General features: G+C 38.9%; 2 protein-coding genes across 11 annotated transcripts; one reads left to right on the forward strand and one right to left on the reverse strand.

Moving 5' to 3' along the window:
• Nucleotides 1-17,568: 17,568 nt before the first annotated feature.
• LOC140871729 (cyclin-J18) lies at nt 17,569-46,201 on the forward strand. Of its 10 annotated transcripts, none has more exons than XR_012147737.1 (10): nt 17,569-17,823; nt 18,153-18,290; nt 18,364-18,462; nt 18,539-18,556; nt 18,642-18,712; nt 18,816-18,942; nt 19,045-19,105; nt 19,435-19,554; nt 45,271-45,755; nt 46,036-46,201. XR_012147737.1 is itself a non-coding variant. In XM_073274401.1 (9 exons), exons 1-8 carry the CDS (start codon nt 17,683-17,685, stop codon nt 45,324-45,326), a joined length of 711 nt encoding a protein of 236 aa, XP_073130502.1. In that variant the 5' UTR covers nt 17,569-17,682; the 3' UTR covers nt 45,327-45,335; nt 46,036-46,190. The 10 variants fall into 10 exon arrangements, 6 of the variants coding, with proteins under 6 accessions (XP_073130502.1, XP_073130503.1, XP_073130501.1 ...); XR_012147736.1 differs by having other exon boundaries at nt 19,045-19,554; nt 45,271-45,335; nt 45,404-45,755; nt 46,036-46,200; XR_012147738.1 differs by having other exon boundaries at nt 45,271-45,440; nt 46,036-46,196.
• Nucleotides 46,202-51,039: 4,838 nt separating this feature from the next.
• Nucleotides 51,040-51,621, reverse strand: LOC140872033 (uncharacterized mitochondrial protein AtMg00300-like). Its single transcript, XM_073274769.1, has 2 exons — nt 51,184-51,621; nt 51,040-51,060 (listed from the first exon to the last, which is right to left on the reverse strand). Exons 1-2 carry the CDS (start codon nt 51,619-51,621, stop codon nt 51,040-51,042), a joined length of 459 nt encoding a protein of 152 aa, XP_073130870.1.
• Nucleotides 51,622-72,089: the final 20,468 nt, after the last annotated feature.

A 72,089-nucleotide genomic window follows, 5' to 3' on the forward strand; every position in this document is an offset into this window, starting at 1 on the left:
CACCCAATGGATCTTATCATCGGAAGTCCTTCGAAGGGAGTAGCCACTCGTTCTTCTCTTAATAATATTTGTAATCATCTTGCCTTTGTTTCGCATGTTGAACCTAAATGCATAGATGATGCTTTGTTAGATGATGCATGGATAATTGCGATGCAAGATGAGTTGAATGAGTTTAAACGCAATGATGTTTGGATTCTTGTTCCTAGGCCGCATGATAGATCTATCATTGGCACTAAATGGGTGTTTAGGAATAAACTTGATGAGCATGGCACTATCACTAGAAATAAAGCTAGGCTTGTTGCTAAAGGATATAGTCAAGAAGAAGGCATAGATTATGATGAAACTTATGCGCCTGTTGCTAGACTAGAATCCATTCCCATGCTACTTGCTTTTGCTTGCTCTAGAAATTTTAAGCTATTTCAAATGGATGTCAAAAGTGCCTTTCTTAATGGTGAATTGAAAGAAGAGGTTTATATTGAGCAACCTGATGGCTTTGTTGATCTTTCTTTGCCTGATCATGTGTTTAGACTAAACAAATCATTGTATGGTTTGAAACAAGCTCCTCGAGCTTGGTATGATAAACTGTCTACTTTCTTGCTTTCAAATGGTTTTTTAAGAGGAAAGATCGACATTACCTTATTTACCAAGAATGTCAAAAATGATCTTTTGATTGTGCAAATTTATGTTGATGATATAATTTTTGGTTCTACTGACGAAACTCTTTGTCAAGATTTCTCCAAGCTTATGCAGGAACACTTTGAGATGAGCATGATGGGGGAACTTAACTATTTTCTCGGATTGCAAATCAAACAGTGTAAAGATGGGTTCTCTGTGAACCAAAGCAAATACATTAAGGAGATTCTAAAGAAGTTTGGGATGGAGAACACCAAATCATCATCCACACCGATGAGCACAGCAATCAGACTCGACAAGGATGAAAATGGTAAAACTGTAGATCAATCTTCCTTTCGTAGTATGATTGGCTCCTTATTATATGCTACTGCTAGTAGACTGGACATTATGTTTAGTGTTTGCCTGTGTGCACGATTTCAATCATGTCCAAAGGAATCACATTTGTTCGCCTTAAAACGCATTTTCAAATATCTTTCAAATACTCCAAATCTCGGCTTGTGGTATTCGAAAAATTCTTTCTTTGATTTAAAAGCTTAATGTGATGCCGACTTTGGTGGATATAAGGTGGACCGTAAAAGCACTAGTGAAACTTGTTTCTTTTTAGGAAATTGTTTAGTTTCTTGGTTTTCAAAGAAACAAAACTGTGTTGCGTTGTCAACGACCGAAGCCAAATATATGGCTGCTGGTAGTTGTTGTGCGCAAATTCTTTGGATGAAGCATCAATTGCTCGACTATGGCGTCTCTTTTTCAAAAATCCCTATTTTCTGTGACAACACAAGCGCCATATGTCTAACAAAGAATCCGATTCAACATTCGCGCACCAAACATATTGACATTCGTCATCATTTTATTCGTGACCACATCGAACGAAATGAAGTTGAACTTCAATATGTTGACATGACAAATCAAATTGCCGATATTTTTACAAAACCACTAGATGAAAATACTTTTATTCGTTTGCGTGGTGAACTTGGCATGATTGAGTTGTAATCACTTGTTGACATATTCTAAAGATAATGACATATTAAGGGGGAGCTTAATATAAAATTCGAGCAACTTAATTTTGGATAATACAAATTAATTGTATTTATTCAATATTATACGCTCATATTTTGTTATTTATGTGAAATTTATGTGTTGCATTTTAGAAATCATATTTCAATTCTCATGTTTTTGCATACTTTTTCAGTCTTTTTGATTATCACAAAATGGGGGAGAATTAGTTTGGTTAAATACTTTAACTAAAGGGGAGAGTTAGTATGATTAAATGCATAAAGAATAAAATCGCTTATTTGATAAACAAACTCTTCTTCACTAATTGTTTAATTTAGGGGGAGTTTTATTCATGCAATTATATTGTGCAAATTTAAATTATTTATTTAATATTGTACATTTATTTCTCCTATTTAACCAAGTTTTGTGATCATCAAAAAGGGGGAGATTGTTACGCCTTAAACGCATACAAATCTCGTGTGATGAGATTAATGTTTTTAATGCATTAACAAATCTCATAATATTATGTTTTGATGATTACAAAACTCGGTTAATTGTTACTAACCATTTAAAGTGAGATTTTGAAGATTAGATTTATTGACAAATAAATTATTGGAAGTTATTTTGAAGCTATCAATGTATTTATGAAGTCTCAATTTGCTCATATAATAGACACAATGTTATGTGGATGTCATGGAACATTGTTAAGAGATATTTAGAAAAAGACAAGAAGAAGCCAAAGTATGGAGCAGCAACTTCCGAAAATTACTGGAAATTTTATATGACTCCAAATCTGATCTCCACCAATCATAATCTAGATAAAGAAGTGTTACAAGTACTGTCCAAATTTGAGAGCAATCCAACGGCTAGAATGATAGATATGAATTTTTCCATATATGCTGCACAGTACCCACTTCTGCAAGGAACGAAACCATGAAGATTCGACTTCAGAAAATAACTGGGAATGTTTGAGAAATCCAAATCAAATCTCCACCAATCGGATTCAGTATTATGGTGTTATAAAGCTTCTGTCTAAATTTCAGGTCAATCCAACGGATGGATTAAGAGATATGAATTTTTAAAATTTGTTGCACAGAACAGGTTTGAAAACATGATGAAGCGATTTCCGAAAATTACTGGAAATGTTTGACTCGTTCAAATCAAATCTTTACCTTCAGAATGAAGATATGGATGTTTTAAAGCTTCAGTTAAAATTTCAGATCAATCCAACGGTTAGATTGGAATATATGATTTTTCCACAAAATCCGCTCAGTGCTGGGAAAAAGATGGCAGCGGCGCCGAACACTTTTTGACTCTCCTTGACTTCTTAACACACGCTCCAAGCACTCAAATCAGATTCAAATCTTTGCCAACTATAAATAGAGGTCATCCAAGTTCATTTGGAGACATCCCAACATCTTCAAGTCTCTCAATCCTCTCAAGCATTATTCAAGTCATTTGTTGAGCAATTTGTAGCCCCTTTTGAGTGTTCAAAATATATTCACATATCGAGTTGTATTCGGGGTTGTAAAATCGAGGGTTGTTAGTTTGTGAGTTGGTTTCTCGGTTTTGTAAACACTTGTGTGTGAAGCCAAGTGTATTTTACGAGTGTTGAGGCTATCCTTGGAGCCCTTAAGGTCAAGAGTGTTGAGTTGTATCGGCGCGGTGATCGTGTCAAGTTGTAAGGCTATCCTTGGAGCCATCAAGGCCAAGAAGTTCGAAGTGCTAGTGGATCCTTGGTTAATCGACTTAACCAAGAAGGGAAGACGTAGACGATTTATTGTCGAACTTCCATAAACATCTCTTATCCCTTTTACTGCTTTATTTACATTACGCATTTATTTACCGCACTTATTATTTGATTGCTTAAGTCTTTCGCTTTCGTACTTGCATAATCGCTTTAAATTGCTAAAGTTGCCAATAGAACCTAAATCCCCCCCCCCCATTAGGTTCTAACAAGACTCTTCATCACTTAAAGACGTATTCATACCTTTCCTAAGCATGTTAGCACACTCATTTGCATAATGTCCAAAGCCTTGACAAGCATGACATTGTACCGTATCTAACTTCTTTGGATCTGACTTCTTCTTCCCTTCCAACATCAGTCAAGGATTAGGAGTATCAGTAGGTTTCCTTGGAGACTGTTCTGGTCCAGTAATTCTCAAAGGCTTGTTAGGAACCATTGGAGCCTTGAGTTTTTGATCCGTCTTTCTTGTCTCTTTCATCATCTTCAGATAATCATTGAATTTTCTAGTCATGATTGAGATCGAATCATCTTTTAAATCAGACTGATGAACTTGTTGGTGGAATTGAACATACTCCTCATATGAGGGCTTTGAAGCTTGAAGTGCTATTGATTTCCCTTTATCCTTCTCTTGTGATGTAGAGTTCATCTCAAAGACTTGAATGATACTAATCAGTTCAGTCATCTTCATCTTTGAGGTGTCCTTTACCTCCTCAAGAGCCCAAATCTTCCCATTAAATCTCTTTGGCAAAGACCGAAGAACTTTGTTCACCATATTCTCACTAGCAATAGGTCCTCCAAGAGCATGCGCCTCTGCAGCTATCTCCCTAAGTTTCTTATCATAATCAGCAATAGTCACATTCTCATCCATCCTGATATTCTCAAATTTTGCGTTTAACAATCTCAGTCTTGTTCTTCTCACACTATCAATTCCTTCACAGTGTTCTTGAAGAGCATCCCACGCATCCTTGGCAACTGTGCAGTCAGCTATGATTCCAAACATTCTCATATCCACGGATGAAAAATTGCATTGATTGCTTTAGCATTGTAGCTTGAAATTTGTGTTTCCTCAACGATCCAAGTTTCTTTTGGCTTGAGAATGTATTCTCCATCTTGATCAAGCGTCTTTGGAGGATTCCAACCAGTCAGAATACTTTACCATGCACGAACATCCATCGCTTTGATAGTGTATCGCATACTTGTCTTCCACAATGCATAATTCGTGTCATCAAGAACCGGAGGTTTCAAAAACGAGTTTGCAACAGACGATGAGTCCATCTTATTCCCTGTAATAAAATAAACAAACCAGGATCAGTTCTTAGAGTATCAAGAATATGGCTCTGATACCACTTGTAAGAAAATAATGGTTGCACATAAACAATTTGAGGTGTTGTCACAAGGTGTTGACAACACCTACAATAACACCTTGAGTAATTTGCAGCGGAATATAATTTAAGCGTGAATAAAATAAACAAGCAAGTAAATAAATAGACTCAAATGTTTTAAGCAAGAGTATAAAATACTCTTGCAGCTAGCGCCTTAGGGCAAAACTTTCACTAGAAAATAATCAAAGAGTTTTACAAACCCTAAAACTAGTGATTATTGTAAAAATCAATTTTCTCAAGCATGTGAGAAAATAAACGAATAAAAGTTTTCCTAAATAATTCTATGCAAGATAGAATAAAAATGAGACAATGAGAAATATTCTTGAAGCCAAAACACGTAGGCAACACACTTCTCAATCAATGATCTTCAAGTATTCTTCAAGGCTTCAAGTACTCACGATCGATGTGAGCTTCAGAAGATCTTCAGTTCTCTTCTCAACGTACGTATGTGAAGCTATTAAGAAAATCTCGATTGGTCGGTGTCTTCCTTGTTGCACGTCCATCTCTTTAAATAATACAAGAATCTTTCTTCAACATGTTTCCTTGGCGTAGGATTCTTTAGATTTGATGATATCAAATATACACAGATAAAGAAAGATATATTTTAAATATGATATGATAAATATTGTAATAAGCTTAACAATATCTCAAAATAACTTACCTAAGAAAATAAATAACTTATATAAAAGTTACTTCATGTCCAAAAAAGACAAAAAATATTTAATAAAATCTTTTTCAAAACTTGAGACTTTTTAGGAATAAAATATTCCTTTCAGGCATGAAGGAATATAAATTAAACAAGTTATTTCGTGCACTTCCCATCATCGAGAATTTGTATATACATAATTAGTTGTGATGTTTCTTGCTTTTGTGGCATATGTACAAATATAGAATAGTGAATTAGAAATTCCACTTCTAGACCAAATTTTACATCATTTTGGACATGTTTTTATTTATTAGTCTTCTAAATTGTGTCAATCTTATTCATTGAATCCCCTCTGATCGAAAACTAGTGAATTTGGGCAACTTGCGAAAACATCTTCGATCACGTATAAACAGAGATTCTTTATAAATTCCGAGTGTTTGTCCCATTGTAAAATATGTTTTTTTGTTCATGTTGTTCATTTGTGTAAAAAAAAATCCATTTCTATGGTGATTAAAAGTTTTTTAAAAAATAATAACATATCACTTGCTTATCTCCTAAGATCAAAGGGAACATTAAAACTAAATTAAAAGTTAAACTATTAAAAGTCAAATATGTTTTGGCATAAATAATTCAACATGCATAAAATTTAAAACTATTAAAAGTCAAATATCTTTTGGCTTATCAAAATCTGAATGATCCTAAAGAAGATATTCCTCGAGAAAATAAATAACAAAAAACAAAAGCAGTATATTCTCCAAGAAAAAAAAAGACAGTGAAAGCAAATTGAATTTCAAAACAACAAAAATAAAATGGGAACAAATATGAAATTAAATTAATATTCAAAACCGGCAAAAAGAAAATAACAACTCTCATGAAAAAGAAAACAAATGAAAAAGAAGAAGTATTTTGAGAAAATGAATGAAGAAATCCATTAAGAGCTTAGGGTTTATAAGGATTGGATGAATAGATTAAGAGACTAAATAAAAAATGAAAGAGATGGCCTAAACATGTTAAGTCTTTCCATTCCATCTATTTTAACAGTTAATTGGACAGAATGATCGATTTCGAAAAGCGTTCAAAAATTGGATGACCAAATTGGATCCCGTGCAAAATGAAGGACTAAATCAGGACCGCGTAAAAAACTCAGGGACCGAATTGAGAATTATCCCTTGAAGTTGTTATCACGTTAACAGACCAGATAAAGTTAACATAGATATCTCAAGTTTATATACAAGATCTAACATAAAAGAGAGACGTGTTAAATTTAAAGGTAAAATGAGAAGAATTTTTGGTATGATTTGACACACAAAAAACAGTTAGTATAAGAAGTGAAACTATTATAATATAGTATAATGAAACGACCCTAACCCCTAGTTTAATTAAATAGATGAGAAAAAGAATTTCGGGATATTATTATTATTATAGGAAAATTTAAAAAAAAATTGTGATGACTTATCTATAAATGCTTAACCCGACATGTCTCAACTCAGGATTTCAAATAAAAAGAAAGACTCCCAAAAAGTAAGAGACATAACACGATAAACATAAGTATTTGTTTGGGTACATTCCCAACAAAGAAGTGAGAAGGGAATATCAAGTTTACATGCCTAGAAACAAATGCAGGGAATCACATCATGCTAACAACTGGAAGATACACAAATGTAAACAATTCTTTATTACAGGCATCTCTAATGCGGAAATGTAAAGGAAGCGAAGGTCATTGGGTGTGCTCCGCCAGATGCTATCAACCCTGGAGGTCCTGCCCCTCAGTCCCTATGAAAACATCATCACCTGCACCAAGCAGATGTAGTGAGCCTAAAGACTCAATAAGAATATGAGGTACAATAACGAATAATAAATATACACGCGTACACAATTAAAAATAGCTTATACTAAAAATACATTTTCTTTCCTTAACTGAACCTCTAGGAAAGAGAGTATCTTGAAAATATTGCATGCAAGACTGAATCTAACTGATATTGAACTTAAACTGCAAATGCATAGCAAGACTGAACATGTGAACTGAAAGGACATAAGTGAGAATTAATAAACTGAACTGTAAACTGACTGTAAACTGATAAACTGATAAATTGACTGTAAACAGATAAACAGATAAATTGACTGTAAACTGATAAACAGATAACTGACTGTAAACTGGTAAACTGATAAACTGACTGTAAACTGGTAAATTGATAACTGACTGTAAACTGATAAACAGATAAACTGACTGTAAACTGATAAACTGAACTGTAACTTAGATCATTGATTGTAACCCTCTGTTTTTTATCGATCAATGGCTGCAGTATACTATGCCGGCAAGACGCCGAGATTTCTCCCGATGCGACATTGCCCCTTAAAACTGATTTGGTAGGGGTTCCGAGATTTCTCCCGGCCGCACACTACCCGTCGATTTGGTAGGGGTTCTAGGATGTCTCTCGGCCGCACACTACCCGTCGTTTGGCAAGTGAGCTGAGGCATCCCCCAACTGACATTGCCTGTCTTGGCACAATCAACTTTCCTTATTCAAAATATTTTCTTTCTTGACTTGACTCGAAGGCTTGGACTGAATTCAAGAAAATGACTTTCTTTGCAAATATTTACTCGATACTCAGATAACTGAAGTAAGAGTGGTTGACATGGATGGTGATTTAGGCGGCTAACCAGCTAGGAATCTAGACTTTCCTTTTTGGCACTTCGGACGTAACCCGAGCAATCCTCTTGCAAAGCTTATAACTCACACAACCCTTAAACAAAACGACTTCCGCTAATAAACACGATTCCCATGCACTCTACACCCGACTAGGCACTCATCCTCGAGTATCGTTCTTATCCAATAAGCCCCTGGCAATTGAGTTCCCGGGCAGCCCACTCTACATCTAGATTATTGCCTCATATCATTCACTAGCCTAGGACACCACCAAAAACTTAATTGAATTAGATCTCGTTTGGAACGATATTTCCTTAGCATCTTAAACTAATTCTAAGCTCAAGCCCTTATCCAATACATGTGTGTGACCCTGCCTCGATCAAACATATCCGTACAGCCCACCACTAGCCCAAGAATCTGCTCACCCATGTCCTTATCCATCTCCCTTCCTAGGCACCTAAACCTTGCAATCCTCCATGTCCAATCCTTTAACCTAGGACCTAGGCCACCCATTAGACTCGCGCGACACTTGAGACCGACCCCTCACTCCCAAACCAAATTCCCAGCTCAAAACAGCCCTGCCCCGAGCCCATTTCCCAGCTCGAAGCAGCCCTGCCCCAAGCCCCTTTCCTATCTCGAAGAAGCAGCCCCTGTCCCAAACCAATTCCCACTCGAGACAGCCCCTGCCCTAGCCCAAACCCAGCTCAAGATTATCCCCTGCCTATGAACCGACCCCCCATTCTCAACTCCCAAAATCAACAGCCTTTCATTCCGACACCATTTCCCAAATCCTAAGCACTACCATGTGAGCTACATCTCAGCCATGGTAGCTCCTAAATCACCAATCCCAGACCACACAAGAAATCAAATCCGACATGCTGCTTAAGGTTGGAATGAAACAATCAAAGTACACGCTACAAGCAACAACACGATAAAATGGGAATTGGAATTTCAACCAGCTATCCGAAGAAGAAAAAAAAACAGGGGACTCGAACAACACGTTCCCAGAAACAGTACCAAAATTTCGAAACACAAACGTGAATCAAAACTCATACTCACATCTAACCAACACAAGATAAACAACATGAAACGATCACAAGAAAGTTCAATACTCCAAAAGAAAACTAAAATCTCGATGGTTAAAGCAGAGGAAACAGGGATTTCGAACAGCTACCACCAAAAATGCAGAAATAGACTCGGACAACCCCGTAAAAATCATAAAAATTTGAATGCACACAGGAATACAAACACACAACGTAGTATGTTGGGTACCAGTAATATTTAATGGTATGCAAGGATTTCAATGAGCAATTGCAATCAGCTGTCGGAAGCTTTTAATATAACTAATGAGCAAGAACAAAAATATGCGAAAGAAGGAAAGAGAAAAATAACAGAGGAAATGAGTTTTTATTCTACACGATGATATCCTTCATATTCAGCGTGTTGCCTTTTATAGGCAAATGACTTTTACAATTCAAATAAAAACACAAATTAAACACGCATGTAAAGCATTAAATAAAAAAAGACAAACACTAACAGCCACAGCCCACATGCATGTGTCTTACAACTTGTTCCTACCAATTATGACTTTTAACAACTAATATATTAAATGAAGCTCACGTTTTTCAATTGCTAATATGACATATTTGACCAATTCAACATGCATGCAAATTAATATTTTACACTCCTCCTTAATTTGTAATGCATATGCGATTCTTGAAGTGTGCCAATTTTTCGGAAGATACTGGTTTTGTAAACGGATCTGCAATTTGTTCTCCAGTGCTAACAAAAGTAAGCTCAATTTCTCTTTTATTGACGAGATTCCTGATGAAATGGCGACGAAGTTCTATGTGCTTTGATCTGGCATGAAAAACAGGATTTTTCGTCATAGCAATAGCAGACATGTTGTCACAGAATATTTTTGTAGGACTTTTTGGCTCTTGTTGTAAATTTTTGAGAATTCTTCGTAGCCAGACTGCTTCACAAGCAGCATCAGTAGCAGCAATATATTCTGCTTCGGCAGATGAAAGAAACTATCTTCTATTTTTTTGAAGACCAAGAAATTGGTTTTGTACCAATACAGAATACATATCCAGATGTGCTTTTCCTATCATCAACTAATCCAGCCCAGTCACTGTCAGTGTAGCCAATTAGGCTATTGTCATCTTCTCTGGTATATTTTATACCTTGATTTTTTGTTCCTTGCAAATATCGTAGTATTCTTTTGGCAGCGGAAAAATGAATTTGACTTTGGTCACTCATGAATCTGGATATCATGTTCACAGAATGAACAATATCTGGTTTGGTGTTAGTGAGGTACATTAATGAACCCACTAAACTTCGATAAATTGTTGCGTTGGCCTTTTTTGCTCCATCATTTTGCTGCAATTTTTCATTTAAGGCCATTGGAGTTGTGACAGGATTACACATAGACATATTGAATTTTTTCAGCAAATCTTCTGTGTATTTTTCTTGAGAAATAAATATTTCTCCTTTCTTTTGTTGCACTTGATTGCCAAGAAAATATTTCATAAGGCCCAGATCTGTCATCTCGTATTCTTTCATCATGGCCTTTTTGAATTCCTCTAGTATCACATGGTTAGTGCCAGTATATATCAAATCATCAATATAAAGGCACACGATCATAAATTCATTTGTACCTCCTTTTTTTACATAAAGAGATGGCTCACTTGGGCTTCGATGGAATCCATTGTTGATGAAGTAACTGTCGATTTTACTATTCCATGCCCGAGGTGCTTGTTTCAAGCCATAAAGTGCTTTGTGGAGGCGATAAACCATGTTTTCTTTGCCTTTAATTATGTATCCATCTGGTTGTTCTACGTAAACTTCTTCTTGCAATTCTCCATTTAGAAAAGCTGATTTGACATCTAGTGGATAGACTGGTAGTTTCTTCTGTGCAGCAATAGCAAGCACAATACAAATTGTTTCCATTCTCGCAACAGGTGCAAATGTTTCATTAAAATCAATCCCAGGCTGTTGTAAGTAGCCTTTTGTAACAAGTCGTGCTTTGTGTTTTTGGATTGATCCATCTTCATTGAATTTATTTTTGTAGATCCACTTTAATTCGACCACATCTTTATTTTTTGGGAGATCAACCAAGCTCCAGGTTTGATTTTTCAGAATAGTGGTCATTTCATCATCCATGGCTTTTTGCCAGATTTCTTTTTTCACGGCCTCTTCAAAATTATGTGGTTCACAAGAGAAAAATGCAACATTTGATAAATCATAAATTTCTCTTAGTGAATGTACCTTTCTCACAGGGGATTCTGAATCAGAATCTAAGTCAAATATATTTTGGCCGCGTACTGAATCCATTGTAGAACTTGTACCATAATATTCTATTCGTTTTGATTCAATGAAATTTTTATTTTCCCAGTCCCATGCTTTCATTTCATCAAAGTGTACATCTCTTGAAATTGTCAACTCATTTGTTTTTGGATTAAATAAACGATAGGCTTTTGATTCATCACTGTAGCCAATAAAAATATATTTTTCACCTTTTTCGTCGAATTTCTCTCGTCGTTGTGAAGGAATGAGAGAATAAGCATGATATCCAAAAACTCGAAGGTGTTTGATTTCTGGTTTGCGCTTGTGCCAAGCTTCGTAAGTAGTTTTACTTTGATTGGACTTGGTAGGTGATTTGTTGAGGATGTACACAGCAGTATTGATAGCTTCAGCCTAAAAGGTGTTGGGAAGACTTTTTTCTTTCAACATGCTTCTGGCCATTTCGACAATGGTTCGATTTTTTCTTCAGCTACACCTTTTTGTTGAGGTGTGTAGCGAGCTGTCAACTGCCTCCGGATTCCTTCTTGACTGCAATAATTTGAGAATTATTTGGACAAAAATTCCCCACCACGATCAGTTCTGAGTGTTTTGAGCTGAAGATTGCTCTCTCTTTCAACCATCTTCTTGAACCGGATAAATACTGCAAAAGCTTCTTATTTTTGCTCCAAGAAGTACACCCACATCATCCTGCTAAAATCATCAACAAAAAGAAGAAAATATTTTTTTTTTGAAATGATGATGTCCTTGTTGGTCCACAAATGTCCGCATGTATCAGTTCGAGAGGTTGTCTTGCTCTCCAAGCAGTTTTGGGAAAAGGTAATTGGTGCATTTTACCATATATACATCCTTCACATGTTTGGTCCAAAAGTTCAATATCAGGGAGTCCAATCACCATGTTTTTCTGTTTCAACATTCTCAGTTCATGGTAGCTCAAATGTCTATATCTCAAATTCCATAAAAGTGATTCTTCAGATTTTTCAACATTTAATGAGATATTATTTTCTAATGGCATTGTCAACGGAAATACTTTGTTCGGAGTCATTTTAATTTCCGCAATCAGTTTCTTATCTTTGTCCCTTATTTTGCATTCACTTTTTTTCAAAATTAACTGAGTAACCATTTTGAATTAATTGTCCAACACTCAGTAAATTTGAAGTAAGATCAGGGATATATAGGACATTTTCAATAAATTTTGTGTTACCTCCCTTTGTCCTTGCGGCTACAGTTCCTTTGCCTTTAACAAGTTGCATTTTTCCGTCTCCCATCTTGACTTCCGATGAGAAACTTTCATCAAATTTGATGAAGTAATCCTTGTGTCCTGTCATGTGATTACTGCAACCACTATCCAAGTACCATATATTCAAGGAATTATTGGTCATGTTCATACATGAATAAAACATGAGTATTTGATCATTCTCCTCCGTAAAGTTGGCTTCGTTTCCTTCATTTTTTTTGTCTGTGCCAACAGTCCTTATAAGAGTGGTTTGGAATTTTACAAGTTTTGCATCTATCCCAACAATATTTTGATTCATGACACGGTTTCTTGCAAATAAAACACGAAGAGTTAGAATTGATATTACCACTGCCTCTTTGACTGTTGTTGAAGCGTGGTTTTCCTCTTCCTCGTCCACGGTATCGGTAATTTTTGTATCCTCCTCTTTGTTGAAATTGTTGGGATGTTCTTGATTCTCCACCTTCATATTTTTTCTTCTCCGCTATTTTGAGTTTGGACTCAAAGGCTTGCTCAATGGAAGGTGCAACGAATTTACTCGTCCTTTTTTCATGGGCTTCTAAAGAACCCATCAACTCCACCATCGTGAATTTTGATAAATCTTTTGATTCTTCAATTGTAGCCACAACATGTTAAAATTTTTGTGGCAAGCTCCGTAGGACTTTTTCAACAATTTTCTTGTTTTCAATGGTATCTCCGTAACTTTTTATTTGATTGATTATTTCAACTACACGTGAAATAAATGTACGGATTTCTTCGTTATCTTTCATGGCTAAATTATCAAAATCTCGCCATAAAGATTGAAGCTTGATGGAGATAACTTTTTCGGACCCTTGAAACTTCATTTTTAGAATATCCCAGGCTTTTTTGTAATTTTCGGCACCCATGATTCTAGGAAAAATGGATCAATTGACGCCTTGTTGGATGAACAATAAGGCTTTGGCATCTCTCTTGATATTTTTCCGATACTCCTTTTGCTTTGCTTGAGTCCACGTGGCCAAGGTTTCGGCATCTGCTGGTTCTGGTATACCATTCTCTACTATCTTCCAAAGATCTTGAGAGATAAATAGAGTTTTCATCTAGACTCTCCAAAATTCATAACTTTCCCCATCAAATATTGGAATGGGTGTAGTTAATGAATCTTTAGACATTTTTAGTATCAGAATATTTTTGCAAAGGAGAAAATGAACGTGGTTCTGATACCCCAATTTTGTTGGGTACCAGTAATATTTAATGGTATTCAAGGATTTCAATGAGCAATTGCAATCAGCTGTCGGAAGCTTTTAATATAACTAATGAGCAAGAACAAAAATATGCAAAAGAAGGAAAGAGAAAAAGAACGGAGGAAATGAGTTTTTATTCTACACGATGATATCCTTCATATTCAGCGTGTTGCCTTTTATAGGCAACCGACGTTTACAATTCAAATAAAAACACAAATTAAACACGCATGTAAAGCATTAAATAAAAGAAGACAAACACTAGCAGCCACAGCCCACATGCATGTGTCTTACAACTTGTTCCTACCAATTATGACTTTTAACAACTAATATATTGAATGAAGCTCACGTTTTTCAATTGCTAATATGACATATTTGACCAATTCAACATGCATGCAAATTAATATTTTAGATAGTAATCTACTTGGTGGCCAAAGAAAACTCATAATCTTGCCTCACGCTCAAAATCAGAAATGGGGGAGGGGATCTCGGCTGAGCTGGAAATCGAGACCAGGGGTGCCGGGAATCGGCTCTAATAGCAGGCGACAGGAGAAGACCACGCCGGTAGAAGAAAATGGAACTGGTGCGGCCAAAGGTTGAAGATGGAAGGGGAAGAAGATGTCGATCGTGAGTGGAAAGAATGAGAAGGGGGAGGGATGTCTGCTATTCGCTAATGAATTGGAGAAGAGGAAAATTATAAATGGGCCGGGTGATTGGGCTGGAGGGCCCTTTAAATGCCGATGCAATTTGGGTTAGCATGACCCTTCCCGGGCCCGGTCGACACATGATTAAGACGATAGGAAACATAATGCGTAAAATATAATATGTAGTATTTTATAAGTGTTAGGCCCAAATTTTGCAAATACTCAAATTTGAAGATTTTAAAAAATTAAACACTTAAATTTTATTTTCCGGATTTAAAAAATGCTAATTAACTTAAAATATTTGAGCAACTATACTTTAAAGGAATTTAAAACAACTAGATTCAAGAAATTAAAAAATCAAAACTTAAATATTTTGATGTCACAACGATAAATAAAATATTTAAATAATAAACAGTACGATTAAAATAATTTAAACAAACTAGGCTAACGTTTAAAAGTAATTTAAATAAATATACTAGCGGAAATAAACACCTTTAAAATGATTTAGACAATTAAAAAAATTAAATAAATAAGCTAGAGATTTAAAATAATTTAAAGCGACTAACTACTAAACTTAAGTTATTTAAAATAAATAAATTGGACAATCAAAGTAATTAAATAAATAATTTTAATAGTTAAAATCATTTAAATAACTATCCACTAAGCTCAAGTAGTTTTTAAATAAGTAAACGTAATAGTTAAAATCATTTAAATGAATAAACTATATAATTAACATCATTTAAATAAGCTGGCTTAAATAATTTAGAACAATTAAATTGCACAAAAAAATCATTTGGATAATTAATTAATATTTTATCAGCACATAATTCCAATATGGAATATAATTCAAATAAGGAGTATAAATCAAATAAACTTAAAAATAATAATCCTAATATTTATTAAATTAAATGCATGCGATTTAATAGATTAGATTTTTGGTGCTACATATAGATTATAGATAATAAACTCTTCCAAAAACTGGTTCTAAATGTTTGTCCAATAATTTTGTGAAAAATAAAATTACACATGAACTAATTCAATTTTTACATAAAATTTCAGTATAATATGTAATAGATAAAAATAATATAATGTTTAAAATTTTCAAAATATTGACAATTATAAACTTACCAACTTAAAACAAGTTTAGATACAGAAGCTATAACTTAAAAAAAACGCTCAAATAAGTTGGGATAATTACATACATTACCCCTGTAAAATACAAAGATTGTTAAAAGCACCCAATGAAAAAATAATGATCTACTAGCTCCCTGCGTTTTTTAATCTTGAGCACATATACCTCCACGTGTTTTCAAAATTTGAACACATAACCCATTGTCCGTACGTATTTTCAGGGGTATTTGTGCTCAAAATTTAAAAACACAAGGCTTTATAGTCCTAGGGGTTTTTTAGCAATCTCATGATTTCACATGGGTAATATATGCAATTATTCCAAATAAGTTTAAATTTTTAAATGCTTTTATTAATTTTTTTAAAAAATAAAAGTAGTTTTGACGTTTGGATAAATGATGAACATTGATTTATTTTTATTTTAAATTTAGTTAGAAGCAAAAGTTAAAAGCTAGAAATTTTAGCTATTAAAATTGTATTTTTTAAAGTGATCTTTTAGAAAAGCTTTTGTAACCATACGCAGTAATTTTTCATAAAATGCTTTTTTCGAAAAAAAAAAAACGTTTTATCCTGTTGACTTCTCCAACAAAATGAGCTCTTAATCGTGGTAAATGACAACTAGCAAACTGCATAATGCTAAATGTTAACTAGTAAAAAGTCATATCGACACGTTCCTTCTTGGAAAAATTCGATGCTTTATGTGTATTGAAATAGTCTTGATTTACAATATTCTATGTGTGTAATTAATTAAATAAATTATTATTTAATCTTGTAATATAAATTAGAGAAGTTATTTCAATACACAGTATTCTGTGCTGTTTCTCTCTCCACAGCAAAGGATCCAGATCTGCTTTATATGAGTTGTGTCCATGTATTAAGTATTAACATCAATGACCTGTGTTTGTCTTCTTACAAGACGAGGATAAACATGGGCCGTTCGATATATTATTTGGGCAGTGCTCGAAAAGCGACGTCGAACTATCCTCAATCTTGATAGATTTATTATTTTTTCCAATTAATAATCATAATTTTTTTGATTTATTTTACTGTGTATAAATCAATAGTAGTAGGTAAAATTGGGAGAAAATCCCATAACATACAAAACTTATCTGCACTACATGATACGAAGAAAATCAAGTAATTGTGGTGCTTCGATTGCTTGATAAGTACAATCGTTGTATCTTAAAGACGATTACCGATACCGGTTTAGCACTTTGTAACCGGAAAATTTCGTCTTGCGGAAAGAGTGTTACACTCTCGCCTCGACTTCATTCTTGTTGTTGTGCTACTGTGTTCCAAATTTCGAATCACACCGAATAACAAATTATACAAACACATAATACGTGCATCGAGTTGTTAGTACTACATCAAGCATGAGCGAGACTTTGATACATCGTATGGATTATCTCATGCTTTTTGCTATTTTGATAGTTATTTAATTATAGACAAAAACTCTTATGAGACGGTCTCAAGGGTCATTTTTTTTAGACGGATATCTTATATGGGTTATCCATTAAAAAATATTACATTTTATGCCAAAAGTATTACTTATTATTATAAATATGGGTAGGATTGATCCATTTCACGGATGAGACCGTCTCACAGGAGTATTACTCTTAATTATAAAAATGTCAACTTTTAAGTAGTGTTTGAGATTGTTTCCATAAAAACGCCGTGAGATTTTCATTCTCAAATTTTGCATTTTTTTAAAAAAATCCAAAATACTTCCTTAATCTTGTTGGTACATGAAACGTATACGGTATAACTATGACTTCTCCACACTTTTTCCCTTTTGATGATTATTTAATTATAAAAATATCATATTTACTCTTATTTTTTGACATTAGATAAATATTAATTTATTTATGAAACATCGTTCTTATATATTTTATTTTATCATTTATTTTTTAGTTTTTTACTTTAGTTTTTTTGTTTTTGTCGTTATAAAGAAACCGAACTGCAAGCACCGAAGGCGTGTGCTAGTATTTTATTCGTTTGTGAGTTTCATCTCACTGCTTCACTCACACACGAGGCGATGCTGCGTTCCGGTGCGATACAATTCCTCATTCAATCTGCTCAGGTGGGGTTACGAATCCATCAGAATCATGTTCTCCATTCCAATTTTGATCAATACGATTTGCAAATTTATATGTATCGGAAACAAAAAAGCTGCTGGAAGTCTCCCCGATTGTGAAGTACTCTGCATTATCGTTGTTCGTCGAGCGTTTTTATCCAGCTCTCTCCAGGTAAAACTTATTGATTTCTATGTTCGAAGCTCTCGTAGGTATATTTTGTTGTGGAGTATTCTGTATTCACGACTAGGAGTTGTAATTTAGGATATATCATGTTTGATGTAATACTATTTATTATAACTGGGAAAATTATAACTAATATTTGCGGTCTGAATAGTGGATTTATTGTAATTACGTTAGAGGTTATATAGGTAAGAACCGGAAGTGCCTAGGATGTGTTTGGGTTTTAATGTTTTATGATGATTGGAGTTAACTTCAAATCTATCACCTCTAAACCTGTGCTAGAACGTGTTTTCATATTTTTTGAATGTTGCATATCTTAGGAAATGTCTTTATGCACTTTGTTTTCCCTCTTTCAAAGATTTCAACATGACAAGGGCACCAAAAACTGGCTTCTGCGTCCGATTACAGAAAGTAACTTGCAGCTGTTTGCCCTTGTTTCAATATGGCTCTCAAGCAAGGTATGTGGTGCTTGATATTATTGCCTTAGCAACATCCATATTTTGTTCAAATGTTAAATGTATCAATATTCAGATACACGATACAACTCCGCTATCAGTCGGGGCGTTAAAGTTGTTCGGGGATGAGTTTATAAAGGAGCAGCATTACACAAAGAGGGATCTGTTGGACGCAGTAAGCTCTTTATCTTGGTAATTTAGATTCTGCTTCATTTTCGTCTTAAGCATGCTGGTTGATGAACAATCTGCAGGAGATTGTCTTATTGCAGGTAATTTGTTCCTTATACCGTTGAACTTTCATTCGTTCTTTGTTTTAGTCTTTCATTTGTCTGAGCCGAACAAGTCTCCTTTCAGGTACTGAAATTTGAGATTGGCACATCACATCTCGCCTTCATAATGGTAGAAGAGCTTCTCAGTCAATTAAAGTAAGCTTCAATAATATTATTCTATCATTTTGCCAAGTTTGAGTTTTTCGAGTCGTTATTAACACTCTTTTTTTTCGCTCTTTTTTCTATGATGATGAATTAGAGTTGTTGCCCGAGTTGGGGAACATGTGAATTTTGAAGTTTGTATGGATGTTCTGGACCTGCTTTATGAAAAGGAAGCGACGTCGCTTTTGTACAACTCTCCCTGTTTTCTTGCTGCATCAATATTGGCATGTCTTTACATTTCTTCAGCTGCAGTCAGCCTCACCTCACGTTCTGTTTCCTTTTGAAGATGAATGTTTTAAGGAGTGTTCTACCCCCGCCCTTTGCAGGTCGTTGTATATGTTATTTCAGCACCTTCACAGAGGTTGGAATTCCCCATTCTTCCTTGGGGTAAGATTCCTAAGATTGTGCACAACATTAATATAACTAGTATAAGTGAAAACATGTGGTTTGCTGAATTTTTTAAAACTAATATATCTTTAAGTCAACACAATCCTGTTGTTAATTACCACCAACCTTTTCTTGTCAAGAATTACCACCAACACGATCTAAATACTCAAGTCAAATCCGGCAAGAGAATCTGTTACAGTCAATTTGAAGTTCCAAACTGATGATTCGAAATGGACCAAAGTGGTGGAATCGTTCAGTATCTATCACTTTTTTTAAAGCATGATTTCGTGAATGCATACACTTATCTCATATTTGTTAATGTTTGGTAGTCAAATTTGTTACCTCGTACAAAGAAGAGGAAATCCTGTATTGTGTCAAAGGCATCCTAAAGCATATCTTTGAACCTCAAGCAGAGTAGGGAGATCAAAAAGATGAAATTGTAAAATGAGGTATCCCTGTATATCCTAGTCTTTTAGCCTTTTGGGTAAAACTGCTCTATGGCTCTATGTATATGATTCCAATACGAAAGGGGGAAAAATACGATTCTGTATCCCATTGTGTTTTGGAAACTTTATCCTCATTAAGTTTTTGGCTGTCGTTCTTCCAGAGAATCAAAATGCTAATGCCCTTATACAACCATGTGCTATTCAACTTCTGTTTTGTGGAGTGGGTTGATGAGATCCTAAGATTGAATCCGATGATCTTTATTCGTTCTTAAATGCAGAATCCATAAAAAATATCGTGAACCTCCCTCCCGTATAAGAAAAAATATGGATATGTTGAAATCAACCCAGTTTGGTTGTTTGCCAGATTAGATTTGAATGCTCTCATTGGAAATATTCTTTTGGTGTGTTTTGTTATTTCGACGAGTTATTGTGTTTTCAAAAGATATTTGACCTAAATTCTTCTCATGTATCTTGTCTCGTCTTGTCTTTTTTTTTTTCGAAATATTTTATTAAATGGGTATGTATCTAGCCTAGCCATTTGCTCTATACGTTCTCTTTTTTTAAAAAAATAGAGAAAATCGAGGTGCAGTTATATATGTTAAGAAAATAATATTTCGGAAAATTAGTGAGCTAATTATCAAGTTTTAAACTAAGCAAAGTCGTCTTAAACCTCTTTGATTAAGATTAACCATGCTCGCTCCGGAATCGGACCTATAACCAAAATTTTTCAACTTTTTAACTGCACTTGGCCAATTAACAAAGTTCATGCCATTATCAGCTTATTTTAATCAACAAATGGCATTCTTTTAGTCAAACGTATAATGCGACCCCTTATATTTGTGTATAATAAAACATAATAACATTCATATAGAGTTGTCAAAATGAGTTAGTGAGGTCAAAATGAGTTAGTGAGGTCGATGAGTCTTTTAGATGAGTTGGGAGAAAACTAATTTAACATAACCCAACTCACTTATTTTAGTTGGTGGGACGGGTGAACACGATGGACTTACATGTAATTTGATGGGTTGTGGCTGAGTGTGGGTCGACCCGTTATTTGGTGGGTTGAGAAATTGTCGACGCAACTCATCTATTTCATATGATGAGATGAGTCAACCCGAGAGACTTGATTCATTTTGAAATGTATATACCAACATAGCAAATACTTTAACCTAAAAAAAAAAAAAAAAACCATATGCTTTAACCAATGTGAGGGTTGAGATTTATTTGACCATATCTTGGCATATTTCGCCAACGGTTGGTCTATTGGTTATTAGAGGGCTGCAAGTCTTTGGATGTGGACCAATGTATATGGCTAGACCAGTCAATTTGGCCATATGAAAAGATTAGCCGCCAATCAGCACGCATTACGTAAATGTTATAACTATATACATAAAATAATATTATGATATTATAATTTTTTATTATATCCAATTAATTTAATTTGAAATGAAAGGAAAATGATATAAATATTAAAATATCTATAAATATATTAAATATTAATTAATATATATCAAAGAATTAAAGAATTTTTTTTTAATCTTTCAGAGGGGGACACCCAGTCTTCTATCGTGTCTTACTCATTGGAAGTCTTTTGCAGGTGAACATACTCATTTTATCCTCTTCGATTATTCTTTGCAGCTTTGTTGGGAGTACCTGCGTAATTCTCAAACCTCTATCTTGCTTCAGCGCTTCGGTGGCCAAGATATCTACTACACGATTCTGTTCTCTATAAATATGCTTCACTTGTACTTCTCATTCTCTATCCATCATAGATCTGCACAAGATTATCAGATTTAGTAGAGGAGAGAAAGGTAACACGTAGTTATTTAACAACTTAGTTTCCATCTCTGAATCCATCTCTAGAATCATCTTCTTGTATCCTTTCTCCCAGGTTATTTCCAAACCTTTGTACGCAGCCCATAATTCGGCTTCATCAATTGAGCACGATCCGATGTTGTGTGTGAACCCTACACCAAATTCATTCCTCAAAATTCCTCCTCCACTCGCTTGTTGTCCTTGTTGTTTACAACTTCCATCCACGTAAAGAGAAATTTAAGTAGATTTAAGGAGATGAAATTATAATGTGATGCGAGAAATAAATCGACTACCTGAATCAGTGAGATTCGGGTGATCCACCAAATTAGGAGATCCGTGTAGTGACCCTGCATTGAATCACATACTAACTGACAACAATGACATGTATTAAGCTTAATTAAAACATAATTAATTAACAGATTAAAACGTGCGAAAACAGAACCCATATAATGCATAACTGAGTACAAAAGTTCAAGGCTTAATACTGTAGTGATACAACCAAATCGAGACAACTAGAAAGTAAACATTATACAGCTATATCGAATCCTGTTGTATAATAACTCCTCAAGGCTCCTGATCCCTAGTCCTGCCTCGAACTCCCAGCTCCGTCCATCATGCGACCTGCCCCGTGGAATATGGTGTCCAAGATAACAACTAAGACGTGAGCGAATAACGCCCAGTACATAAACATGAGTAAACATAAGTATATGATGCATGCAACCGTGATGACTGGTAACGGGTCATCTGACAAGTCATGCTCAGTACAGGCGCCACATGAGTGTTGTAACCTCACAGATCAACCTCTGGGTAAAACCACACTCGTCTAGAACACCAGAATAGTCAGACATACACGTTCCCGCCGTCGCGGTACTCTCAGTGACAGACTATCAAGTATAGAGCTGAGCGGCTCTATGATCTGGGTATAACAAGTTACAGGCTCAACGTGTATGTGCACATGACATATGAATATGAAAAACAGTAAAACATACATCATGCCACATAATAATGTCAAATAAATGCAACATACAAACATGTATACTCGCTGACAATCTCAGTCAATGTGTATGTATCTCTAGGCTAGTTCAAGTCTAGTAGGACCTAGGTTCCAAGACTATATTCAAAATTATACTGTATCACTATACAAGTTCTATAAGCCTTAACTAAGCTAATAAGTACTCCCAAAACTTACTAAGATTTCCGGACCATACCTTCGTCCGTAGTCAGCCCTTTGGAGTCGCTAGTTCTGGAGTACTATAGCAACACCTTGTTATTCCAGAACTTCTCTATAAACCGATAGGTCCCTCAAGTGTATATCTCACATTATATAACTGAAGAAGAAAACTCGGGAATTCTTAATTCAAAATGACTACAAATGACCCCTATTTATAGGTCCCAAACTCGGCCACGTTCGGAGCCTCCGAACTCGGGTTCGGAGCGTCCGATCCAACTCCCTGCTTGCATGTGTGAAACGTCTGGTTCGGAGCATTCGAAGTCAAGATCGGACCGTCCGAACTGCTCTATGTCCGACACTTGTCAAAATTCATGGCTTAGTCATCGTGCATTGTTGGCTGAATGAGTTCAGACCATCCGAACAGGGTTCGGATCGTCCGATCCTACCTTAACTCCGAAGTAAATATGCTCATCATCGGAGCTTCCGATTCATAGGGTTCGGACCGTCCGAACTGGGTTCGGACCGTCCGATCCTGTCCAAACTTCGGAAGTCCAATTTTTTACTCTGAAACCCGTTTAAACCCTTGAATTGGTTAATTACTAACCCTTAATTATGTTTAACATATTATTATCTTAAAATGGAATCTGGGTTACTACATTCTCCCCACCTTTAGATATTTCGTCCGCGAAATAAAATCTAAAGACAAATCAAGATAATAATATGAAACATCAAACCATGTTTTATTACAACAAACTGTAATTACATATATACATTGTAATCAAAAGTACAAAGCAAACAACTCAGGATATTCTGTCTGTATACGGCTCTTCATCTCCCAAGTTGCTTCCTCGACGCCTCGGCGCTGCCACTGTACCATCACAAGTGGTATAGTCTTGTTCCGAAGCACTTTCTCCTTCATGCCTAGAATACGAAGTGGCCTTCAACATACGACAGATCTGGCTCTAGCTGAATGTCAGTAGGCTGAATAATATGTGACTCATCAGCTATGTATTGTCGAAGTAACGACACGTGAAAGACATCATGAATACTGGAAAGATATGGCGGTAACGCTAACCGATAAGTAACATCTACAATCTTTTTCAGTATCTGAAAAGGTCTAATGTATCGAGGTGATAACTTGTCTTTCACACCGAACCTCATCACCTTCCTGAAAGGTGACACTCGCAGAAAAACATATTCACCAGGTTCGAAATAAAGTGGCCTGCGGTGAATATTAGCATAGCTCGCTTGTCTATCCTGAGCAGCTTTAATCCTCCTCTTGATCAAATCTACCTTGTTTACAATCTGTTGCACCAATTCGGGACCCTCAACTTGTCGTTCTTCTACCTTATCCCAGAATAACGGAGTACGACATCATCGACCATACAATGCCTCGAAAGGTGCCATATCAATGTTGCGGTGATAACTGTTATTATAGGAAAATTCGATCAAAGGTAATTGATCCTGCCAAGACAAACCAAAATCCATCGTCGAAGCACGCAACATGTCCTCAAGCGCACAAATCGTCCATTCAGACTGCCCATCAGTCTCCAGATGATATGTAGTGCTCAGACTCAGAGTGGTACCCAAAGCCTGGAGAAAAATACCCCAGAAACGTGAGGTAAACCGCGGATCTCTATCACTAACTATGCTCACTGGAATCCCATGCAATCGCACTATCTCCTGGATGTATAAGCGTGCCATGCGATAATAAAAATACTCCTGGTTATAGGGCATGAAGTGTGCTGATTTCGTCAAACGGTCAACGACGACCATAATAGCATCACACTGACGTGAAGTCATAAGCAAGTGGGTGACAAAATCCATAGTCACGTGCTCCCACTTTCATTTGGGAATCTCAAGATTCTGCAGTAATCCACTTAGTCGTCGGTGTTCATCCTTGACCTGTTGACAAACTAGACATCGAGAAACAAATTGATACACACTCCGCTTCATCCCTTTCCACCAAAATCTGGTTCGCAAATCCTTATAAATTTTCATGATTCCAGGATAAACTGACAATCGACTTCTGTGAGCTTGAGAAAGAATATCATTCCTGAGCTCCACATCATCAGGTACAACCACTCGATTCGATAAGCATAATAAACCATCAGATCGATAATGGAATCCAGATGTATTTACTCCATTGGCTAGACGTGCCAAATGCTGAGTCTTAACATCAGATATCTTAGCATCTTTAATCCCAGAGTACAATGCTGGCTCAGATAAAATAGTATACAAACGAATTCCATTTCTTCCTTTCTTGTACTGTAAAACTCAGTGAACAATATTCCTGAATCATATGAGATAAATTACTAGTCTGAAGTGCAGAAAGTCTCACCTGCCGACTCAGGGCATCAGCAGTAAGGTTGGCAGAACCTGAATGATATTTAATTTCACAGTCATAATATTTCAATAAGTCCATCCAACGTCTCTGTCGTGTATACAACTCCGCCTGAGTGAATAAATATTTCAGACTCTTGTGATCCGTAAATATCTCAAACTTCTTGCCATATAAATAATGTCGCCAAATCTTGAAAGCAAATACAATGGCGGCTAACTCGAGATCATGCACTGGATAATTCGTCTCACGCGTCTTCAACCGCCGAGAAGCATAGACGATAACATGACCACACTGTGAGACCTCGGTTCTAAACATCTAAACTCGATTTAAACAATAACTAAGCATACAAGATCCAAGATTAAAAGCACTAAAATTTTTATTTTTTTTGAAATAGTGCCTCGCTCGATCGGTAAGATCTTACCGATCGAGCGAGCAACTTAGAAAAAGTCACTGCCCGAGAAAACCAACAGCTCCGCTCGATCGGTAAGATCTTACCGATCGAGCGGCCACCAAAATTGCAAAACAGCAACTCAGCAAAAGGACCTTCGCTCGATCGGTTAAATCTCGCCGATCGAGCGGTGACAGCTCCGAAGCACAAACCAGCAGAAAACTTGCTAGAACTTAAGCCCAATACATTCAAAATACCATCATGCATTACAATCACAAATTCTCCAATTAATACATGAAATTCTGGTGTTCAACAGCTGCTCAAAAGTAGAGAACATGCAACAACAACATAAAGACGAAGTTCGATAACTAAACATGTTCTAACATAACTAGGTTAACATGCTGAAATCGACTTCTAAACCGAGTCCCACGACTAACTCTTCCTCTTGTTGCTAACCGGGCCTTCGCTGACTCGATCCTACCCCACCTGTTGCCAAGTACACATACCAAACAAAGCAACAGCCGGATAAACCGGTGAGAAAGACATTCCCAGTAAAAGCAACATAACAAGTAATATATAAACAACATGCTATCAAAACAACATATTCAAGTCAAAGCTAATGATATGCATGTCTTTAAAACCAGGATATCAATTATGATAAACAAGGGAGTGCTGCTGTGCTTTTGGGATCCCGAGGATGAGATCACGCAACTACTCACCGACTCTCCCAATCGAGGTGGTGCCATGTATCCCAATCCTCTAGACTTTGGTGCGATTATGAGAAGTATGCTGACACTAGGTGAACTTCTACAACCTAGGCCACTCACAACATAGCCCCCAAACGTCTAAACAAAAAGGGCTGTTCTGCCCGCTGAAATCAAAGTTGGCTCAAGATGAATGCATAACAAAACACAAAACATAAAATATAAGCCACATAATAAAACTCAATCAATCGACAAATACAAGTTTCACATACTAGAACAAGTATTGATGCAATATGTGATTTTAAGGAAAACTCGAGAACCAACTGTCCCGAGTATGCTATCCCACTAACGAAGACTGCTTTTACCTTTCAATGCAGTAGTTCCAACTCTGGATAAGCTACAACAAAAAATTGTATCAAAGACTATACAATCTAAACAACAACTACGGTTCAAGGTAAATCTCTTTACCGTTCTTCGTCCAATCTCTTAATGATTAAATGCTGTTAACACCGGGCTTGACAAACTCCAAAAGAATCTGTTCAGATACAAATAGATGATAAAAAACGACGATCAATTCACAAGTCAAAGATCAGCAACTCAAAAACGGTTCAAATCTTCAAAACTCAAAACGGCGGCATAAACGGCTATAACTGAACAAACCGGGAGTGCAGACAGCAGTTTAATATCGATATCAACTCATATCAATGCTAATACAACAATAACAAGGCAATTCCAACAAATTCCAAAAACCTCATTTTCGAAAATGGCTTCCAAAAATCATAACAAATCCGAACGTCGCTCTATTTCAAAACCGACAGATAATAAATGATCAGAACTCTGTCAAGAACAACATACTCGAATCTTAAACGATTCTAACAACATCCAAAAAATAGAAAGTATCCGATCGTAGAAAAACTTACGATATAACGGAGCTCTCGCTGCAGTGATCGCTAAACTGCCTTCAGAATTAAATTCCAACGGACGGATCGAGCTCGGAGAAAAATCCCAAATCTTGAAATCTCAAAAGGGCGCTTTAATGGAGGTGGCGTGCAAGGAGGAAGAAGATGGAGAGAATGAAGACTAGTCTCAAGTCAAGATAATATATTAAACTCCAAAATTGCACTTTAGTCCCTGAAATTTCCTAAATTTGCAAAATAGACCATGATCAAAATCAAGTGGCTCTTGAACTCTGGAACTCTGATTATCTCAAATAAGTTCATTTAAGATAAAAAATGGGGCGTTACAATTCTCCCCCTCTAAGAAGAGATTTCGTCCTCGAAATCAGTAAGAATCGCAACTCATAAGATAGAATAAGAACTAAAAACAGTAAGAAAAACTCACGTCATCCGAATAACTCAGGAAAACACTGTCTCATGTCGGATTCTGTCTCCCAAGTCGCTTCCTCGACCCCGTGACGGCTCCACTGCACTTTCACCAACGAAATCAACTTGGTTCTGAGTTGCTTCTCCTTCCGATCAAGGATCTGAATCGGTCGCTCGAAATAGCTCAGAGTCTCGTTTAACTCGGCTTCGTCAGGCTGAAGAATATGAGAAGGATCTGGATGATACTTTCGCAGCATAGAGACGTGAAAAACGTCGTGAATATCAGATAAAGACGGAGGAAGTGCAAGTCTGTAAGCAAGATCTCCTATCTTCTCGAGAATCTCATATGGACCGATGAATCTCGGAGATAACTTCCCTCTCTTACCAAATCAGACAGTACCTCTGAAAGGAGAAATCTTTAGGAATACACGGTCTCCCTGCTCAAAAGTCAGAGGTCTATGTCTGACATTCGCATACTTCGCCTGTCTATCTTGAGCTGACTTCATTCTCAACTGAATGATCTTAACTTGCTCTGCCATATATCTAAGCATATCCGGTCCCAAATCAGGTGACTCTGACAATTCATCCCAAAACAAAGGAGATCGGCACTTCTTGCTGTACAAAGCCTCAAAAGGCGTCATACCGATACTCGCTTGGAAGCTGTTGTTGTATGAAAACTCGACAAGAGGCAAAGAATCTTGCCAAATAGTGCCAAAGTCTAGCACTACCGCTCGCAGCATATCCTCTAATGTCTGGATAGTCCACTGTGAATGTCCATCTGTCTGAGGATGATAAGCTGTACTCAGATGCAATCGAGTATCAAGTGCCTCCTGAAGACTATGCCAAAAGTGCGAAGTGAATCTAGGGTCTCTATCTGAAACGATCGACTTCGGCACCCCATGTAATCTCACAACATTGCTAACATACAACTCAACCATCTGATCATGACGATACGTCATCCTGTACGAAATAAAACAAGCAGACTTCGTCAATCGGTCAATCACTATCCAAATAGCATCGTATCCTCGAATGGATTGTGGTAGCTTCGTGACGAAATCCATAGAAATGTGATCCCATTTCCATTCAGGAATAGATAGACTGTGCAACAGACCACCCGGTCGCTTCCTTTCTGCTTTCACTTGCTGACAGTTCAAACACCGAGATACAAACCTCGCAACATCGCTCTTCATTCTCTTCCACCAGAACTGGTTCTTCAGATCGTTGTACATCTTATGACCTCCAGGATGAACACTGAACTGACTCCAATGAGTCTCTCGGAGAATACGTTGTCTCAACTCCGAAATATCAGGCACAACAATACGGTTATTCATGAACAAAACGTCATCTCTAACCTGGAATTTAGACTGATGCCCCGATCTGACTTTCTCCACTGAAACCTGAGTGCTCGGATCAGTCTTCTGTGCTTCTTTGATCGCAATAAACAACTCCGGCTCGGCTTGAATAGCAAACACTCTGATAGTCTCCCTATCTGTTTCAAACTCTAAACCAGAAGTGCAACAATCATCAATCAACTGAGAAACACCAATAGTAGAAAGAGATAAAGAACAAAGCTTTCGGCTCAAGGCATCTGCAACTGCATTCGACTTTCCCGGATAATATTTGATTTCACAGTCGAAATCCTTCAATAGATCTAACCATCTTCTCTGTCTCATATTCAGTTCTGCCTGTGAAAACAAGTACTTAAGACTCTTATGATCAGAAAAGATCTCAAATGACTCACCGTAAAGATAGTGAGGCCAGATCTTCAGAGCAAAAACAATCGCAGCTAGTTCAAGATCATGAACCAGATAACGAGTCTCATGCGGCTTCAGCTGCCTAGATGAATACGCTATCACATGCTTATGCTGCATAAGAACACAACCCAAGCCTCGATTAGAAGCATCACAATAGACTGTGAAACCTCCAGTACCTTTTGGAATAGCAAGAATCGGAGCACTGGTCAGTCTCCTCTTCAGATCAACAAAGCTAGCCTCACAATCTGCAGTCCAGATAAAAGGCGCATTCTTCTGAGTCATCTGGGTAATAGGCTTGGCAATAGACGAGAAACCCTCGATGAATCGGCGATAATAACCAGCTAAACCCATAAAGCTTCGGATCTCAGGTACTGATGTCGGTCTAGGCCAATTCATAACCGCTTCAATCTTGCTGGGATCGACAGAAATGCCATCTCCAGAAATAATATGACCGAGAAAGACAACTCGATCCAACCAGAATTCGCATTTATATAGTTTGGCAAATAACTGCTCAACTCGCAAAATCTGCGAGACGATTCTCAAGTGCTCTGCATGGTCATTACGGTTCTTCGAGTAGATAAGAATATCATCGATGAAGATAATGACGAACTCATCTAAATAACGCTGAAAGATACGGTTCATCAAACCCATAAAAACCACTGGTGCGTTAGTCAAACCGAACGACATGACTATAAACTCGAAATGACCATACCTCATTCTGAATGCGGTCTTAGGAACATCTTCCTCTCGCACTCTTAGCTGATGATAACCTGACCTCAGATCAATATTTGAATAGACAAAAGAACCCTACAGCTGATCAAAAAGGTCATCTATTCGGGGTAAAGGATACCTGTTCTTGACTGTAGCTTGATTCAATTGACGATAGTCGATACAGAGCCGCATAGAACCATCCTTCTTCCGAACAAACAGAACAGGAGCACCCCAAGGCGATACACTAGGTCTGATGTATCCTTTGGCAATCAAATCCTCAAGCTGCTCCTTCAACTCTCTCAATTCAATAGGTGCTATACGATAAGGAGCTTTGGAAATAGGTTGAGTACCTGGTACCAAATCGATGCTAAATTCGATCTCTCGAATAGGCGGCAATCCAGGAACATCTTCCGAAAACACATCCGCAAAATCTCTAACAACTGGTATATCAACCAATTCAGGGCTAGATTTCAGTAAATCAACTGCATAAACCAAAAATCTTTCTACACCTCTCTGTAACAAACGAGTCATAGATAACACTGAAATCAAAGGAACTCTAGATCGAGAACCCTTACCAAAGAATTTCCACTCGTCTGCCATTTCAGGTCTGAACCTGACAACTTTCAGAAAACAATCGACGGTTGCCCTGTACTTGGTTAAAGCATCTATACCGATAATACAATCAAAATCTGACAGCCCAAGTACAATACAGTCGAACTCTAAAATATTTCCCTCAAAACGGAGTTCACAGTTCCTGACTAATCTGACAAAAATAATTTCTCCACCCAAAGGTGAAGTAACAGCTACTACAGTAGTCAAGACATGCAATAACACAAATTTCTCAGAGATAAAGGAATGAGATGCACCTGTATCTATCAAAACATGAGCAGAATAACCAAAAATCGAACAGTTACCTGCTATAACATCGTCCGGTGCTGCCTGAGCCTGATCCTCTATCAGAGCAAAGACACGTGCCTGCTGTCTCGGAGGTTGGTTCGTACTAGAGTTACCTTCCTGTTTGTTCTGTTGCTGGGGCTGGAAGGAGTGAACTGCAGAAGACTGTCTCTCAGGCTGTGTTGTAGGTCTAGATGAACTCCCACTCTGAGCTCGATATCTACTAAGCTGAGGGCACACCTTAGAGAAGTGTCCCGGTTGCTGACAGGTGTTGCAGTTTTTGAAGACTCCCACACACTGTCGCGTATTCAACTCTGCCTAAGTGAATAAATATTTCAAACTCTTGTGATCCGTAAATATCTCAAACTTCTCGCCATATAAATAATATCGCCAAATCTTGAGAGCAAATACAATGGCGGCTAACTCGAGATCATGCACTGGATAATTCGTCTCACACGTCTTCAACCGCCGAGAATCATAGGCGATAACATGACCACGCTGTGTCAGAACACATCCTAAACCCTGACCAGAAGTATCAGTGTAGACAACATAACGTCCTGATCCAGAAGGTAGAGCCAGCACAGGTGCAGTAGTAAGACATCTACGCATCTCGTGAAATGATTTCTCACAATCCGAGGACCATATGAAGGCAACATCTTTCCGTGTATGCTGTGAAACGACCCTAACTCTATAATTAATAAATAAATATGCGGATTTTTTTTTATATATACTTACTAAATAAAATATGCACATATATGCCCATACATATATGCACAGAATAAAAAGATAAATAAATAAATAACTTAAATAAATGACTAAAATAAATAACTTAAATAAAAATTGCATTCTTTAAATAAAATAAATATCTGAGTCAAACATTTAATTAAAAAAATACTGCATAAATAAAATGATTAAAGTTTGCATGCACTGACAATATTCAATAAAATATTCAAAACTCACAACCACTGAAAAATAATATAAAATGTGTAACGTGCTGACATAATCAAAAACATGCAATGTGACTCAGACATCTATCACGGTCACGGGGTCACTGCATGTCCGCTCATAGGTCCTCGCCGCCGGTAGGAACTACATCCTCCTCTACGAACTCACCTGCACCATACCAGTGTAGTGAGCCTAGAGGCTCAACATGCTAACATAACAAGGGTTTGAAAATAATTTAAAACAATTAAATACTAATACATAACATATACATAAATGAGCATGCTTAAAAATATCATAACATGACATAACTTAAAATAACATAATACATGAACATTGTTGAGCAATTAATTTTCTAACATCGCATGGTTGTATCCGTAGTGTAACCTTAAATCATACATTAAATACTGATCAGCGTGGAAACCAACGTACGTGGCGGTGACGAATCACCTCTTAAATTGGCAGTAAACTGCCCTTCAATAGTTCACATATGGGGACGAATCCCCCTTAAATTGTCACACTACTTCAACTTCCAACATAAAATATTTTCTTTTGCTCAACCTTAAACATTTAATTATGCATAAAATTATTTCATGAATGCATGTACTTAAATAAAAATGTGTTTCCTTCATATATATTTAATTTAATTTCTTACTATCATATAAATATTAAAATAACTTCAATGCATAAAATAATTAAATATATATTCAGGACACATGCAAATTTCTCATGGATTGTACTGGACTGCTGGTCCTAACACTCAAGCCCAATTTCTTAAATCTGGCCCATTAACACTGAGACTGGCCCATTAAAATTGAGACTGGCCCATTAACATACTTAAGCCCAATAAAATTGTTCTAAGCCCAAATAAATTTATTAAAGCTCATTAAAACATTCTAGGCCCAATAACAACTTAACCTGGCCCAATGGGCCCAAAAGTCCAAAGACTGGCCCAATAACTTTTATGGGCTCAAAAGCCCATAAAATTAATGGACTAACTTAATTAAAATTTTAAAAGCCCAAATAAAATTATTTGGGAGTCCAAATAATTTTATTTCTAATTAATTGGCCCAAAAACCAATTAATTCATAAAATATTTTAAAAATAAAAAGACTCGAGCCCGGCCCACCAAACCCGGACCCGGACCAACTTAACCCGACCCACTGCCCTACTGACCTGACCCGGACCACAGACCCGACCCGGAACCAAACCCTAACCCTAAACCCGACGCCCCCCCCTTCCCCTTCTCGGCCGCCGCGAGCAGCAGCCCTTCTAGGGCTGCTGCCGCCCTGCTCCGGCCGCCCCTGGCCGGAGCTTCGCCGCCCAGACGTAGCCCACGTCTGGGCGGTCCTAACCTGGTCACAACCCCGACCCCATGCAGCCCCAAGAACTACAGCCGAAGCCTCTTCCAACGAACCCTACACTGCACTCACCCATGGCCGAACTGCACCAGCTGGGTTCCTGGGCTCGTTTGGCTCGATCCACTCGAGCCATTCGAGTCTAGGCAACCCTCAACCATCCTAACCCCTTCGACCAGCAGTGTACATCACATGGCTAAAGAAAAAAACGATGAACAAACATTAAATCAAGCATGAAAAGTGTCTCAAGCCATCGATCCAATAGTTTTCTGAAAATTTCTTTGAAGAACATCGATGCACACGCACACACCCGTACATACACTAGTACAATACGAAAAATAAAGAAGGAATCATGCCTTTCACCGAAAAACGAAGAGAAAACGAGCGTGGGACGATTTCGGGACGACGGGGCGATGACAACCGACTTGGACATTCAAAAACCGAGGCTATGGTGACTTCTTTGGGGTCTGCTCGATTGGGGGGATGATGAACAGTGGGGTTTAGGCGGCTAGGTGGTTTGGCCGATCGGTTTTGGGTAGATTAGGGTTATGATTAATAAAAATAGGTTTTTAGGAAATAAAAATATAATTAAAGGTTTAAATATAAAAATATACCATTTAAAATTTCAAATAATATTTAATAATCTGAATACTAAAGTAGAATCTCGAAATGTAATATTAAGGAGATTTTAAAAATACTAAAAAGTCCATATTTTGGCTTATTTTGAATAAAAACGTACTCCTAAAATTATATAAAATTAAATACTAAAAGTTTTTGAGGAAATAACACTCAAAATAATATTTTTGGGCTCTAAAAGTGCTCATGGAATAAATTGGCTAGAAAAAATTGTCATCTCGTCCGTCCACGGTCTCGTCTACGCGATCAAAACAATTAAAATACTAAAAATCGTAAAAATCACTAATTATGGGTTAAATGCTTAAAATAAATTAAATCATGCACAAATAATTCACATAATTATTTAACCCATAAATCTAAAATTTAAATAATTAAATATCCTAATTATGCATGCGGATTTACGTATTTAAAATACCGGGTGTTACAATTCTCCCCCCCTTATATTGAATTTCGTCCTCGAAATTTAAAGTACTTATCCGAACAACTCCGGGTAGCGAGTCCTCATGTCTGCCTCGGTCTCCCAAGTAGCTTCCTCCTCCGAGTGATTCAGCCACTAGACTCTGACCATCGGTATGACCCGCGTCCTAAGCCTCCGCTCCTCCCTAGCCAAGATCCGCGCTGGTCTCTCCTCATACACTAGATCTGGTGGCAACTGCAAGGGCTCGAAATCCAACACATGCGACGGGTTAGAGACATATCTCCGAAGCATGGATACATGGAAAACGTTGTGCAATGCTGCTAGCCCTGGTGGTAGAGCTAAACGGTAGGCCAACGTGCCAACTCTCTCCAAGATCTCGAACGGCCCTATATACCTCGGATTAAGCTTGCCTCTCCGGCCAAAACGCACTACTCCCTTCATAGGTGACACCTTCAGGAATACGTGATCACCTACAGCGAACTCCAAATCTCGTCGTCTGGCATCTGCATAACTCTTCTGACGACTCTGAGCAGTCCTCATCCGATCTCAAATCTGAGTCACAATGTCAGCTGTCTGCTGCACAATCTCAGGACCCAGTAAAATCCGCTCACCAACCTCATCCCAATGAACAGGAGATCTGCATCTCCTCCCGTACAATGCTGCATAAGGAGCCATACCTATAGACGACTGAAAACTGTTGTTATAGGTAAACTCCACTAATGGTAGTCTAGTCTCCCAAGAGCCCCGAAAATCAATGACACAAGCTCTCAGAAGGTCCTCGAGAACTTGGATCACCCTCTCAGACTGACCATCTGTCTGGGGATGGAATGCTGTGCTGAACAAAAGCCTAGTCCCCAAAGCTGTGTGCAGACTCTTCCAAAACGCAGATGTGAATCTCGGATCTCTGTCTGACACAATAGACACTGGTATGCCATGCAGTCTAACAATCTCTCTAATGTAAAGCTCTGCATACTGTGTCAAAGAATAAGTAGTCCTCACCGGCAAGAAATGAGCTGACTTGGTGAGTCTATCCACAATCACCCAAATCGCTGTGCAACCTCTGGCACTCCTCGGTAAGCCAACCACAAAGTCCATCGTAATATTCTCCCATTTCCATTCCGGAATAGGAAGAGGTCTAAGAAGTCCTGCTGGACACTGATGCTCTGCCTTGACTTGCTGACAAGTCAAGCACTCTGACACCACTCTCCCGATGTCACTCTTCATCCCGGGCCACCAATACAATAGCTGCAAATATTTGTACATCTTCGTACTTCCGGGGTGAATGGAGTACGGAGATGTGTGAGCCTCTGCTAAAATCTCAGCTCTCAACTGATCGACGTTCGGTACCCACATCCTACCACGGTACTGAACGATGCCATCCACCACTGTATACAAGAGGTTACCCCTAGCCTCATCTCTCTGTCTCCATCGCTGCAACTCCTCATCAGTAGACTGTCCATCCCTAATCCGATCTCGCAGAACTGGCTGCACCGTCAACAATGACAAGCTCGGTGCATGACCACTCGGATAACACTCCAAGTCAAATCTCTGAATCTCGCTCTGTAGTGGTAACTGTACAGTCAAATATGAGACCACTGACGACTTCCGACTCAAAGCATCTGCTACTACATTAGCTTTACCCGGATGGTAGCTAATGTCACAGTCATAATCTTTCACCAACTCCAACCATCGGCGCTGTCTCATGTTCAACTCCTTCTGTGTGAAGAAGTACTTGAGACTCTTGTGGTCTGTGAAAATCTTGCACTTCTCGCCATACAGATAGTGCCTCCAGATTTTCAAAGCGAAAACCACTGCTGCCAACTCCAAGTCATGCGTCGGATAATTCTGCTCATGAACCTTCAGCTGCCTCAATGCATATGCAATAACCTTGCCACACTGCATAAGTACTGCGCCTAAACCCAGCTTAGACGCGTCGGTGTACACCAATAACTCCTCGTGTGGTACTGTCACTGCTAACACCGGTGCAGTAGTGAGTGCTTCCTTCAGCTGATCGAAGCTCCTCTGACAGTCTGAACTCCAGATAAACTTCGCATTCTTCTTGGTTAAGGAAGTCAAGGGTACTGCAATAGAGGAAAAACCCTTGATGAACTTCCTATAATACCCTGCCAAACCCAAGAAACTGCGAATCTCCGAAGCATTCTTCGGAATACTCCAATTCTGCACCGCCTCAACCTTCGACTGATCAACTGCAATTTCATCTCTCGAAATAATGTGGCCAAGAAATGCCACCTGCTCGAGCCAAAACTCGCACTTGCTGAACTTGGCATACAAACGATGCTCCCTCAAAGTCTGCAAGGCTGTCTGAAGATGCTGTCTATGCTCCTCGATGCTCCTAGAATAGATCAAGATATCATCAATGAAGACTATGATGAACTGATCTAGATACGGCTGAAAGACTCGGTTCATGAGATCCATGAAAACCGCTGGAGCATTGGTCATCCCAAATGGCATTACTAAGAACTCGTAATGCCCATATCGTGTCCTGAAAGCAGTCTTGGACACATCTGCATCTCTAACACGCAACTGATGATAACCAGATCGCAGGTCAATCTTGGAGAACACTGAAGCTCCCTGCAATTGGTCAAATAAATCCTCTATCCTCGGCAGTGGATACTTGTTCTTCACTGTGACCCTGTTGAGCTCTCAGTAATCGATGCACAATCTCATACTGCCATCCTTCTTCTTCACAAATAACACAGGAGCTCCCCATGGAGAAAAGCTAGGACGAACAAAGTCTTTCTCTAATAGCTCCTGAATCTGCTCCTTCAACTCTTTCATCTCGGTAGGAGCAAGTCTGTACGGTGCCTTAGAGATAGGCACGGTGTCTGGCACCAAGTCGATGCTGAACTCCACATCTCTCACTGGTGGAATTCCTGCAACATCCTCCGGAAAGACATCCGGAAAGTCACGAACCACCTCTATCTCTGATAATGATCTGCTAGACGGCTCTGAAGTCGTGACGATGCTCGCTAGAAACCCCTGGCAACCCCGTCTCAACAACTTCCTCGCCTGGATAAGAGATATCACCTGAGGAATATCACTGCTCTGAGATGCATGAAAAGTGAACGGGTCGCCTACTGTAGGTCTCACTGACACTGATCTCCGACGAAAATCAATCGAAGCTCCATTGACTGTCAACCAGTCCATACCCAAAATCAAATCGAATCCACTCAATGGAAAAACCACCACATCTGCTCGAATGGAGTGTCCCTGCAGCTCCAACTCCAGTCCTCGAATAACCTTCGAGGTAGAAATAATCTGCCCTGACGGCATAGTAACATCATACCCACTGTCAATACTCTCAGGTGTGATGCCTACCCGCTGATAAACTCCAGGGAGATAAACGAATGCGTAGCCCCTGAATCTAGCAACGCAAACGTGGAGTTGCCTCCAACTAGAATTCTCCCTGCACGCAGAAAATTCCCAACAATTTCATACCACTACCAAATTTTCCCCAACGAGTCACTACTAATTCTTAATTCTAATCACAAGTAAAACATGCTTCCTATTCTAACATGCAGTTAAATAGCCCAAATAACAACAATTCCAAAATAAAGACGAAATTTTAACCAAAGGAAAATTATTAAAATGTTAGGGGTAAGATATACCGGTGATCAAGGAGGTGTCTGGATCTACCTCCTCGGCCTGCATCACAAACACTCTACCAGCGGTGTTTTTCTTCCTCGGGCAGTTAGCTATCTGATGCCCTGCCTCCCTATAGTGGTAGCAAACTCCTGCTCCCAATAGACAAGGTCCCGAATGCATCTTCTGACACTTCGGGCAAGTAGGATAACCTATGGCATTAGGGGCCCCGCCCCTCTGCTGCTGTGGCCTCTGCTGCTGTGGCCTCTGCTGTGGATTCGGGCCCTTAACCGGCCCTGTAAACTGCTTCTTCGCAGGAGGCTGCGAAGATGGTCGCTGATACCCAGCCTGAAACTGCCTCTTCCCCTGCTGCTCCCTCTGGATCTCTCTCCGACCCTCCTCGGAACGCAAGGCTCTACTGTCTGCAGACTCATAAGTAAGGACGTCTGCCATGCGAACATCATGCTTGATATCCGCCTTCAAACCCTCCACAAGCTGCCTCAACTTCTCTGGTGGACTATCTGAAATCAGAGGCACAAAGCGACAGCCCCTCTCGAACTATCTCACATACTCGACCACTGTCTTGTCCCCCTGACGGAGACTCATAAACTCCCGGATCATGTGACTGCGCACATCCTCAGTGAAGTACTTGGCGTAGAAGATACGCCTAAACTCTGTCCATGTCAGTGTAGGAAGGTGAACTCCCCTAGCAGCACCCTCCCACCAAAGAGCTGCATCACCCCTCAGCATGTACGTCGCACAGTTCACCCTGTCGGTGTCTGTGATCCCCATATAAGCAAAAATGGACTCCAGAGACCGAATCCATCCCTTAGCCACCAAAGGATCGGTGGTACCAACAAACTCCTTGGGTCCCTTCTTCTGGAACCTCTCAGCAACGTCCTCCTCATGGAACAACCTAGGGCGAGTAGCCTGCTGCTCTAACAGAGCAGTAATCCCTGCCATCATATTCGCATTGGCCTGCTCCAATGCTGCTAGAGGGTTCTGCGGAGGTGGAGGTGGAGGTGGAGGTGTAGGTGGAGATCCCCCACATCTGTTCATCGGTCTGGGAGGCATTCTGCACCACCACATATTTCTTTACGTAAATCGCCATGCATAACTAAGTGGTTTAAAAGTAATGCTAACTTAAATCCTAAAAAAATAAATCATACTATAAACACTTAAAACTTACAGACCGGTAGCGTGGATTTCTGAGCTCGCATAGCAGTAATGACCCCTCCAAGGACCGTGCTCTGATACCAACTGAAACGACCCTAACTCTATAATTAATAAATAAATATGCGAATTTTTTTTTTTTTATATATACTTACTAAATAAAATATGCACATATATGCCCATACATATATGCACAGAATAAAAAGATAAATAAATAAATAACTTAAATAAATGATTAAAATAAATAACTTAAATAAAAATTGCATTCTTTAAATAAAATAAATATCTGAGTCAAACATTTAATTAAAAAAATACTGCATAAATAAAATGATTAAAGTTTGCATGCACTGACAATATTCAATAAAATATTCAAAACTCACAACCACTGAAAAATAATATAAAATGTGTAACGTGCTGACATAATCAAAAACATGCAATGTGACTCAGACATCTATCACGGTCACGGGGTCACTGCATGTCCGCTCATAGGTCCTCGCCGCCGGTAGGAACTACATCCTCCTCTACGAACTCACCTGCACCATACCAGTGTAGTGAGCCTAGAGGCCCAACATGCTAACATAACAAGGGTTTGAAAATAATTTAAAACAATTAAATACTAATACATAACATATACATGAATGAGCATGCTTAAAAATATCATAACATGACATAACTTAAAATAATATAATACATAAACATTGTTGAGCAATTAATTTTCTAACATCGCATGGTTGTATCCGTAGTGTAACCTTAAATCATACATTAAATACTGATCAGCGTGGAAACCAACGTACGTGGCGGTGACGAATCACCTCTTAAATTGGCAGTAAACTGCCCTTCAATAGTCCACATATGGGGACGAATCCCCCTTAAATTGTCACACTACTTCAACTTCCAACATAAAATATTTTCTTTTGCTCAACCTTAAACATTTAATTATGCATAAAATTATTTCATGAATGCATGTACTTAAATAAAAATGTGTGTCCTTCATATATATTTAATTTAATTTCTTACTATCATATAAATATTAAAATAACTTCAATGCATAAAATAATTAAATATATATTCAGGACACATGCAAATTTCTCATGGATTGTACTGGACTGCTGGTCCTAACACTCAAGCCCAATTTCTTAAATCTGGCCCATTAACACTGAGACTGGCCCATTAAAACTGAGACTGACCCATTAACATACTTAAGCCCAATAAAATTGTTCTAAGCCCAAATAAATTTATTAAAGCCCATTAAAACATTCTAGGCCCAATAACAACTTAACCTGGTCCAATGGGCCCAAAAGCCCAAAGACTGGCCCAATAACTTTTATGGGCTCAAAAGCCCATAAAATTAATGGACTAACTTAATTAAAATTTTAAAAGCCCAAATAAAATTATTTGGGAGTCCAAATAATTTTATTTCTAATTAATTGGCCCAAAAACCAATTAATTCATAAAATATTTTAAAAATAAAAAGACTCGAGCCCGGCCCACCAAACCCAGACCCGGACCAACTTAACCCGACCCACTGCCCTACTGACCTGACCCGGACCACAGACCTGACCCGAAACCAAACCCTAACCCTAAACCCGACGCCCCCCCCCTCCCCTTCTCGGCCGCCGCGAGCAGCAGCCCTTCTAGGGCTGCTGCCGCCCTGCTCCGGCCGCCCCTGGCCGGAGCTTCGCCGCCCAGACGTAGCCCACGTCTGGGCGGTCCTAACCTGGTCACAACCCCGACCCCATGCAGCCCCAAGCACTACAGCCGAAGCCTCTTCCAACGAACCCTACACTGCACTCAACAATGGCCGAACTGCACCAGCTGGGTTCCTGGGCTCGTTTGGCTCGATCCACTCGAGCCATTCGAGTCTAGGCAACCCTCAACCATCCTAACCCCTTCGACCAGCAGTGTACATCACATGGCTAAAGAAAAAAAACGATGAACAAACATTAAATCAAGCATGAAAAGTGTCTCAAGCCATCGATCCAATAGTTTTCTGAAAATTTCTTTGAAGAACATCGATGCACACGCACACACCCGTACATACACTAGTACAATACTAAAAATAAAGAAGGGATCATGCCTTTCACCAAAAAACGAAGAGAAAACGAGCGTGAGACGATTCCGGGACGACGGGGCGATGACAACCGACTTGGACCTTCAAAAACCGAGGCTATGGTGACTTCTTTGGGGTCTGCTCGATTGGGGGGATGATGAACAGTGGGGTTTAGGCGGCTAGGTGGTTTGGCCGATCGGTTTTGGGTAGATTAGGGTTATGATTAATAAAAATAGGTTTTTAGGAAATAAAAATATAATTAAAGGTTTAAATATAAAAATATACCATTTAAAATTTCAAATAATATTTAATAATCTGAATACTAAAGTAGAATCTCGAAATGTAATATTAAGGAGATTTTAAAAATACTAAAAAGTCCATATTTTGGCTTATTTTGAATAAAAACGGACTCCTAAAATTATATAAAATTAAATACTAAAATTTTTTTGAGGAAATAACACTCAAAATAATATTTTTGGGCTCTAAAAGTGCTCATGGAATAAATTGGCTAGAAAATTGTCATCTCGTCCGTCCACGGTCTCGTCTACGCGATCAAAACAATTAAAATACTAAAAATCGTAAAAATTACTAATTATGGGTTAAATGCTTAAAAATAAATTAAATCAAGCACAAATAATTCACATAATTATTTAACCCATAAATCTAAAATTTAAATAATTAAATATCCTAATTATGCATGCGGATTTACGTATTTAAAATACCGGGTGTTACATGCTGTGTCAAAGGCCTGGCCAACTGTGCAAAATTCTCTATAAATCGACGGTAATAACCAGCTAGACCCAGGAAACTATGGATCTCAGCAACCGTCGTCGGACGAAACCACTTCAGCACTGCCTTAATCTTGCTTGGATCCACAGATATTTCTTCAGTAGATATCACATGACCGAGAAACACTACCCGATCAAGCCAAAATTCACACTTGCTCAATTTTGCATACAACTGCTTCTCCCGTAACATTTGTAAAACAATTCTCAGATGCTGTGCATACTCATTCCTGTCGTGAGAATAGACAAGAATATCATCAATGAAGACGATGACAAATCTATCCAGATATTCTCGAAACACTTGATTCATCAGATTCATGAAGACTGCCGGTGCATTCGTCAAACGGAATGGTATAACCAGAAATTCATAATGTCTGTATCTGGTCATGAAAGCAGTCGTAGCAATATCTGAGTCTCGTACCCTCATCTGGTGGTATCCCGATCTCATATCAATCTTCGAATAGACAAAAGTACCCTGTAATTGATCGAACAGATCATCAATTCGTGGCAAATAATAATTATTCTTGATGGTGACACGATTCAGCTGTCTGTAATCAATACATAATCGCATCGATCCATCATTCTTCTTAACAAATAACACAGGTTCTCCCCACGGAGAAATACTCGGACGAATATAACTCTTATCAAGCAGATCCTGCAACTGCTGTTTCAATTCCCTCATCTCTGACGGAGCCAGATGATAAGGTGCCCGAGATATAGGTATTGTTCCTGGTACTAGATCAATACCAAATTCCACCTCTCGAACCAGAGGAAAACCAGGAATCTCATCAGGGAATACATCAGAAAACTCGCTAACTACAGGTAACTGATCAATAGCTGGACTATTTGTGAACATATCAATTGCATATATGAGGTAGCCCTCCCCACCTGACTCTAAGACATGACATGTCTTCAGAGCCGATACAAGTGGCATCGGAGGTCGTGCTCCCTCACCATAGAAGTACCAGCTTTCACTCTCATCCTGATGAAACTGTACTAGACGCTGATAAAAATCCACAGTAGTGTGATACAAAGTCAGCATATCTATTCCCAAAATACAATCAAAATATGTCATCGCTAGAATCATCAGATTAGCAGACAACACATGACCCTCAAACTCTAGAAGGTAACCCATCACTAGGCGCTTAGTTACTACCTCCTGCTCCAGCGGAGTAGATACAACTAAATCCAGGTCTAATGACATATAAGGTAATCTATGTCTCTTAATAAAACGGCTAGAAATAAAGGAATGCGATGCTCCAGTATCAATTAAAACAAGTGTAGGAATACCACATAGTGAAAAGGTACATGCCAACATGCGATCGCTTCCCTCCGTAGCCTGCTTCTGGAAAAGAGAAAATACCTGCTCCTGGGTGTGTGGGTGAAAACTGGAAGAACTAGGTGGTGCTGGCTGCTGACGTGGATAAGGAGAAGCCTGAGATCCAACCTGTGATCCCGATCCACTCGCAGCTCCCATACGAGTAGGACAATCCCTTCGCAGATGCCCCTGCTAACCACATATAAAACAAGCACCAGATGCTCTTCGACATGATGCTGTAGGATTCTTCCCACCACAGTGAGTACAATATTCATCTTTCTTATTTTTCTTTCCAAATCAAAACATACCTCGTGAACCACGAGATCCAGAAGAAGTAGTAGTAGAAGAAGAAGTAAAACCATACTGAACAACAGATTGAGCTCTAGGCCCAAGTAATCCGCCAGGCTGTCCAAAAATCATCAGCTGTGCCCGCCTATTATTGTTCTCCACTTGACGACACCGATTAACCAGAGTCTCGTATGATGTCGGATCATCACAAACAACAACCTGTGAATAAATATTCTGATTGAGGTCTTGCAGAAAGATATCATACTTGAACGCATCACTCTCATTGATATGAGTACTGTAAGGTAGTAGATCAAGAAATCGCTGCTGGTACTCATTAAGAGTCATAGATCCCTGCCTCAGCGTAAACAACTCCATCGATCGTGCCTGACGAACAACTGGAGAAAAATAAAGCTTTTGGAACTGCTGACGGAAATACTCCCAAGCACGACCTCTCTCAGTACGAGCCTGAGCTTCTTTCGCATCCCACCATAACCGTGCACGTCCATCAAGTACAAACTCCAGAACCTCCAACTTCTGCTCTTTAGTACAATCGAAAGCACGAAAAGCACTCTCAATTCTGGCCATCAAGTTCCTTGTCTCTTCAGAATTCTCGCCTCCCAACAAGGGTTTCGGTTTTACTTGCATAAATTTATTGATGGAATAGCGACGTCTACCCTCGTGGTGATGTCGATGACGACGATGGCCACCTTCCTGACCAACACCGACATGACTCTCATCTCCTCTATCAGTCATTATCTGAAAAAGAATTGCACATTTAAAAATCTCAGATGCGCAAGAATTAATCAAAACTAGACTAAATCCCAAGTACTAATCCCAAAATCTATGCATGCTTTGATACCACAAATGTAGTGACCCTGCATTGAATCACCTACTAACTGACAACAATATCATACATTAAGATTAATTAAAGCATAATTAATTAACAGAGTAAAATGTGCGAAAACATAACCCATATAATACATAATTGAGTACAAAAGTTTAAGATTTAATACTGTAGTGATACAACCAAATCGAAACAACTAGAAAGTAAACATTATACAGCTATATCGAATCCTGCTGTATAATAACTCCTCAAAGCTCCTGCTCCCTAGTCCTGCCTCGAACTCCCAGCTCCATCCATCCTGCGACCTACCCCGTGGAATGGGTGTCCAAGATAACAACTAGGACGTGAACGACTAACGCTCAGTACGTAAACATGAGTAAACATAAGTATATGATGCATGCAATCGTGATGACTGGTAACGGGTCATCTGACAAGTCATGCTTAGTACAGGCGCCACATGAGTGCTGTAACCTCACGGATCAACCTCTGGGTACAACCACTGTTACGCCCCGAATTTATCTTAATTGACTTTATTTGAGATAATCAGAGATTATAGAAGTCGAGGGCCGATTTGATTTTTGATTAGGGACTATTTTGCAATTTTTGTAAATTTCAGGGATTAAAATGCAAAAATAGAAATTGTTAGATATTTATAGGGTGAGTTGACTTCTTCACTCCATTTTCTTCTTCCCTCCTCCCTCTCTCCCGCCTCCAACCTCCATTAACGCCTCCCAAGCTTTTGTGATATCATTCCGAGCTCGATCCGTCCGTTAGAAATTCAATCTGTAGACAGATTAGCGATCACGACTACGAGAGCTCCGTTATACCGTAAGTTTTTCTTCGATCCAGTATACTTCAATTTTTGGATGCCGTTAGAATTCGATGATTTCTGGATATGTTGTTCTTGAGCTAGGATAGATCGTATATTCGAAGTCGGATCAGAAAAAGAACGTCGTTCGGATTTGTTAGGAATTTTTAAAGCATAATTAGAAATTTGGGTTTCTAGATTTGTTGGAATTGTGTTGTTTTAGATGAATATTTTGATGTTGGGAGTTGTATTGGATCTATGTATTGCTGTCTGTGGTTTTTGGTTGAGCAGATTATAGTCGTTATACCGCCGGTTTGAATTTTCAGATTTTGGGGATTTTGGATTTGATTTGAATTGATTGGTTGATATTGTACTCGTTATATCTTTGTTCAGATTGGTTGAAGATCGTGGAGTTCAGAATTGCAGAATTCGAATCGTTGAAGATTTGATCGAGAACGGTAACGAGTTGACTTTAATCGTTGAATTACGATTGAATGGATTATGATTTGAATTCTTATTCTTGTAGCTTATCCGGATTGCAGTTATGTCGAATCAAAGAAGAGGTAAGAGATGACTTAGACTTGAATGGAACGAGTGACTCGAATCCGACTTGATTCGAGTGTTCCGAAGAAATCACATACTTGCATGTCACTTGAAATATAAGTTTGATCGTTTTTTTGAACTGCACTTGCATTCATATTGAGCCTGAATTCTTGATTTGAAAGAGGATAGATGGCCCCGGAGAATTAAACATTCTGGGGATTATAGCTGAGTGCCATTGGTAGGCGAATTACTACAATGACCGACTTTACTCTCTATAGTTGCCCCAGAGTCTAGAGGATTGAAATATGCACCTTTCACCTCGAACGGGAGAGTCGGTGAGTTGCATGATATTTTGTCCTCGGGATCCCAAAAAGAGTAGAGAACCTGTTTCTTTTGATTATCAGATATGAGAACCCAATTTAAAGACATGCATTGCATTTTATTGCAATTCAAGTGGAGTTGTTGATATACTATTTGACTTGCTTGTCTTGTTGTTTTGTATATCAGGATTTGATACATTACATGAATTTATGTTATGTCTCTTTTACTGGGAATATTATTCTCATCGAATTTATCTGGCTGTTGTCTTGTCTTTGTATGTGTGCTTGACAACAGGTGGGACAGGTTCGAGCCAGAGGTAGCATGATTAAACTGGGATTTGGACGATAGATGCGAGGGCTTGGTTTAGAAGTCGAACTTTGTTTTCAATCTCGTTGTACTTGTTGTATTTTGGTTTGTAGAACTGAGTTGATGCATATTCTACTAGATTGGTTTTTGTACAACCTTAGAATTATCATGTACTGGATTTATGCATGTTATATGTTGATATTTATGATTTGAGGTTGGCATTGGAAAGCATGTTCTGCTGCTGAAGTTTTATTTTTTTGAAAAATAGCAGGGCACGGACTCCGTGCCTAGGTCCGGGTGAGGGTCCGTGTACCTTCACATTTTTTGTGTGTTTCGGATTTGTTCATGCACGGACCCCGTGCCTAGGTCAGTGCATGGGTCCGTGTGGGTTCTAACCAAGGAAAACACTTGTAAATTTTGAAAGATGGGCACGGACCCGGGCACGGAGGGTGCACGAGGTCAGTGCATTTTTGTTCCGAAAGTTAATCTTGTGCAGTTTAATACACAGGCCCGGGCACAGAAGGTGCACGGGGTCCGTGCATGCCCTTTTAAAAAAAAATTGGCTTGAAGCCTTGGCTTGTTGTGGATGCTTGTTAGTTTATTTTTTGATTAGATGATTAGAACCGAGGTCCTCACAACCACACTCATCTAGAACACCAGAGTAGTCAGACATACACGTCCCCACCGTCGCGGTACTCTCAGTGACAGACTATCAAGTATATATCTGAGCGGCTCTATGATCAGGGTATAACAAGGTACATGCTCAACGTGTATGTGCACATGACATATGAATATGAAAAACAGTAAAACATACATCATGCCACATAATAATGCCAAATAAATGCAAGATACAAATATGTATACTCGCTGGCAATCTCAGTCAATGTGTACGTACCTCTAGGCTAGTTCAAGTTTAGTAGGACCTAGGTTCCAAGCCTATATTCAAAAGTATGTTGTATCACTATAAAAGTTCTATAAGTCTTAACTAAGCTAATAAGTACTCCCAAAACTTACTAAGATTCCCGGACCATACCTTCATCCGTAGTCAGCACTTTGGAGTCGCTAGTTTTGGAGGACTATAACAACACCTTGTTATTCCATAACTTTTCTATAAACCGATAGGGCCCTCAAGTGTATATCTCACACTATATAACTGAATAAGAAAACTCGGGAATTCGTAATTAAAAATGAATACAAATGACCCCTATTTATAGCCCCCAAACTCGGCCACGTTCGGAGCCTCCGAACTCGGTATTGGAGCGTCCGATCCAACTCCGTGTTTGCATGTGTGACACGTCTGGTTCGGAGCGTCCGAAGTCAAGATCAGACCATCCGAACTGCTCTTTGTCCGACGCTTGTTAAAACTCATGGCTTAGTCATTGTGCATTGTTGGCTAAAGGAGTTCGGACCGTTCGAATATAGTTCGGATCGTCCGATCCTGCCTTAACTTCGAAGTAAATATTCTCATCATCGGAGCTTCCGATTCACAGGGTTCGGATCGTCCGAATTGGGTTCGGACATCCGATCCTGTTTAAACCCTTGAATTGGTTAATTAATAACCCTTAATCATGTTTAACATATTATTATCTTAAAATGGAATCTGGATTACTACAATCCGAACTCAAATGATCTCCTGCTCCAATGGGTCAACTGACAAAGTTGAAATCCAATGTTTGATCTCCTCTGGGCTGTCACCTGCTTCACGAATAAACGTTAGAGGCGTCAGGTGGTCATCCGACGAAAACCCTCTGACGCTCAAGTCAGCGATCACATCTTCAAATAGCCCAAAAGGAGAGAGCTTTTGGCTATTTAAAAGTCACTTACCTAAAATGAGAAAGGTTCAGGGTATTTATAGACAAAGTGACGTGAGATTAAAATGCAAACAAACCCTTCCAGAGTTTAAGAATTAGTAACTAGCCTTATTTAGGGGATAAATTTTACAAATTGAGCTATTTATTTTTATTTATATATTTAATTTTAGATTACACTAAAATTACTAAAATATTCTTATACCCATCATAAGCCCCCTACTCTCGAGTAAGTGCAATTTATTGAAGATGGTAGAGAGTACCATACACTCAATTACCCAAGTTATTATTAATATATATTATTATTTTTATTCTTTTTTCTTTTTCTTTTTTTTTTTAATTTCTGATGGTTCGAAAATCGGGTAACTTATGGGACAAGCTCTGATCATTAGGGTTTTATCACTATAAATACGCCTCTTTTGTAGGTCCCAGGTGCGGCATCACGAGATATAAACTATGAAAATTGAAGAATAAAATATACACCAAGATTTACATGAAAAACCCCTAAAATGAATAGGTTAAAAACCACGGGCAAGATCAAAAGATTCCACTATAATATTTGTAGAATTACAAACTCTCTATGTATTTCCAAAAAGACACTCACTCTCTTAATACAGGAAAAAACCTATCTCACAAATATATATAGAAATAAATAGGGGAGATGAAGAATACTCAAGCTCAGAAAAAATTGCTTGAGAATGAGATGATTTACAATGCCGAGGGAATGCACCTGTTTATAGGTGCGAGACCTTCGTCTGAACATGCAAAGATGCAAATTCAAATATGAATTTGCTTTTGCTCTGTCAATGTTTGTTGCTCATAAATGAGCACTTGGCCACACAACATAATGCATAATACATTCAACGGGCCACCTGTTTGTTTTGTTTTTGTTTGTTTTTTTAATCATTCTTTTCCGACATTTCTTCCACTTAGAGATTTAATTGAGAATCAAACACATCTCCAAATATCCTTTCAATCTTGCCATTCCCTCTGCTTACGTTTTTGCTAGGCCACATGAGGATTTACACCATTCGAACTTCTCCATGCTCACCGGCTTGGTCAGAATATCAGCTATGTTATCCTTCATATGTATCTTCAGCATGTACATACTTCCTTCCTCTACTACTTCTCGTACAAAATTAAATTGAACTCCAATGTGTTTAGTCCTGGAATGAAAGGCTGGATTCCTTGCAATGTGCAAGACACTCTGACTGTCACAAAATAGAGGAATTTTCTCTTGTTTGTGTCCAAACTCCTCCAATAACCTTTTAATTCATATTGACTCCTTGCAAGCTCGAGTAGCTTCCATGTATTCTGCCTCCGTTGTAGATGATGCCACAACTGTTTGCAATTTTGAAACCCAACTGACTGCACGCAACTGTAAACACGTAACCAGTAGTAGATTTTCTTTTATCTGGATCACCCGCATAGTCTGAATCCACATAACCCCTGAGTGTAAAATATGATCCTCCAAAACATAATTAGCATTCGAGGTACCCTTAATGTATCTAAGGATCCTCTTAACCGTGCTCCAATGCTCTTGTCCAGGATTTGTAATATATCGACTGACTGCTCCCACTACTTGTGCAATGTCTGGTCTTGTACAAATCATGGCGAACATCAAACTCCCCACTGCTGATGCATACGGTACTCGAGACATCTCCATCCTCTTTGCTTCACTGCTAGGACAAATCTTAGAAGATAACTTTAAGTTAATAGGAAGAGGGGTTGAAACTGGCTTACTATCTTGCATGTTGAAGCGGTGCAAGACTTTCTTCAAATAATTTTTCTAGGAAACCCAAATCTGCATATTGCTTCTGTCTCGGTTAACTTGTATCCTTAGAATCTTGTTTGCTGCTCCCAAGTCCTTCATATTAAATTCCTTAGCCAACTATGCCTTTAATTCTTGGACCCGATCTTTGTTGGGGCCTGCTACCAACATGTCGTCCACGTACAACAGCAAAATAATATAATCATCATCACCAGACCTCTTGAAATACGTACAAGGGTCTGCACTGAGTCTGTTGTACCCAAGGCTCATGATATAGGAATCAAGTCTCTTGTACCAACACCTCGGCGCCTGTTTGAGACCGTACAGAGATTTTTTCAACCTGCAAACCAAGTTCTCTTTGCCCTTTTCTGCAAAACCTTCTGGCTGGAGCATATAGATTTCTTCTTCAAGATCGCCATGAAGAAATGCCGTTTTCATATCTAGCTTTTCTAGATGTAGGTCAAACACCGCACACATTGCCAATACTACTTTGACTGTTGAAAGTCGAACCACAGGATAAAATATCTCATTGAAGTCAATGCCTTCTTTCTGAGTGTACCCTTTGACAACCAATCTCGCACGATATCGCTCCACTTGGTTATTGCCATCGTGCTTGATCTTATAGACCCATCTGTTACCGATAGATTTCCTCCCTCATGGTAGTGTAAAAAGATCCCAAGTTTTGTTTCTGTCCAATGCTTCCAATTCTTCCTGCATCGCTGTCATCCACAGGGATACATCCGAGCTTTGAGTAGCCTAATGGAAACTCGATGGCTCACCATCCTCTGTTAATAGACAATATGCAATGTTGCTTTCAGTGACATAATCTGAAAGCCAACCTGGTGTTCTTCTCTCTCGAGTTGACTGCCTCACTTTGGAAACCTCTGACTTAACTTGTTCCTCATGCTCCGGTACTGCTTCACAAGAAACTTGATCTTCGTCTGTATTATTTTCCACCTGAATGATAGTAGTTTCTGAATTCAGTGTGCTTTTGTCTCCCTTCACTTTATCTTCCTCGAAGATAACATCTTTGTTGATGATAAGCTTGTGGACAGTGGGATCCCACAAGCGAAATCCCTTTACTCCATCAGCATAACCCAAGAAGATGCACTTTCTTGATTTAGAATCCAGCTTTGATCTTTCTTGCTCATTGTACATAACGTACACCAGACTTCAAAATGTATGTAACCAAGAATAATCAGTTGTCTTGCCAGTCCACACCTCCATCGGAGTCTTCAAATCAATTGCCACTGAAGGAGAACGATTGATGATGTAAGAAGCGGTTTTGACTGCTTCTGCCCAAAATGACTTGGCTAAAACCGCAGTACTCAACATGGTCCTTGTTCTGTCCAACAAAGTTCTGTTCATCCGCACTGCCACTGTATTCTATTGAGGCGTGTAAGTCGTCGTGAACTACCTTTTGATGCCCTCATGCTGAAAAAATGCATCAAATTCATCACTGGTATATTCTCTTCCATTGTCAGTCCTTAAACACTTGATTTTCTTGTCAGAATCAAGTTCAACCCGCGCTTTGAAAACTTTGAAGACTTCAAGTACATCTGATTTCTTCTTGATTGGATACACCCAACATCTCTTAGAGAAATAATCAATAAACGAGACAAAATATCTTGCTCCTCCTAGGGATACCACCGGTGCTTTCCAAACATCAGAATGAATCAGCTCCAATATGTCTTTCTTTTTGGCAGTAGATGTGTCAAACTTTAATCTGTGTTGTTTACTGGTAACACAATTCTCACAAAAGGGTAGAGTTACTTTTTTAAGCCCCGACAACAGCTTTCGTTCTGAGATAATCTTCATTCCTCGTTTTGACATATGCCCGAGCTTTCTATGCCACAACACTGTTGATTCTTCTCCTGAACCAATTGATGCAATAGCTAGTTCCGCCTCTTTGTGTATTTCTCCCATCAGTACATACAGATTTGTAGCAACCTTTTCCGCCTTCATAATAACAAGCGCACCTTTCACAATCTTCATGATCACATTCTCGATACGGGTTTTGCACCCAATATCATCCAATTGCCCCAAAGACAAAAGATTTTTTGTCAGGCCCTTCACATGTCGTACCTCCTGTCTGGTTCGAATAGTACCATCAAACATTTTAATTTTGATGGTACCGACCCCAGCGATTTCCAAGGCATGATCATTTCCCATGAATACAGATTCTCATGAGACTGGTTCATACTGATCGAAACATTTTCTCCTTGATGTCATGTGTCACGCCGCTCCTGAATCCATAATCCATGCATCACAAAATTTGTGTCTGCCATCCGCAACTGTTGCTGCTTCGCTGAATAATATTTCACCACTACCCGAAGTACTGGCCACATTTCCTTGAGATTCCTTTTTGATGCTCTTCGTAAACTCTCTTTTGAAGTGCACTTTATCACCATATTTAAAGCAGTAAATATTCTTCTTCTTACTTCTTGACTTGGATCAACCATATCTGTGGCTCCCACTGCAGTCACGCTCCGTCAATCTTCCTCTCGTCATCGGTAAAGCCTCTGCTTGCTTCGACTTTGCCAACCTATCTTCCTTGTTCCTTCGACGACTCTCTTCTCCAAGAACCGCAGTTAAGACATCGTCAAAATTTAAATTATCCGAAAGAACATTGTTGGTAACATTGATGATGAGCCGATCATATGAATCCGGTAGACTCTGAAGTAGAAGCTCCGCACGTTATTTTTCCTCTATTTTATGCCCCATAGAGGTGAGCCGGGAAAGTTGAGTATTCAGTGTGTTGATATGGTCGGTCATCGATGTGTTAGAGTAGATGTCCTGCAAGCCAAATGTTGGTCAGGGATTTTATTGACTCAAGTGTAATAAAAATCTTTATTTTAATATAATTAATCTTTTATCTGGCATTTTCTTTATCTGTATACCCATGCAAGTTGCATAGATAAAGACCTTGAATATACTATAGTAAGATATGAGGTTGTACATATGATGGCAATCATGAAACACATATTATTAATTACTGTATATTCTAAATCAAGTTCCTAGTCGATTGAGCCGTCCGAAATAAGGATAAGGATCGCTCGAGCTCGAGACTAGAATCTGTGATGATATGTACAACGTTTCATTGGTATGGACATAGAGATGTTCAATCATACAGATTGGTGCTCATATGATGAGTTCACTGAACTACCCTCCCTCGGACTTCCCAAGTGGTTATCATTCATCGAGTGGATAAGTCCGTGGTTATGGTTGTACACCATTAGTCCTTACGACCCGGGACAACACTGAGGCTCTACATGCTAGGACTTTACTTTGACTCGTTTACCGACTCCATGAGGGTCATCAGGTGGCGAGATTGGGTACAGTTGCGACATATGTAGGAGCCAGTGCATTGTAGTCGGGGATTCACCGCTCACCTACGGGTGTGGATATCCTATGTGATAAAATGAGATAATAGTGCATGGAATCTCTGGCCAAAGTGTAAGATGTGTAGTAGAGTAAAGTGTTTACCAAGTTACACATGCGATGCCACTATGTATTCTCAAAGACATCACATCGTTATCGAAATTCACGTGCAACCCTCGATGAACCAATGGTTGCAGTTTCGATCGGGATATATGAGATGAAGGGACTGTACTGTACGTTAACCATAATCGACTGGTTCTTGCAGGCACTATCAGTGATACCTAGGAAATCATGGGGTGGTGCTACTTAACGCTCTTACCATGATTCGATGGGTTAAATCAGAAATGAGTTCTGACATTTTATGATCAAGGAGTTGATGCATAGAATGAGGCTAATAAGGGTAAGCTTGGACTCACAGCTAGCTGTATCCCTGAAACATTGAGGGTTACAGAAGTACTGGTTTTCCTGTTCTCGTTGAGATAATAAATTCAAAGAGTTGAATTTATGATAAACAAATTTGATTGGATCGATAGATAAGCTTTATAAATGGTTTATAAAGGCTTATAGAAATTTTGAGAGCAATATTAATTAAAAAGGGTTTAATTAATTTTTCCAAGTAGGACTTGGAGATAAGGATCCATAATATATATAGATATATATATATATTCGATATATATATATATAGATATATAATATAATATATTTATATATTATATTATTATATAATATATTTTTAAAAAAAAGAATTGAATGAGTTGTCTGCCGACAACTCATTCAATTCCCTCAATCAATTACATAAATTGATTGAGGGGAATAATTGAAAGGATTATTCAGCTTTCTTTCTTCGGCTCTTTGTTCTTTCCTTTGGCTCTGGTATTCGGCAGAAGAAATGATACGATCATTTCTTCAATTCAAAATTCTCAATGTTAAATTTCTTCTTCTTTTAAGTGCAATTTAGAAGAGGAACATGGAATCCGGTCGTGTACCTGATTCGGAGATTGAAGAAAGGTGAAACTCCAGTTGATTGTTCGTAGGGATTTACAACAAGAGCTATTTTCGAAATTGTTTCGAAATAGTTGGAGCCATCGTCAATCTTTTAAGATTGATAGGTATAAATCTTTTAACACCCTATGAACTTTATTTAAACCATACGAGTGTCCAAGAATATTTTGAATGTCAAAATTAAAATCTTAAACTTTCGCTGCGTCTCGGGCATGATAGAGATCCGAGATCCAACAGTGATATCAGAGCCAGGTTTTCTATATCGTATGGTTTATTTCATGTTGAGTATTTTTAATTTCTAACCGCATAAGAAAATATTTCAATATCGCTACACCATAAAATTTATTTTTATAGAATTTAAAATACGTATATAGATATATGTATGTATATATATATTACGATATATATATATGTACATATATAGATATATATTATAAAATATATAGATATATGTATATATATATATTACGGTATATATATATATATACGTATATAGATATATATTATAATAATATATATAAGGATATATATTATTATTATCATATATATGTATAGATATATGTATATATTTATTACTATATATATATATATATATATATATGCATTATTGTTATTATATATTATTATTATATATAGATATGTGTATATATATGCATTACGATATGTATATATAAACATATATAGATATATATATATATATATAATATAATAATAGTAATAGTAATCATGCTTTGCATTAAATGCAAAGCATGATTGTCGAAACAGCAATTGGGCTAACTGTCCGAATTTAATTCGGGCAGTATTCGATCAGTAGGTGTAGGGGTGAGTCTGAAAATATTTCGAGCAGCCTTACACATATACATATTTTTCGAAAAGAGTTTCGGATCCGATGCGATTTTATAAAATATTTTTTTATGAAATAAATAATTAGAATGTGATTTTAATTATTTATAGTAAAAGAAGTTTTACAAGAAAATCAATTATTATTGAATTAATTAGAAATTAAATAAAGGAGTTTATTTAATTTGTTAATTCATTTAATAATTGTGGCGGTTAGTGATAAAATTACAAGATACATGAAATTTATGAATTATATAATATGTGATATTATATGCATGAAGGATGATTGAGAGCCATGATCAATGTGCTAGGTGTATGTTAGGATATTTTTCATGTCTCAACTTGTATAATTTTATTTGATAAAATTAAAGTGAGCCTGGTTTATGGCTCGTTCCTATCCCTTGATATGTATTCCTTATGTGCCATGGCTATTCAAATGTAAATATTTGTAATAGTGGGAGATCAAGATTGGAAGATGGTGGACCCGATGATCAAGATGCGACATGTAAAATATTGGAAGCTTATGTAATAAGTTGCATTTGCATCCCTGCATTTACCTAGGATTTGGACCTTGATCCATGCTTGGCTCGCATGGATCAAATATTATTGGCAATCGATCATCCTTATTTAATTGTCATATTATGATATATGCGATATATAGTAATATGCATTTATGTATATTATTCGATAATATAGTTGCATGAATCCGGCAAACATACAAACTCATGGCACGCGATTTTAAATAAAATGATGAGACAATTTCAAAATTAAAATCCCTCATTTTGAATATGATTCAAATTTTATATCAAGCCATAAAAGTAAAAATTAAAAGAGTTTAATTTATTCTTGTCTTTCATCAACGATGGTTGCATGTTGAACGCTACCCGCGGTCAGTGTCTGGCTCATATTATTGGGAAGACCTGGACGACGAAAAGTTGTGACTTCCACTGACATAGGTGATGTGAATTGGGTGGAACTCCCATGACTTCGGCTCATATTATTGAGGTAACTCATGGACCATCTACTACGATTCAACATTGATGGGTCGGCTTGACACTCGAAGATAAACGACGTCATATTATTGGGTCATTATCAAGAGTGAGACGAAACACATAGAGGTTGCATGGGGATGCAATTGGGCTCTATCTTTTAGAAATTATGATTGACTGATATTATTCGGGATCATAGTTATCTAGATTGGACTCTAAGTGCTCACTAAGGAAATACGATTTCCCGTTTTTCATCAGAGGGTGGTGAAAATGTCAAAATAGTGGGAGGAAATTTATAAAATCAAAGTCCATATTTTATATCTTATAATTATTTTAAAATAATTAGTAACGATTATCTGTTTTCAATTTCAGTATGTTTAATATGTCGACACGCAATCCACTTTCTGCTATTCTCGAACAAAACAAGCTAACCGGACCTAATTATCAAGACTGGCTAAGAAATCTAAAGATTGTTCTAAACTCTGAGAGGATTGCGTATGTTCTTGAAAGAAGCCACCAAAGGAAGCAGCTCCTAACATCAGTGAGACTGAGTTAGCCAAGCTTGAGAAATGGTGGGACCATGATCTCCAAGCTAAGAGCTACATCCTGGCTTCTATGTCGAATGAACTGCAAAGGCGGTTCGAGGATGCTGCGAATGCTGCTGACATTCACTTTCATCTGAAAGAGTTATACGGTGTTCAAACTCGATCAGAAATACATGCAACTGTGAAAGAACTCATGACTACACGCTTGCGAGAAGGGGCTTCGGTCCATGAGCATGGTTTTAGGATGATTGGATTAGTTGAGAAATTAGTGGGACTCGATGTGGTTATGCCTCATGAGCTCTCGATTGATATTCTCTTGTTGTCTTTACCTTCCTCATTCGACGGATTTGTGGTTAATTTTAATATGAACAAGATAGAGGCCACCCTTGAAAAGTTGGTCAATATGCTTCTTAATTATGAGGCCACAATCAAGAAAGAAAAGCCTGTTCTGCTTTTGGGCTCGTCGTCTGGGATGAAAAAGGGAGCCCAAAACAAGGGAAAGAAGTGTTCTGCCCCTGCAGTTAAGAACAAGCCTAATAAGAAGCCATACAAGAAACCTGCTCAAGGGCCCAAAAGGCCAAATAAATCAGAACAAGTCTGTTTCCACTGCAACAAGCCTGGACATTGGAGGCGTAATTGCACTGAATATCTTGCCCAGAAGCGTTCTGGCCATGGTATGTTTTATATTGAAATTAATATCTCAATGAATTCTTCTTCTTGGATATTGGATACCGGATGTGGTTCTCGTCTATGCAATGATTTGCAGGTGATGACAAGAAGCAAGAAACTTAGAGAAGGTGAGACCTTTCTAAGACTTGGAAATGGAGCAAGGGTTGCTGCCAAGGCCAAAGGAGATATTATTTTAATATTAAACAATGATTTTAAGTTGCTTTTGAGAGATGTTTTGTATGTTCCTGATTTGGTTAAAAATATTATTTTTATTTCTATGCTTGATAGAGATGGTTATTCTTGTGTTTTTGCAAAAGGTATTTGCAATATATATAAGAATGAATGTTTGATTGGAACTGGTGAATTACAAAATGATCTCTATAACTTAAAATTAAAAGATATTTTATTGAACAATGTCCAAACAGTAACAACAACAAATAAAAGAAAACAAGATAGTCAAAACCCAGCACATATATGGCACGCTAGACTAGGTCATATTTCTCAAAGAAGGATGCACAAACTAGTGGGAGAGGGCATGTTCGACATGTCAGATATAAACTCTCTACCTACTTGTGAATCATGTCTGAAGGGAAAAATGACCAAGACTCCCTTTAATGGGAATGTAGAACGTGCAAATGGTCTTTTGGATTTGATCCACACAGACGTATGTGGCCCGCTAAATGTTAGCACTAAATATGGGAAGTCCTATTTCATTACCTTTACTGATGATTTTTCGTGGTATGAGTATGTTTATTTGATAAAATACAAGTCTGAAGCATTTAAAAAGTTCAAAGAATTCAGATCTGAAGTAGAGAAACAATTGGGTAAAAGTATTAAAACACTCCGATCTGATCGAGGTGGAGAATACTTGAGTACTGAATTTTTGGACTATCTTAAAGAGAATGGGATTCTCTCACAGTGGACTCCACCAGGAACACCACAATTGAATGGTGTTTCTGAACGTCGAAATCGAACTTTGATGGACATGGTTCGATCTATGATGGGATTCACTGAATTGCCTAGATCGTTTTGGGGCTTTGCGCTTGAAACTGCGGCAATGTTGTTGAATAATGTCCATACGAAGGCAGTGGATAAAACACCATATGAGATATGGATGGAAAAGGTTCCCAAATATTCTTATTTGAGAATATGGGGATGTCCTGCTTACGTGAAGCAGACAGTGGGAGACAAATTGGATAGTAGATCCATTTTGTGCTACTTCGTGGGATATCCAAAGAACTCTGTTAGATATTATTTCTATCATCCAAAAAAATCAAATGTGTTTGTTTCTAGAAATGCCACCTTCTTGGAGAAGGAGTTTCTATTAGATAGAAAAGGCAAAATGATAGAACTCGAGGAAATTTGAGATACACCCACGACTGTAGAAGTTGAACCCAATCTTCAACAGCCAGTAGTTGAATCACACATACCTAGAAGGTCTGAAAGAATAATCAGATCGCCTGCAAGATATACGCTTCTTCATGAACAAGGCCATGATGAGCCTAGTGATGGATGTGATCCGCGAAACTTCAAAGAAGCAATATCTGATGCTGAATCATCTAAATGGCTTGAAGCTATGCAGTCCGAAATGGACTCCATGTATTCGAACCAAGTATGGACTTTAGTATATCCACCTGAGGGAATTGTTCCCATAGGATGCAAATGGATTTACAAGAGAAAACTTGGGGCGGATGGGAAGGTATTGACCTTCAAAACAAGACTAGTGGCAAAAGGCTATACTCAAAGGCAAGGAGTTGACTATGAGGAAACCTTTTCACCAGTCGCTATGTTCAAGTCAATTAGAATATTGCTAGCCATAGCTGCATGGTATGACTATGAAATATGGCAGATGGATGTGAAAACAGCATTCCTCAATGGAGACATTAAAGAAGAGATCTATATGTATCAACCTGAGGGTTACACATTAGTAGGAAGTGAGCATAAGGTATGCAAACTTCAGAGATCGATCTACGGTCTCAAGCAGGCATCTAGGAGTTGGAATCTCAGATTTGATAACACTATCAAAGAGTTTGGTTTTGTTAAAAATCCTGAGGAACCATGTGTGTACAAGAAATTTAGTGGGAATGCAGTGACATTCCTAGTACTTTACGTTGATGATATCCTTCTCATTGGGAATGATATAAGATTATTGCAATCAACTAAAGTATGGTTAGGAAGTAAATTCTCCATGAAAGACATGGGTGAAGCATCTTATGTATTGGGAATAAAAATCTATAGAGATAGATCAAAGAAGATGCTGGGGCTCACCCAAGTCACGTATATTGATACCATACTTAAAAGATTCTCTATGGAAGAGTCCAAGAGAGGATACTTACCAATGTTTCATGGTGTTACTCTATCTAAATCAATGTGCCCTAAGACTGATGAAGAGATAGAGATGATGACATGTGTTCCCTATGCGTCAGCAATTGGTAGTATCATGTATGGTATGATATCAACGCATCCTGATATAGCATATGCTTTGAGTGTTGCAAGCAGATATCAGGCTAACCCTGGTCCATTGCATTGGAAAGCCGTGAAAGATATTCTTAAGTACTTGAAAAGGACTAAGAATTTGTTCATGGTTTATGGGGGTGGAGAATTAAAATTGGAAGGCTATACTGATTCTAGCTTTCAATGTGACGTGGATGATTCGAAATCGACTTCTGGTTTTGTATTCATGCTTAATGGTGCTGCTGTCTCTTGGAAGAGTTCCAAGCAAGACACAGTTGCGGATTCCACCACTAAAGCTGAATACATAGCAGCATCTGCTGCAGCCAAAGAGGCAGTTTGGATGAGGAATTTTGTCCAAGAGTTGGGCATTATTCCAAATGGAGTTGATCCAGTCTCGGTATACTGTGACAACACTGGTGCCATTGCTCAGGCAAAGGAACCAAGGTCTCATCAGCGATCCAAACACATACTGAGGAAATTCCACATCATTCGGGAGATTGTGGGAAGAGGAGACATATCAATCGAAAGAGTTGCCTCTACAGATAATGTTGCTGATCCACTAACAAAGCCCTTGTCAGGACCATTGTTTGAGAAGCATCACGAAACAATGGGATTAAATCTAATGAGTAGTTGGCTTTAGGGCAAGTGGGAGATTGTTAGAGTAGATGCCCTGCAAGCCAAATGTTGGTCAGGGATTTTATTGACTCAAGTGTAATAACAATCTTTATTTTAATATAATTAATCTTTTATCTGGCATTTTCTTTATCTGTATACCCATGAAAGTTGCATAGATAAAGACCTTGAATATACTATAGTAAGATATGAGGTTGTACATGTGATGGCAATCATGAAACACATATTATTAATTACTGTATATTCTAAATCAAGTTCCTAGTCGATTGAGCCGTCCGAAATAAGGATAAGGATCGCTCGAGCTCGAGACTAGAATCTATGATGATGTGTACCACGTTTCATTGGTATGGACATAGAGATGTTCAATCATACAGATTGGTGCTCATATGATGAGTTCACTGAACTATCCTCCCTCGGACTTCCCAAGTGGTTATCATTCATCGAGTGGATAAGTCTGTGGTTATGGTTGTACACCATTAGTCCTTACGACTCGGGACAACACTGAGGCTCTACATGCTAGGACTTTACTTTGACTCGTTTACCGACTCCATGAGAGTCATCAGGTGGCGAGGTTGGGTACAGTTGCGACACATGTAGGAGCCAGTGCATTGTAGTCGGGGATTCACCGCTCACCTACGGGTGTGGATATCCTATGTGATAAAATGAGATAATAGTGCATGGAATCTCTGGCCAGAGTGTAAGATGTGTAATAGAGTAAAGTGTTTACCAAGTTACACATGCGATGTCACTATGTATTCTCAAAGACATCACATCGTTATCGAAATTCACGTGCAACCCTCGATGAACCAATGGTTGCAGTTTTGATTGGGATATATGAGATGAAGGGACTGTACTGTACGTTAACCATAATCGACTGGTTTTTGCAGGCACTATCAGTGATACCTAGGGAATCATGGGGCGGTGCTACTTAATGCTCTTACCATGATTCGATGGGTTAAATCAGAAATGAGTTCTGACATTTTATGATCAAGGAGTTGATGCATAGAATAAGGCTAATAAGGGTAAGCCTGGACCCACAGCTAGCTGTATCCCTGAACCATTGAGGGTTACACAAGTACTGGTTTTCTTGTTTCCGTTGAGATAATAAATTCAAAGAGTTGAATTTATGATAAACAAATTTTACTGGATCGATAGATAAGCTTTATAAATGGTTTATAAAGGCTTATAGAAATTTTGAGAGCAATATTAATTAAAAAAGGTTTAATTAATTTTTCCAAGTAGGACTTGGAGATAAGGATCCATAATATATATAGATATATATATATATATATATATATATATATATATATATATATATTCGATATATATATATATAGATATATAATATAATATATTTATATATTATATTATTGTGGGACCTTATGTTTATATTATATTATTATATAATATATTTAAAAAAAAAGAATTGAATGAGTTGTCTGCCGACAACTCATTCAATTCCCTCAATCAATTACATAAATTGATTGAGGGGAATAATTGAAAGGATTATTCAGCTTTCTTTCTTTGGCTCTCTGTTCTTTCCTTTGGCTCTGGTATTCGGCAGAAGAAATGATACGATCATTTCTTCAATTCAAAATTCTCAATGTTAAATTTCTTCTTCTTTTAAGTGCAATTTAGAAGAGAAACAGGGAATCCGGTCGTGTACCTGATTCAGAGATTGAAGAAAGTTGAAACTCCAGTTGATTGTTCGTAGGGATTTACAACAAGAGCTATTTTTGAAATTGTTTCGAAATAGTTGGAGTCATCGTCAATCTTTTAAGATTGATAGGTATAAATCTTTTAACACCCTATGAACTTTATTTAAACCATATGAGTGTCCAAGAATATTTTGAATGTCAAAATTAAAATTTTAAACTTCCGCTGCGTCTTGGTCATGATAGAGATCCGAGATCCAACACGATGAGGATTCCGTTATCCAAAGAGTATAAAGCTTTTTCTTTAAGAAAATCTCGTTGTGTAGTGACTTGACCTCGTACAGTTTTGCCAAAGTATCCCAAATAACTTTAGAGCTTTTTTATTTCAGAGATACTTGACAAAACTTCATCCGCTATAGCCAAGTGCCAATTGACAACAACATTGTGATTCATCTCATTCCACTTTTGATCGTCTGTGACGTCCGCCGGTCTATCTCCAATAGCTGCCAAGCAACGCTCCTTTGTTAGAATTGCTTGCACCTTTAATTTTCACAGCAAAAAATTGCTCTCATTGAACTTTTCTATCTCATATTTTGTCATCATCTTGACTACAAGAATCTTGCCTTGTAAAATCTTCAAAAAATCTTTTCTGATGTGGAAGATCAGTCAAAGCTGCAACCAGAGAGCATACTCAGAATTTTAAGAAATTTTATGCTCTGGCTCTAATACCACTTGTTGGTCCCATGTGCGGCATCATGAGATAGAAAATATGGAAATTGAAGAATAAAATAGACACCAAGATTTACGTGAAAAACCCCTAAAATGAATAGGGTAAAAACCACGGGCAAGATCAAAAGATTCCACTATAATATTTGGAGAATTACAACCTCTCTCTGTGTTTCTAAAGAGACACTCACTCTCTTAATACAGGAGAAAACCTATCTCACAAATATATATAGAAATAAATAGGGGAGATGAAGAACACTCAAGATCAGAAGAAATTGCTTGAGAATGAGATGATTTACAATGCCGAGGGAATGCACCTATTTATAGGTGTGAGGCCTTCGTTTGAACATGCAAAGATGCAAATTCAAATATGAATTTGCTTTTGCTTTGTCAATGTTTGTGGCTCATAAATGAGCACTTGACCACACAACATAATGCATAATACATTCAACGGGCCACCTGTTTGTTTTGTATTTGTTTGTTTGTTTTTTAATCATTCTTTTCCGACATCTTTATTCCCCTTTTCTTGTGTAGGCCTCCTTAATCTCATCACAAGACCCAAGACATGGCAGGTATGGTTGTCTCACTCCTCTCCTTTCTTTACTGTTTCTTAATTTTTGTTTATGTGGGATTTTTTTAGAAAAATTGCATTCTTTACTCTTGTTTTTCTTTTACTTATATTTTGCACCATTATTTTGTTCGATGCTTTAATAAGGTAAACAATTACCTCACCACCGGAAAAAATCGTAAACCGATTTCCCTCGTGGCTCCGGTGGTGGCTCACCATTAATAACCGTAATAGCGACAAGGGGTATTTAATGAGGTTGGTGACGAATTACGAAGATTCTGGAGGGGGAAGCTCGCGATGGTCGAGAAGGTGTTGTGTTGGAGAGGTGATGGCGAGGATGGTAGCTTAGGTGGTGCTTTGATTCTTCCTTTCCTTCTGTGGAGTTTTTGGCTAGAGACGGTGAGGATTTTGGTGATGATAGATTCTGCGTGTGGGCTGCCATGGCTGGGCTCACGGCGGAGCTGGCCTGGTGCCTTGAATGGGGGGTATGCTTTTGTCGAAGGTTCGTTGTTTCAATGGTGCAAGGTGAATCGAGAGGAGTAGCTTGGTGGTGGGATGGCACGGTGAGCCTGCGATGGTTAAGCCCAAGGTGGGGTTGCCTCGTGTGACTGGGCGACGATGGGTAAGACAGAGAGTAGGCGACGCTCATGGTGTTTAGGAGGGAGGCGGCGATCCTACGGAGGTCGAGCCCATGGTCGGGCTGGCCTCACGCTTCTGGGCGGTGATGGGTGAGATAGAGAGCGGGCGACGTTCGTTGTGCTTAGGAGGGAGGCGGCGAGCTTGCAGATGTCGAGCCCTGGTGGGGATGACGTCGGGCGGCGACTGGTTCGATAAATGGCTGTGATTGGGGTGGCAAGGCGTTCAGGCGGGCGCAACAAATAGGGGTGGCAAGGTGAGCAAAACGATGCTATGAAGGCGGATCGTAACTTGCTTATCGATCTGGACTAGAGACATGGAGTGGGTCGATGGTGCTGAGTTATTGGAGTTGGGCCGGTGGATTTGAATTTGTTGGATTAGGAATTGGGCTTGTTTTATAAATCTCTTGATTTGATAAAAATGAAGGCAACACATATTGACGTGAAGTTTCCTTGGCTGTTTGCGTTGGGTCTCGGCTATTGGGCCAGGGATGTTGCTGAACTCCTAGGCTACTCGATTGCTGATTACTTATTTTATACACACACACACATATATATAGATATATGTATGTATATATATATATATGTTTAACGACGTACATTCTGCATTTTACATAATAATTCTACTTATAGATCAAAAAATCTCAAGGAAGAAATTTTTTTTTTCCCAAGTAAAAAAATTGAAATAATTTTTGAAATTACCACTAATTTTCGCAGGGTGTGATAGAGGGAAAGAGTATTCTTTACTAATGTCTCTGCGAGAGACCCAATCTAGGTCCCAACAGAGCCCTAAAGAAGTGTCGCCCGGTTCTCTCGCACCACTTTCTAACTTTGAATTTTATGCCGAAACGGAATCCTCGGGTTATAGTCCCAGCTTAAGTGGCGGTACCATACACTCGAGTAACCCTGCCCTACTTGATGTTGTGCCGGCACCATTACCGCATTACGGAGCATGAAGCCCAATGATCTTAACCTCGAGTTTGTTCTTGATTCCTCTAGCAACCAAGATAGTGATGGATTCTTGGCGACACGGTGTCCCATCCTTTGTCTCGTAAAAGTGTTTCTTATGTGTGTCGCTGCAAAAGAATTCCCAGATCCGGTGACATTATAGTCCCGATCCCCGGTGACTCTCATCACTCTCCACCTGCTGGTTTTTCACTGTTTATGTTGAACATATGGACAACGGATTTCCAATTACCCCATCTCCTACCCTGGTAGGGCTAGTAAAAAGTTTAGACGTCAGTTTTAGTCAATTGACTCCTAACGCCCTCAAGTACTTCTTTGGATTTTGTCATCAAGTGAGCACATTTGATAAGGATCCAAGCGTGGATTTATTTCATGCTCTCTTCTAGGCCCGCCCCATGAAGCCGGAGTCAGACATCTACTTCCAACCCTGTCCAAAGTGTAGATTCTTACGCAAACTTCAATCTTACTGGGGCAACTGGAATCAGTTTTCTTCTATGCAAAATATTGCGGGTGGGGCGGGGGGTGCCTGTGAATTGGAGCTCTGGACTCACTTTAATAAAAAACAGAGGATCTTTTTTAGAGCTTCAGAACCAGTGTCGTTCTCTGGGGCACTTTAATGAAAATTTTGACCCTCGATGCTTAGTTATTGCTGGTACTACTTAGGCACTTCTACACACACTTTTTATTGTTATATCTTCAATTTATCTCTTTTTCGTTCTTATTATTATTATATATATATATATGTATGTATGTATGTATGTATGTATGTATGTATGTATTCTTTTTGCAGGTAACCGGGTGGACCTGAACAAATTCTGCTCTTGGGAGAGCACCTCCGGACGCCCTCTTCCTTGGACTGGACCAAAATTAAAGGAAATGGATGTGACGCGTTGGGACACCATCCTTGGTACGTATAGGGGGTTCATCATCCCGTCTCGGGGAGAACCGGGATTCCGAACCATGGGGTCGCCAAGGTCATAGTACCTCTTCTTTACTAGAGAGGCGAGCGGGGGGTGGTGGTGTTGCAGAGCACAGAGGAGGCATGGAGGCCAAGATTGTAGGTGATCATGATCTGGGTTCACTCCATCCAAGAGCTCGCGAGGGTTCCTCATCCTCGGTGAGGAAATTGAGAGCTCATCCTTTACTCTTGGATGGAGTGAACCGGGATGGTTCAGAGTCTTTCTGAGACTCCAGCAATTTTGAGAATGGCCAGAGGTGATCATGATCTGGGTCACTTGATCCCCCGATCCTCTGCGATCTTGCACCAATCCATCGCCCTAAGATCTTGTCAGGTATTTTTGTGAGAATTTATCTTGATTTCCTTGATATCGTTAATAATTCCCTCATACACATCTTTTATTAGTTTCAGATTATGTCTGCCATATGGGCTCGAGAGTAAATGGGGGTTGAGGAGGCCAAATTTCATAAAGAATCAGCCAAGCTGAAGGAGTATGCTAAGGCGAAAGAGGATATTTGTCTCCTGGACGTGGACAACACTTCTTTGAAAGAGGAGCTGTAGTGACCCGCTCCGTGATCACCTACTAATCAGAAGCTTAAGCATGCATTTAACTTAATCAAATAAAATATCAGAAATAACAGCGGAAACTTAAATAATAATAAAAAATATTGTTTACAACCATATCGAATAAAACCAGTGTATTAACCCAAATAAAACTGAAACAAAAGCTTAGACAATAACCCTGCTGGTCCTCCATCGCCTAAGCTCTCCTGGAACCACCCGCATCGTCCAGCCGCAGACCTGCCCCATGGAATAGGGTGTCCAGATACAACAAAGTACGGGACGTGAGCATGATAAGCTCAGTACGAGAGTATGAGTATATGGTGTTACGTGTGCATGTATGCAAGTGAACTGGGTACCAAGACTCTCAGGTCAAGAAACAAGCTCATAGACCGGGCCCAGGGTATATAGCACGCTGCGCCGTCGCATCAGGAGGTGGCTCATATACCCAGTGGATAATGGTGACCTGATACTAGTACATGTGTCCAACCATAAGGTGACCTGACACAAGACTTACGTATCCAACCATTCACAAACTCGTAGGGTGAGCGCCCTACTACAGGATACCTATAAGGTAAAAGCTCAATATGCTAATGTATGCAACATACAGTCATGACATGCTTTATATATAAAGGCATATAAAACATGCAATCACATAATCCATGCAAACACATAATACATGCATACTCAATCTGGATATCTCGAATAATACTTCCGTACCTCAAAAACTAGGCAAGCTAGACCAGCACTATGTCCAAGCCTATAATCCGCACTACAATGCAAAGTACTCATGCATTACCACTTTATTCTAAAAGCCTTAACTACGCTATAGCATACTCCCTATTTACTATAAGGATCCAGAGCTATACATGCGTCCGTCGCCAGCCCACTGATGACGATTGCCCCAGAACTTGGGCACCACTCCACCGTAACCCTGGAGCGCCTCGCCAACCTCCGGACCAAGCCTAGGAAGGCCGAAAACACCCCAAAAAGCTCCTAGAATGCTCTAAAATCGAGAGAGAAAGAATATGATTTTGTGTGAAAAATGAGGCTCTCGGATGGCCTATTTATAGGCCACGATCGGAAGCTCCGATCGGTGCATGTTTGCCACGTTTTGGACGGCCGAGATCGGAAGCTCCGATCGCAGGATCGGAAGCTCCGATCTCCTGCATCTGGCCACGTGTTTAAATCTCCTTGACACCTGTTTCTGGTTGAGATCGGAAGCTCCGATCTCGGATCGGAAGCTTCGATCTCGGATTGGAAGCTTCGATCTGCCCGGAAGCTCCGAACTGTTTCTCATGTTTTCGAACTGGTTTTGGGCCCCAAAGACCCCCGGGACCTACCCCACCATTTTCGGACGTTCCGGATCTGATTTTCTACTTATTTTTACCAAATAAGGACTCCTTAAACATGTTTTGACACTTTTAAAATTGTATGTCATTTTCTAACATGTTTAAAATCACTTAATCTTGTAAAATGGAACCGGGCTACTACATTCTCCCCCTACTTAAGATATTTCGTCCTCGAACAATCTTAAGTACTGAATGCAGTAAAACACTGAATAAACATCTTTTATTCAAACTGATTCATTTTACAAGTTACAATCTGAAAATACAACAATTCAAAATAACTCTGGATAATTTGTACGCATACGACTCTCAAGTTCCCAAGTGGCCTCCTCAGTGCCTCGACGCTGCCACTGAACTAGAATAAGAGGAATGGTCTTGTTGCGTAACACCTTATCCTTATGACCTATGATACACAAAGGTCTCTCCACGTATGTCAAATCCGAGTCCAACTGTATCTCAGACGGCTGTAAGATATGAGACTCATCTGCCACATACCGTCGTAACAGTGAAACATGGAACACATCATGGATTTTTGACAAATACGGTGGTAATGCCAACCTGTAAGCCAGATCTCCAACACTTTTCAGAATTTCAAATGGACCAATGAACTTAGGAGATAGCTTAACTTTGTGACCGAATCTAAAAATCCTGCGAAATGGTGAGACTTTCAGGAATACTTTCTCACCCACCTCAAACTGTAAAGGTCTGCGCTTGACATTCGCATAACTAGCTTGTCGATCCTGCGCAACCTTAATTCTCTTCTTGATCTGTCCAACAATATCAACAGCCTGCTGGACTAACTTTGGTCCCTCAACCTGTCGCTCCCCCACTTCCTCTCAGAACAGTGGAGTACGACATCGTCGCCCGTACAACGCCTCAAACGGTGCCATCCCAATACTGCGATGGTAACTGTTGTTGTACGTGAACTCAATCAATGGCAACTGATCTTGCCATGCTGGACCAAAATCCATAGAACATGCTCGCAACATGTCTTCAAGAGTACGAATCGTGCGCTCTGACTGCCCGTCAGTCTCTGGGTGATATGCTGTACTCAAACTAAGAGTAGTGCCCATAGCGCGCTGAAGACTCCCCCAGAACCTGGAAGTAAACCTGGGATCTCGATCCCTGACAATGCTCACAGGCACTCCGTGCAATCGAACAATATCCTGGATGTACAATCGTGTCATCCTATCAAAACTAAAGTCTCGGTTATAAGGAATGAAATGTGCTGACTTGGTAAGTCGGCCCACCACAACCCAGATAGCATCACAATTCCTCGAGCTTACCGGTAAATGGGTCACGAAGTCCATCGTGATCAACTCCCATTTCCACTCAGGAATAGGTAAACTGTGAAGTAACCCTCCAGGTCGTCGGTGCTCTGCCTTGACTTGCTGACACACCAAACATCTAGAAACATATAGATACACACTCCTTTTCATTCCTTTCCACCAGAACCTAGTACACAAATCCTTGTACATCTTGTTGCTCCCCGGATGAATACTCAATTTAGAACGATGAGCCTGGGATAAAATCTCCTCCCTCAGAGTATCATCCTTCGGAACAACAATACGGCCAGATAAACAAAGAAAACCATCTGACTGATAATGGAATCCAGACGAACTATCATCCCTGGCTAAACGAGCCAAACGATGGGTCTTCGGATCAGCCATCTGAGCATCTCGAATCCGAGAATACAAAGCAGGCTCAGATAAGATCGCAAACATCTGGATACTCTGCATACCTTTCTTATGCTTGAAGGTATACCCTGAAGAACAACAATCTTCAATTTCACTTGCCACAGAACAAGTCTGTAGTGCGGAAAGTCGCACCTTGCGGCTCAAGGCATCAGCAGTGAGATTAGCAGCTCCTGGATGATACTTGATTTCACAGTCATAATCCTTAAGCAAATCCATCCAACGTCTCTGTCTCATGTTCAATTCTGCCTGAGTAAACAAATACTTGAGACTTTTGTGGTCTGTGAAGATCTCAAATCTTTCTTCATAAAGATAATGATGCCAGATCTTCAATGCAAATACAATAGCTGCTAACTCAAGATCATGCACTGGGTAGTTATTTTCGTGAACTTTTAACTGTCTAGAGGCGTATGCAATCACATGCCCATTCTGAGTCAGGACACATCCCAGTCCCTGAAGATAAGCATCCGTGTACACTACATACCCTCCAGATCCAGACGGCAAAGCCAACACAGGCGCAGAAGTCAACCGTCTATGAAGTTCATAGAAATTCTCCTCACATTCTGAGGACCACTCGAAATTCACGCCCTTTCGAGTAAGTTGTGTCAAAGGTCGAGCGAGCTGCGAGAAATTCGCGATAAAGCGACGATAATATCCTACTAGACCCAGAAAACTACGGATCTCAGTTATCGTCGTCGGACGCGACCAGTTCATTATAGCCTCAATCTTGCTCAGATCCACAGAAACTCCATCTCTGGATATAATGTGGCCAAGAAACACCACCCGATCCAGCCAGAACTCACACTTACTCAATTTGGCGTTCAACTGTCTATCCCTCAGAGTTTGCAATACCAGCCTCAAATGGTAAGCGTGTTCATTTACATCATGTGAATACACCAAGATATCATCAATAAATACAACGACAAACTTGTCCAGAAATTCTCTGAATACACGATTCATTAGATCCATAAATACATCCGGTGCATTAGTCAACTCAAATGGCATTACTAGGAACTCATAATGCCCATACCTGGTCCTGAATGCTGTCTTGGCTATATCTTGATCTCGAACTCGCATCTGATGATATCCAGATCTCAAATCAATCTTCGAGTAGACCGAATTACCCTGAAATTGATCAAACAGATCATCTATACGAGGCAAAGGATACTTATTCTTGACCGTTACCCTGTTCAACTGGCGATAATCAATGCACAAATGCATAGACCCATATTTTTTCTTCACGAATAGAACAGGTGCTCCCCAAGGAGAAACACTTGGACGAATATAACCCTTGTCCAACAGATCATGAAGCTGCTGCTTCAACTCACGTATTTCTGACGGAGCCAGATGATACGGTGCTCGAGAAATAGGCAAAGTCCCTGGCATCAGATCTATACCGAACTCAACTTTGCGTACTGGAGGAAATCCTGGAATTTCTTCTGGAAATACATCTGGGAATTCGTTCACAACAGGAATAGCTTCTATACCAATACTTCCAGCGAATGTATCAACTGCATAGAAGAGGTAGCCTTCCGCGCCAGATTCCAAAGCTCGACAAGCTTTCAAAGCTTATACCAATGGCATCTGAGGTCGCGCTCCCTCACCGTAAAAGAACCAGCTATCATTGCCAACCGGATGAAATTTTACCAATCTCTGGTAACAATCCACTGAAGCTCGGTATGTAGTTAACACATCAATTTCCAAAATGCAATCGAAATCCTCCATTGCTAATATCATGAGATTCACCATCAAGACATTCCCTTCGAACTCTAAAGGGCAACCCATCACTAGACGCTTAGCTGACGCAGACTGACCCATCGGGGTAGAAACAACAACCATTGTGTCTAGTGAAATGTATGGCAACTTATATTTCTTAACAAAACGTGCAGATATGAAAGAATGAGATGCACCAGTGTCAATGAGTGCAAAATCAGGTATATCAAATAACAAGAACGTACCCGCTATAACTTTCTCATTCTCATCCACCGCCTGATCATGTCTCAAGGCGAATACTTGACTGGAAGCACGAGGTTTCAAATTAGAACCCCCTGTCGACTGTCCTTGTGGCCTCTGCTGCACTGAAGCCTGAGAACCAGAACCTGAGCCACAACCAGTTCCCCCGGCCTGTGGACAATCCTTCTTTAGGTGGCCAATTTCTCCACATCGAAAGCATGCCCCTGAAACCTTCCGGCACCTGTTGGCAGGATGATTCCCACCACAATTCTTGCAAGGACCTTGATTCTTTCTGCCGAAACGCATCACCTCCCCGGATCCTGAGGAAGAAGAAGTAGAACTAGACTTCTTGAATGACTGAGCACGGGGACCCAAGGAACTCGCGGGTCTAGATGAGTAGAAGGATCTGTTACGGCGGATGCTGTCCTCTGCCTGGTGACATCGGCTCACTAATCCCTCGTAAGTCATGTCATCTCCCACAACAACTCGGTCATGAATCTCCGGATTAAGACTTTGCAGGAACAGATTATACTTTGCCTCCGTGCTATCAGAAATCTGGGGGCAATAGGGCAGTAACTCAAAGAACTTCAACTGGTATTCCTCGATCGACATCGATCCTTGCCGCAAACCCAGCAACACACTAGTCTTCATCTGTCGGAGAGTAGGAGGAAAATACAGCTTATGAAAAGCCGTGCGGAACTCATCCCAGGTAGCAACTCCTCGAGCTGCAATAAAAGGTGCAGAAGTAGAATCCCACCACTTCCGAGCTCGTCCTTCGACCAGGAAATCAAGAGTCTCCATCCGCTGCTCCTCAGTGCATCGAAACTCCCGGAAACAAACTTCCATACGTCGTAGCCAGTTTCCCGCATCCTCCGGTGACTCTCC

This window comes from Henckelia pumila, unplaced genomic scaffold, assembly GCF_033568475.1.
Source record: "Henckelia pumila isolate YLH828 unplaced genomic scaffold, ASM3356847v2 CTG_461:::fragment_3, whole genome shotgun sequence".
NCBI lineage: Eukaryota > Viridiplantae > Streptophyta > Magnoliopsida > Lamiales > Gesneriaceae > Henckelia > Henckelia pumila.

What these genes read in the sequence shown, in the direction of transcription:
- LOC140872033 (XM_073274769.1), bottom strand. Translation starts at nt 51,621, where the DNA reads ATGAAGATTGTGAAAGGTGCGCTTGTTATTATGAAGGCGGAAAAGGTT. An exon ending in CAATCAAGAAGAAATCAGAT is followed by an intron (nt 51,061 to 51,183) that starts GTACTTGAAGTC and finishes GCATTTTTTCAG; the next exon opens with CATGAGGGCATCAAAAGGTA.
- LOC140871729 (XM_073274397.1), top strand. Translation starts at nt 17,683, where the DNA reads ATGTTCTCCATTCCAATTTTGATCAATACGATTTGCAAATTTATATGT. An exon ending in CAATATGGCTCTCAAGCAAG is followed by an intron (nt 18,291 to 18,363) that starts GTATGTGGTGCT and finishes ATCAATATTCAG; the next exon opens with ATACACGATACAACTCCGCT. An exon ending in GAGCTTCTCAGTCAATTAAA is followed by an intron (nt 18,713 to 18,815) that starts GTAAGCTTCAAT and finishes ATGATGAATTAG; the next exon opens with AGTTGTTGCCCGAGTTGGGG.